The following is a 69,301-nucleotide window of genomic DNA, read 5'->3' as shown; positions in this document are numbered from 1 at the left end:
CCAGCGGAATACAGAAACCTCAAGAAATTTCCCAGCATTGAGCCTCCGATTAAAACACGAAGCATTTGCTCTCTTTCCCCTCTGCTCTCGCAGGGCCGAAAACAGAACATCCGTCCTATCTCCATGACAAACCAGTCCGGTGGGCCGTGTCTGCGGGCATCAGGAATGCCGTCCTGTCCGCTAGGCTCTCTGAGCTCGCCCGACCCAAGGTCCGCAAACAGATCTATGAGGGCTACAACCCGTACCGGATCTCCAGTGCTGCCCTGCACGCAGAGGCGAGTCCCCGTCTGCAGGAACTTAGTATCCCTCAAAGAGTAAGAAAAAAGAGGTAGTAAGTTCTTGGGCTCTCCGGCACCGGCTTTGACTGCCTTGGCTTGCACATTAAACGTTGTGCAGCACAGCTCGGCGTGGTGCCCCGTGTGTTCAGGATCCATCGCGGTAGGTAGCTGGAGGCTGGAAGTCGCTGCATGTGCTGACTGTGACAGCAGTCGCTCGCATGCTGGGGAAGGGAATTGTTGGGTGGAAGTCCCCCACTGTCCGCCCCACACACAAGCACAGACACTCTGAGAATGCCAACTTAGCTATTGGCTTTGCAGTCATTAAATACAAGGTGAAAACTGGCAGGGCTATCACTGGGGTGGCAGGAGAAGTATCGTGTCTCGCGGCACCCACCTCCTTGGTACAACTGGGTGAATACTGCAGAGGAGTATTAATTGCAATACAACTTGTGAATCTGCTCACGTGGTACCTACACCCCCTTCTATTCAAATATTTGTGCCAGCAAAATTTAGTTTGCAAGAATATTCCTGGAAAGGGAAAATGTCAAAAGGTGAATGTCTATTTGCACGGGTATTTCCCCCCCTCCCCTTGGTGTGCTTGCACAGACAGCTTGCTTGCACTTTGCTGGTTTAGGGGGGAATCAGTCAAGGAGTGGAAGCAACGCTGTGTGACACAGATGACCGAGTCCACCGCGCAGATTCCAACTAGCGAGTTCTCAAAGCAATAGCATGGCAAATAGTGTGTGAATGGCCTGCAGCCTGAAATGTGTCCCCATGAACCATTCATCAGATCGCTTTGAATGACAAACAAAATTGATAAGTCCATTCCTGGGTAAATCACAAAGAGGAAAAAGGTGCTAAATTCAGGGAATGGAATAGGTCCCCCAGCTGTAGTCCGGCTCCAAAATCCAGACTCTTCTGCTTTCGCAGTGAAAATCCCATAGACACAATGTGGTCAGGAGTGAGAGAAAGCAGCCATTCTTTTAGAAATGGGTTTGGAAGCAAGACGGGGTTGGGTGCATTTTCGGTTGAATAAACCGTGCGTGTCATTTGGTGGAGGCCTTCAAATAGACCTAGACCAATCTGCCCTGCCATGGGATAAAGATCTGCTGAAGTGCTCTAGTTCTTGGCTCAAGGACCACCACCCTCACTTCAGAAGCACTTGAAAAAGCTTTGCTTCCCGAGCTCAAACGCACGAGTGAAAATGAACAAGGAGCAGATGGCTGGGACGCCTGGTATGAAGTCCTTCTGTAATAACTAAATGCTAATAAAGCTTCCGTAAGTACATCTTGGGAGCTGAACCTTTATTGTGTGTGGCAACGCTGGACTAGCCTGAACAAAACCGTTTTACTAGCCTTCAGAAAACGGCAAGATTGGTGATGAATGCAGAGTGATGTCTCGTCTACTACTCCCCAGCAGAACTGGTTCCTTATTAATACACCCCTTGCGAGGAGACCTCTAGCTGCAATTGTAGTCACAGAGGATGTGACCAAGTGGGGCTTTTCCATTGTTATGTTGTATGTGAGTCTTACTGTTTTGCATGAATGCTGTGTGTGCCTCAGTTTCCCTGTGTATTGCACCAATGTCTAGGTGATGGGAATAAGGGTGAGTGACTTTGGCAGGGGCTTCTCCCTGCATGTATGCTATGGCCACCCCTTCATAACCTGAGACCCAGGAGGGGCATGCGACCAGGTGACTCTTGGTCCGGGAAGCGAGACAAAGGCCGGAGGAGGAGCAACAGGCAGGGCAGGGGACAGGCAGCTGGAAGCAAGTCCGTCTCGGCTGGCTTGGGGCACAGAGGCAGGGCCAGAACCCTGGCTCTGGGCTCCCCTCCCCGCAAGATGGATTTGGCTGAAAGTAACTGATTTCTGTGCTAACAAGTTCTGTCCTACGCTGTTTTCCTGTCGACTAATAAACCTTCCGTTTTACGTTGGCTGAGAGTCACATCTGACTGCGGAGTTGGGGTGCAGGGCCCTTTGGCTTCTCCAAGAGCCCTGCCCGGGTGGACTCACTGCGGGAAGCACATGGTGTGGAAGGGGATGCTGAATGTACCGAGGTCAGACCCAGGAAGGTTGAAGCTATGTAAGCTTCTTGCCCTGGAGACAGTATGGAGTAGTTCCAGAGCATCGCCCCGGTGACTCCGTGACAGAGGGATTCAGGGGACCCTTTGCAGGGCCCGTTGGCTATGGAAAGCCTTGGAGATGCATGGCATTAAACAGGTACTGACTGCATTGGATGGTTTTGCCATGGAAGTCTGTAGGTCATGACCATATTAAAAAGAATTTAAAGGATCTATGTAACAGCTGGCAGCTGACTCCTAGCACGGCCACCGCAAGAAACCATTGAATAGCATGTCACCTTAAGATAGGAATATCCTTCAGATATGCACCCCAACTAACCTATCTCTTCTGTGCTCAACTTCTAGTTCAATTAACCCTTATCCTTGTCCCCAATACTTTAAAGTAGACTATATTTAGAATAAAATATATTCTGTGTATAAAAATGTACAGAATGTGTATATATAAATTGTACATACTGTGCTAATATCCCTCTCCCACCTGTTAGGCATTAGGCAATGCGGCCTAATGGCTGGTGTGGAGACTAGGGCTCTGCCACTGGTCTAATGGAATACCCTGGGCAAGTCACTTCACCACCCCGGGCCTCAGTTTCCCCCTCTGTAGAATGGGGATAATGATACTTCCATGATACTCCTTTGAGATCGAAGAGCCAGGGATAGTTGTTATTATTCTCCTCAAGCCTTGGGTAATATTTTCAGAACTGCTTAAGTGATTTAGGAGCCTGTCACATTAACTTTCAATGAAACTTAGGCACCTATGTCCCTCAGGTGCTTTAGAAAATGTTAGCACTTGTCTAAACAAAGACACACTGAGTTTCAGAGTGTGTTGCAACGATTTAGCTTAAACTGGTAAGTAGATTGGGTACATGGCATCTGGAAGAAGAGTGTTCAAGCAAGGTAGTTAAACCGATTTAACTAAACTTGTTTAAAACTGATTAAGGCTACATCTACACTACAGGGGGGGGTTCGATTTAAGATACGCAAATTCAGCTACGCGAATAGCGTAGCTGAATTCGACGTATCGCAGCCGACTTACCCCGCTGTAGGGACGGCGGCAAAATCGACCTCTGCGGCTTCCCGTCGACGGCGCTTACTCCCACCTCCGTTGGTGGAGTAAGAGCGTCGATTCGGGGATCGTTTGTTGCGTCCCAATGGGACGCGATAAATCGATCCCCGAGAGGTCGATTTCTACCCGCCGATTCAGGCGGGTAGTGTAGACCCAGCCTAAGTTAAACAGGAACAATTTTCTCATGTACAGAAGGCCTTAGATTGTAAGGTCAGAGAACTGACAGGGGTTTGATTCTCCACTGCCTAGCACCTTCTGCTGCCCTTTACATCAGTGAAAAGTGGGTATACAATGCTAGCAAATCAGAAATCTGCACTCACCATGGTGCTGATAGACTTTTACACTCACAAGTGTACACAAAACGCAAGATTATGAACAGTTGGTCCTTGTGTCTCCCTGTGTCTGTGGACAATGCCTACCTACATTGTGTTCCCAGAAAACAACATATAAAAATATTTCCCACACCCATCAGCTAATACCTCTGAAGCCCTCTAAAGTTCATACTGGCCTTTTGAAATGGACTCATTAATTTCAAAGTTTGAATCAAAATGGTAGCCCAAAGGTCACTCAGATTCATGGGCCAAAATCAGTGGAGCTGCACCAGCGATGAATATGGTCCCATAACAGAAAATGAGAGTGTTCGTATCCAGCCCCCAGCAACACCACAATCCAGCTTGGATCTCTAATCAGGGTCTCCCACTGTCCTCTAGCTGGTGGCTCTAGGAAGAGCAATTCCACAAGACTGAAAGCACCAGATTTCTCTCTCAACTTGAATTGTTCCAAATGTAAAGCCCACTCTGGTTCAAAGAAGGTGGCATTTGCCGCTGCAAAATAAACTCCACTCAGCCCAGTGGCCTGTGTTTGGGCACTTCACTGAATAGAACGACATCTTACATGTGGGAAAGGTGCTGAGAATGCCCAATTTTCATTGCAGTCATTGGAAGCGGAAGATGAGGGGATTTTCCAGGATTAGGCCCTAACTTCAGAAGATAATTTTTTCTGACCTTTCCAGACAACTTATTTTCACAGGCTGTTTCTGTTTAAATCTCAGTGCTGCTAGGGTAAGATAGGGGATGGACATGATCTAAAAATCTGCTCCTACCTCTAATTGTTTTGATAAAATACCCCTGTTTTATCCTCTCCCTAATGAGGTAAACTGCTCCATGGTCCTGTCAACTATCTACAGAACCCTTGTCAAGACTGCAAACAACCCCCAAGTCTTCAGCCGTTGAAAACTGCCCCTTCAAAGTTCAGTTATGCACCCAGCCCTCCAGATCCACCTCAGTCTCTTTGGCTTGTTATTAATCATAGAGTCTAAGTCACAGAAGGGACCGTTAGATCATCTAGTCTGACTCCTTGGATAACACAAGCCATTACATTTCATCCAGGTACTTCTGTATTGAGGCCAAAAACTTGTGCTAGGCTAAAGTATAACCTCCAGAAAGGCCTCCAGTCTTTATCTGAACACACTTCCTGGCCTGCCAACTGCCACTTTATTATCACTAGTGCGAGTTTGTGTCCCGTTAGCTTCCAAGCCGTGCCCTGAACCTCTCTCTCTCCTCCCCGTTTCCCTCATTGCCCCAGTCCCTCTATTCCTGAGACACTCGGCCTCTTTTTTCAGATCATCATAACCCCTTCCATCCCCAAGCCTGCATCTCTAACCGAATTCATTCTAGCCTCCCCGTCACTTCCTCCTACAACCCGTTAGCCAACCTCCATCTCCAACCCACCAACTTCAGATTCCCTCCTTGAACCCCATCCAATCTCCCCGTCCCTGTCCCCTCAACTCCCCACCTCAGCCTTCCCCTCCCTGCCCCCAACCCTTGTCCCAGCCTACTCCCTGCAACCCCCCAACCCAGATTCCCCCTCCAACCTTCTCATTCCTAACCCCCCCCACACTTTGTCCCAGCCACCTTCCTTTAACTCCATCCCCTCACAGCACCTATTCCTTCCCTTGACGCCCCTGCCTCATTTATCCCCTCCCTCCCGCTACCCCCACCACATCACTTCACCCCTTGCCGCTCTCTCTATCCTCCTCTAACCCCCACCCCTCCAACCCTCCACTCCAGCCTCCCCCCCACCAGCCTTCCCCTCCCTGACCCTTCCAACCCCCCACTCCAGCCTCCCTCCCCCTAACTCCTCCAACCCCCCACTCCACCCCTCCCTGACCCCTCCCCATCACTTCATCCCTTGCCGCTCTCTCTATCCTCCTCTAACCCCCACCCCTCCAACCCCCCACTCCAGCCTCCCCCCCCCACCAGCCTTCCCCTCCCTGACCCTTCCAACCCCCCACTCCAGCCTCCCTCCCCCTAACTCCTCCAACCCCCCACTCCACCCCTCCCTGACCCCTCCCCATCACTTCATCCCTTGCCGCTCTCTCTATCCTCCTCTAACCCCCACCCCTCCAACCCCCCACTCCAGCCTCCCCCCACTCCAGCCTTCCCCTCCCTGACCCTTCCAATCCCCCACCCCAGCCTCCCTCCCCCTAACTCCTCCAACCCCCCACTCCAGCCTTCCCCTCCCTGACCCCTCCCCATCACTTCATCCCTTGCTGCTCTCTCCATCCATCCTCTAACCCCCCATCCCAGCCTCCCCCTCCTGACCCCCCAAACCCCCACCCCAGCCTCCCTCCCCCTAACTCCTCCAACCCCCCACTCCACCCCTCCCTGACCCCTCCCCATCACTTCATCCCTTGCCGCTCTCTCCATCCATCCTCTAACCCCCCATCCCAGCCTCCCCCTCCTGACCCCCCAACCCCCACTCCAGCCTCCCCCCACTCCAGCCTCCCTCCCCCTAACTCCTCCAACCCCCCACTCCACCCCTCCCTGACCCCTCCCCATCACTTCATCCCTTGCCGCTCTCTCTATCCTCCTCTACCCCCACCCCTCCAACCCCCCACTCCAGCCTCCCCCCCACCAGCCTTCCCCTCCCTGACCCTTCCAACCCCCCACTCCAGCCTCCCTCCCCCTAACTCCTCCAACCCCCCACTCCACCCCTCCCTGACCCCTCCCCATCACTTCATCCCTTGCCGCTCTCTCCATCCATCCTCTAACCCCCACCCCAGCCTCCCCCTCCTGACCCCCGAACCCCCACTCCAGCCTCCCCCCACTCCAGCCTTCCCCTTCCTGACCCCCCAACCCCCCACCCCAGCCTCCCTCCCCCTAACTCCTCCAACCCCCCACTCCACCCCTCCCTGACCCCTCCCCATCACTTCATCCCTTGCCGCTCTCTCCATCCATCCTCTAACCCCCACCCCAGCCTCCCCCTCCTGACCCCCGAACCCCCACTCCAGCCTCCCCCCACTCCAGCCTTCCCCTTCCTGACCCCCCAACCCCCCACCCCAGCCTCCCTCCCCCTAACTCCTCCAACCCCCCACTCCACCCCTCCCTGACCCCTCCCCATCACTTCATCCCTTGCCGCTCTCTCCATCCATCCTCTAACCCCCCATCCCAGCCTCCCCCTCCTGACCCCCCAAACCCCCACCCCAGCCTCCCTCCCCCTAACTCCTCCAACCCCCCACTCCACCCCTCCCTGACCCCTCCCCATCACTTCATCCCTTGCCGCTCTCTCCATCCATCCTCTAACCCCCACCCCAGCCTCCCCCTCCTGACCCCCGAACCCCCACTCCAGCCTCCCCCCACTCCAGCCTTCCCCTTCCTGACCCCCCAACCCCCCACCCCAGCCTCCCTCCCCCTAACTCCTCCAACCCCCCACTCCACCCCTCCCTGACCCCTCCCCATCACTTCATCCCTTGCCGCTCTCTCCATCCATCCTCTAACCCCCCATCCCAGCCTCCCCCTCCTGACCCCCCAAACCCCCACCCCAGCCTCCCTCCCCCTAACTCCTCCAACCCCCCACTCCACCCCTCCCTGACTCCTCCCCATCACTTCATCCCTTGCCGCTCTCTCTATCCTCCTCTAACCCCCACCCCTCCAACCCCCCACTCCAGCCTCCCCCCACTCCAGCCTTCCCCTCCCTGACCCTTCCAACCCCCCACTCCAGCCTCCCTCCCCCTAACTCCTCCAACCCCCCACTCCAGCCTTCCCCTCCCTGACCCCTCCCCATCACTTCATCCCTTGCTGCTCTCTCCATCCATCCTCTAACCCCCCATCCCAGCCTCCCCCTCCTGACCCCCCAAACCCCCACCCCAGCCTCCCTCCCCCTAACTCCTCCAACCCCCCACTCCACCCCTCCCTGACCTCTCCCCATCACTTCATCCCTTGCCGCTCTCTCCATCCATCCTCTAACCCCCCATCCCAGCCTCCCCCTCCTGACCCCCCAACCCCCACTCCAGCCTCCCCCCACTCCAGCCTCCCTCCCCTAACTCCTCCAACCCCACACTCCACCCCTCCCTGACCCCTCCCCATCACTTCATCCCTTGCCTCTCTCTCTATCCTCCTCTAACCCCCACCCCTCCAACCCCCCACTCCAGCCTCCCCCCCCCACCAGCCTTCCCCTCCCTGACCCTTCCAACCCCCCACTCCAGCCTCCCTCCCCCTAACTCCTCCAACCCCCCACTCCACCCCTCCCTGACCCCTCCCCATCACTTCATCCCTTGCCTCTCTCTCTATCCTCCTCTAACCCCCACCCCTCCAACCCCCCACTCCAGCCTCCCCCCCACCAGCCTTCCCCTCCCTGACCCTTCCAACCCCCCACTCCAGCCTCCCTCCCCCTAACTCCTCCAACCCCCCACTCCAGCCTTCCCCTCCCTGACCCCTCCCCATCACTTCATCCCTTGCCGCTCTCTCCATCCATCCTCTAACCCCCCATCCCAGCCTCCCCCTCCTGACCCCCCAAACCCCCACCCCAGCCTCCCTCCCCCTAACTCCTCCAACCCCCCACTCCACCCCTCCCCATCACTTCATCCCTTGCTGCTCTCTCCATCCATCCTCTAACCCCCCATCCCAGCCTCCCCCTCCTGACCCCCCAAACCCCCACCCCAGCCTCCCTCCCCCTAACTCCTCCAACCCCCCACTCCACCCCTCCCCATCACTTCATCCCTTGCCGCTCTCTCCATCCATCCTCTAACCCCCCATCCCAGCCTCCCCCTCCTGACCCCCCAACCCCCACTCCAGCCTCCCCCCACTCCAGCCTTCCCCTTCCTGACCCCCCAACCCCCCACCCCAGCCTCCCTCCCCCTAACTCCTCCAACCCCTCACTCCACCCCTCCCTGACCCCTCCCCATCACTTCATCCCTTGCCGCTCTCTCCATCCATCCTCTAACCCCCACCCCTCTAACCCCCCACTCCAGCCTCCCCCCCCCCACCAGCCTTCCCCTCCCTGACCCTTCCAACCCCCCACTCCAGCCTCCCTCCCCCTAACTCCTCCAACCCCCCACTCCAGCCTTCCCCTCCCTGACCCCTCCCCATCACTTCATCCCTTGCTGCTCTCTCCATCCATCCTCTAACCCCCCATCCCAGCCTCCCCCTCCTGACCCCCCAAACCCCCACCCCAGCCTCCCTCCCCCTAACTCCTCCAACCCCCCACTCCACCCCTCCCTGACCTCTCCCCATCACTTCATCCCTTGCCGCTCTCTCCATCCATCCTCTAACCCCCCATCCCAGCCTCCCCCTCCTGACCCCCCAACCCCCACTCCAGCCTCCCCCCACTCCAGCCTCCCTCCCCTAACTCCTCCAACCCCCCACTCCACCCCTCCCTGACCCCTCCCCATCACTTCATCCCTTGCCGCTCTCTCCATCCATCCTCTAACCCCCCATCCCAGCCTCCCCCTCCTGACCCCCCAACCCCCACTCCAGCCTCCCCCCACTCCAGCCTTCCCCTTCCTGACCCCCCAACCCCCCACCCCAGCCTCCCTCCCCCTAACTCCTCCAACCCCTCACTCCACCCCTCCCTGACCCCTCCCCATCACTTCATCCCTTGCCGCTCTCTCCATCCATCCTCTAACCCCCACCCCTCTAACCCCCCACTCCAGCCTCCCCCCCCCCACCAGCCTTCCCCTCCCTGACCCTTCCAACCCCCCACTCCAGCCTCCCTCCCCCTAACTCCTCCAACCCCCCACTCCAGCCTTCCCCTCCCTGACCCCTCCCCATCACTTCATCCCTTGCTGCTCTCTCCATCCATCCTCTAACCCCCCATCCCAGCCTCCCCCTCCTGTCCCCCCAACCCAGCCTCCCTCCCCCTAACTCCTCCAACCCCCCACCCCAGCCTCCCCCCACTCCGTTACTTCACCCCCTCGCCCCAAGCCCCCCGCCCCTTACCCTACCCCCTGCTCTAACCCCTCCCCGCACAGGACCCCCCCCCCTCCCCTTGACTCCCCCGCCCCACGTGCCCCCTCCCCATCACTTCACCCCCCCCCGCCCCCTCTCATCTACACCCCCCCGCGCCGCTTCCCCCTCCCTCCCGGGCGCCGCAGCCAATGAGCGGGCGGCCCCGCATCCGGGGCTCCCCCGCCCGTCCCCGCCCGTCCCCGCTCCACACACGGCCATGGCGGAGGTGAGTGCGCCGGGGGGAGGGGGGAACGGGGGGGGGGGCAGAGCTGGGGCCAAACCTCCCCCCATCACCCCGCCGGGCCCCCCTGCCGGGGGGCGGGGCCCCGGCGGGGGAGGGGCGGTCGCCACTCGGGACCCCCCCACATACCCGGGGGGGGGCTCATAGGGACCCCCCCCAGCCCCGGGCCCGAAGGCTGCTCCGTGGCCTAGGCCCCAGGCCGGACAGGCGGGCCTGGGGGGGGGGGGGAGCTGGGGCATCAAGGGCTGGGGGCCAGTAGGGGGCAGCAGGGTCTGGGGGGGGGCAGGGATGGGTGGGGGGGGTAGCTGGGCTGGGACTGGGGGGCATCTGGGGCAGGGAGAGCTGGGGCATCTGGGGGGTGGGGGGTAGCTGGGCTGGGGCTGGGCGGCATCTGAGACTGGGGGAAGTAGGAGCTGCAGGGTAGCTGGGGCAGCAGGGACTTGGGGGGTGGCTGGGGCATATGGGGCTAGGGATGGAGGGTAGCCAGGGCATCTTGGGCTGGGTACCAGTAGGGGCTGGAGGGGGTAGCTGGGGCTGTGGGGCATGGGAGGTCTAGGAGGAAGCTAGATCATCAGGGACTGGAGAGGCACAGCAAAAGCTGTGGGCATGGGGAGCAGCGGAGGTTGGAGGGAGGCAGAAAGAGCTGTGGGCAGGGGTGGGAGGCGGCAGCTGGGGGTAAGGGGCATTGGGGCAAAAGGGGATGGAGTAAGAACGTGGGGGCAATGGGTAGGAAGGGCAGCATGGGTGGATGGAGGTGTAGGGGAGAATTGTCACGTGCATCAGATGGTTCAATGGGAGGGACTTGGCACTCGTGCAGTGTGTCATTGTGTCGTGCAGAGATGTTACCACGCTTACGCTGGGGCATCGTACAGTGATGTCATCCCCCGTTCTGTCTTGATGTCACTTTGAAACATTATCCCCGTTGCGTCACACCGGTTGCATGGGGCATCGGGATGTCACACTGCAAGATCCTTATTGTGATGCTGACTTGGGAGAGTGGCATTGAGAAGCCATCAAGAGGCCCACCTGTTGCATTGCGAGCTTTTCTTGAGCACCGCTCATGGAGGCATCCTCTCCATCACAACAGGAGGTCAATCATGTCACACGACAACAGTTGCACCAACATGTCACGTCAAGGAGTTGTTACTATTGGTGGGAGACTGTCCCCACTACATCCTGTCAATCACAATGGCCCTTGGATGCAGCATCCCTGTTGCATTACCATGTTTGTTCTGAAACATCATTTTGAGACTTCACCACGGCATCAAGCAGTTCACCCCAGCACGTGGCATGGAGATGACATCCCGGAGCACTGTGACAATGTCCCTATGATGAGATGTGCATCCCAAGGGTAATTTGGGGCCAGTTAACATCCCACAAACTAGATTTGCTATATGTGGGATCACCGCAATGAAATTGTGACCGATGCCAGCAATGGTTACCTGGGCGGAAGATGGGCCGGATTGCCTAATATGTCTTTTCCAGAGTTAATTGTATGGACTTGCAGAGAAAAACTCACTGTGTGGAGGTTACAAAATGAGTGAGATTCCGACATTCACCTTTGCTCAATGGGAAATAGCCAGCAGCACTCTTTCCCCAAAACATCAAAGAATGTGCACAAGACAGGAGCAACAAGGAGCAGTTCTGTAATGTGCCGGCACTAATAGATACACTCCACCTGGCCATGGAATGGCCTAAACTGGCATGGAAAATCATCACTGTTATTAAAGCAATGAAATCTGAAGGGAAACCCTCCTCTTCCTCTTTGTCTCGCTTTCTTGTGAGAATAGTTCTTGCCTTAGGTGTTTTCTGTGCTAGTGCTCTGGACATACACACAATTACCGTTGCACTTGAACATCTTTGACAGGGCATGAAATCCACTACTGCATGGAAAAATCCCTGCATTTCTGAAAAATCATGGTTGCTGTATCTTTAATGGAGTTCCTGGAATCTTGACTCTGGAATCAGGGAAGGGATGCTAGAGTCTTTTAAGACTGATTAGCCAGCAGCTGTGTTCATAAATGCTGTGCGAGGAGGGTCAGTTTCAGGCAAAAGAAGCAGCAATTTGTGTAGCGAGAAGTTGCCAATCCAGGTAGCCCTCCAGTTTTGCAGGGAGCAGAGCCAATTTCAGCATCATCTCGGGCGCTATGGGAATAATCTGAGATGACCACCATGAATTTTGGAAGGTGATCAGAACTATCAGCATCACAAATGACAGAAACATCTACATCATTGTGTCTAAGTACCATTCTTGACTGAGATGTAGCCATTCATACCTTGGGGCCATCTACGTCAGTTTTTCTGACCCATGTAATGCTGTTGGGTTTTCTACTTCCTATCTGACAGGATTTTAAGCATCAGATGCAGCTCTCTCTAACTTTAGAGAGATAATTTTACATCGCATGCCATTAACAGTCAGTTCAACCAAGAACATTTCCCTCCGCGCGGTCACTATCTACACATTTGAGTCTGATCTTGCTTCTTCCCCCATTGCTTGGCTCTGCCTGGACTTCCGTTACGTAGTCTTTCAGATCCAAAAATAATTATGGTATCGGCCATCTGTATGCTCCAGCTTCATCCATGTCTATGTTAGGATGTAAGAATTGGCCATCGGCTCTGCCTGCCATCTCTTTGGTCCCTTCTCAATGCACATACACCATTGTGATTTGATTTACTTTCATTATTACCATTGTCTTCATGGTGATTTTCAGCACAGGCAGTTTCCAAGTCCAGTAATGTCCTGTTACTACTTCAGCTCTGAGTCTTTCTTCATCCTCATTAACCTGAAGATATTAATAAGTATTAGTTTGTATCTTATTTACTATTACTAATGTTACTCCTCATTTCGCCTAATGGTCTTCGATATAATGTATCCTCATTTATCCAGTGTTCTGACTGACATCTTTTCCAACCACCATTTGTTAACTGAACAATATTACTTAGTAGAAACTTTCATCTTTGAAACATTTTGAGGTAGTACAGTCAGTAAGTAGATTGTCTCAGGAAATAGGAGACTACATTGAGTTATGTGCCCAAACCTACAGAGTGAATGATTGTAGATCACACCTTGATCATCTTCATACAACCAAGGTTATTTATGGGAAGGATATCTATTAAAATAGTCTTGTTCTTCATCATGCCCCATCAATCCCCCTTTTCTGAGATATGGAGCCATCTTCCCAAGTGCAGAAAACACAGAAATGTCCAATCTCAGAACAGAGGCGGTCCTAAATCTTTTCATCCCTTTCTCCTTTATTATCTCAAAAACTCCTCCTTTCTCTTAGCACACACAGGTACTGGACTATTTCTGCAAGAAGCCAAGCTAGTCTCAAGAGGATTTCGTTGCTCTATAATCAGACACTAGGGGATGGTGAATTGCAATACACATTGCATGTTTCACTTGAGGCTAAAGGCATTCTCTTTGCATTGTGCCTAGACAAAGGAGCAGTAGTTCCAAGGTTGCTTCAGCTCTTGGATCTCTCATGACAATACCCCGCTACTTCCTAGGTCATCAGTCGTAAAAAACCATCACCATCATTATTTCTACAAAATAACCGGCACTACTACCAGATTTACACCTGTTTAAGACTTGGAGGCATTAGTTCTAAGCCAGCAACCTGATATCTGGCTGGATAGCCTTGTGTGTGTGAGTGAGAATATGGACTTTGTCCCATTTAGAGTGGGGGAGGGAGGGTCTCCCATTTTGATTTCAACTGATGCTTTGCTTTCTTAACAAAATAAGCTACTGAAGTCCAGTCCTGCAAAGTGCTGAATGCCCACAACTCTCATTGACTGAATGGATGTTGAGAATGCTAAGCACTTCCCAGGATCAGGGCCATGATATGTATTAATTAAAATGTAGTAATGCCAGTTTGGGGACTGACACCACAGTTCTGTTCCACAGCTATGATGCTCTCTTAGCAACATGATTGAGTCAGTTGATTACTCATTTGCTCCCTTCCTAGACCTAACAAATATACAGCAATCCAGAAATAACAGGCGTTCTGGATTGTTACCTGGACTTCAACCCACATCACTGCTTGAACTTCTGACTGAACACTGACTGCCGGAAAGCAGATGCCTTCACTCACATCCACCTGTCCTATCCATTATCTATCTTACCCTTGCTGCTTGCAACCACTGGATTTCCTCCCAGCCTGCTCAGCTGTTAATGCCATTCATGACCATTCTGAGTCTTTTAAGTGCTTTGGAATGGGGGAAGACAAGAAGCATGCGGTCAAATGTCCTTCTTGGTGGTCAGATAATTTCTAATTCTACCTCTGATGGATTGCTCAGAGTTTAAGGAAGTGCCACATTCAAACAAAAGGGCCATTTGCTTTTAGAATAAAGTTTGTAGCAGGCTACAATCTCCTCTCATGGCAATATAAGTCCTAAGGACTTTGGTTCTCAAATAAACTGGTGAGAGAATAGATATCAGTGATGGGATGACGAAGAGGCACCCATGCACGCACTTAGGGATTCTGAAGGGAATGTGAAAAATACAGGGCAGGGGAGGCTTGGGGGTGTGGTTCCTTGAGTACACCTGATCAGAATCTCTTTTTACTTGGTTTTTAAACTAAGTGAATTGCATTTGTGGGCTGGAGATGTGTCACATTATTAGGAAGATGTTTCTCCTCCATAAAAACAACAAGGAGTCCGGTGGCACCTTAAACACTAAGGTGCTACCGGACTCCTTGTTGTTTTTGTGGGTACAGACTAACACGGCTACCCCCTGATACTTTTTCTCATCCATGTTTGTTTCTTTTTGAAGGCCTCGGTCAGCAGGCAGAGTCCGAGGGTGGTTCCGTACCCAGCCCACAACCTATGTCCTGGAGAGCCTGGTCTTCAGACTGCAGCAGGTACCAACAGCTTGAGTGTGCTTATGTTTGTTTTTTCCCCACACCACTCTCATTTCTCCTCCATCGAGTCTCTTCCCCCTGACATCTTCTGGGCATGCACATGAACTTAAGCACACACGTGTGCGTGTGCCCACACACACACACACACACACACACACACTGGAGGGCAAGTCTATATTACAGCGCTACATGTGGTGAAGACACGCTTTGCCGACAGGAGGCAGCTCTCCCGTCGGCATAATTACTGGTGGAAGCTATGTTGGCAGAAGAGCATCTCCCACTGACATAGCGCTGGTGTGGACAGCGCTTAGGTCAATGTAACTTACGTCACTTGGGAGTGTCTTTTTCACACCCCTGAGTGATGTAAGTTACATCAACTTAAGTAGGATAGACCAGCCCGGAGTCTCTCCAAATATTGTTGCTGTGATCTGGGGTCAAGCGTGGCTAATGGCCAACTTTCTAATCCCTGCAGTTGTATCAATGGGCTCATCTGACCACCGATTCACCCTAGCTGAGATCCTATCACAGAACTATGGTGTACGAGAAGAGAAGGAGGAGGAAGATGATACGCAAGAGAAAGAAAAGTCTTTAGAAGAGCTGGAAAAGAGTTTCAGTGCATCTCAGGTAAAGGCAGCAAGGGAGGGGAAGGGGAATTATCTGTTGGATTTCTTGACAGAGAATTGAGATGAAATGTCTCCACTGGGCCAGCACTCAGGGAGATTGCCTGACTGTGCATTATATTTAAGTCTCCTAAGCATAAGGCCTTACTTTGACATTTGGATGTGAGGGATCAGCTTGCCCAAGGGACCAGTCATGAGTCCCAGAGCCCTCCACACTCTGGATTGCCAGTTCAAATCCAGCCTGCATCCCTGGTGACGAAAAGCTGTTGGCTGTCTGGGCCATGTGAAATGAGTCGTTGCTGTGCCGTCCACTTCATGCTAGACAGGTGTCAGTTTCTCAGAAAACACTGGTGTATCTATTGGCTCCCTTGTGGGCAGTCAAGAGGCCAAGAATTCAGTAGGGTGTGGAGTGTGAGTATCCTTCTCTGACAGAGACTGTCCCTTCAGGTCAGTGTCAGTATTACATATGAGACCTTTGTGCTGCCCTGTTCTCTGGGTAAATACAGTGAACTAGTCTCCAGGGCTGTTAACTGGAACCTCTTCACCAGCATGAAAACCCAGTGTAAAAAAGCCACCCTTGAATCTGTTGCTTTGGGATAATTTCCCAGGTTTGTCCACAGCTTGGGGAAGTACAGATTGTCATAGCCCCGTTAGTCAATACCTTTTGGTTTCCTGGATCATAGAGCAGCGCCAAAGACAGATCAGAGCCAGCCCCCAGGGGAGCAGAGCTGCCCTGACTGCCTCTGCATATCTCTGTTTACTGCAGCTGGTGTTGTACTCGGTGGTTGTTCCATTCCTGATGAAGCTTTGTCCTCCTCTCGCTCAGAGCAGTGAAATGCCATTCGAGGAGCTGCTTGCACTTTACGGCTATGAGGCATCTGATCCGATCTCGGAGCAGGACAGCGAGAGCAATGACATCCCTCGCAACCTGCCGGACATGACCCTGGATAAGGTAAGGGCAACTTTGTTGTCACGTGCTAGCTACTAGCAAGGGGATCAAGTAGTGCACCCCAGGTTGGTGTAGGGTCTAGAATAGGAAGCATCTACTGGGTCCCTCATTCAGGGGTCTAGTATATTGAAGACTTTTGAATTCCAGCAGGTGGGAATTGGCTAACCCACCGATCCCAAAGGGCAACAGGGAATGTCAGCTGCAGAGGTGCGAACACAAACAGGAAATTCAGAGGAGACTAAAGAAAGAGTAATTGTTACAAAGAGCAACAAACTACAAGCCCTGTTTGGAATGTAGATCCCTCCTCTTCTGTGTGTGGTGTGAATCGATCACCCTCTATTCCCAGGGAAACCAGGAGTCCTGCCACTCTGCATAAGAGCCACTGAAAGTTTATTCCCTGCCAGCCCCTCTGAAAGTCACCCCCTCTGGATGGGCTCTGCAGAAAGTGCTCCTTACCCTTTCTCCCTGTAGCATCTGCAGGAAGCCACTCTCCTCTTGACTCTCCCAGCGGGCCTGTAAGGAAACAGTCTTTTGGGGGTGTGGTTAAGGAAGGTCTAAGGGAAGTGCCTGTGGGGTGGAGGAGATGCACGGAGGAAGGGATCTTGGCCAGGGATGGTTTACTCTAGGCCTCCCCTCCCTTTTTTTTTTTAATTTAAAAACATTTTTCACTTTCTTGTTGTTGTTAAAAGGAACAAATAGCGAAGGATTTGCTTTCAGGGGAAGAAGAGGAGGAGACGCAGTCTTCAGCCGACGACCTGACTCCGTCCGTCACGTCCCACGATGCGTCGGACCTTTTCCCAAACCAGCCTAGCTGTATGTGTCCCTGATTTCTAACGGACCTTTTGTACTTGGAGGTGGCTCAGGAGGAAAGGCCAATTTTTAAAATAATTTTTAAATTTTTGGTTACTGAAATTCCTGAAGTAGCAACTTTTGAGGTTGGTCCTGGGACCTGGAGATAAACTCAGCCCTCCTGATGTTACTGCAAGGCACAGATAGAATTAGGCTGTAGTGATAAGGGGAGTTGAATTTTATGGTTCAGGGTGTGAACTGATCAGCTGTAGGGTCAGGAAGCAATTCTCTCCAGCTGTAGCTCATAGCCTCAGGGCACTGAGAATTTCTGTTACACGCCCAGCGTGGACTTTTGGGGCAACTACACAACTGGTGAAGTGCATGGGATGTTGAGGTTTTTTGCCTTCCTGAGAAATATCGCTGCCAGATGCTCCCTCCGCAGCATCCGCTCTCAGAGTAGCGAGACCATTGGTCTCATCGGGTATGACAGCAGGCAGAATTCCTGAGCAGAAGGACCAGTGGTCTGATCTTGAAGGGGATGTTGCAGATTAGTAGAACAATGGTCCAGCCTAGTATGGCAACTCCTATGTTCCTCGGACTTTAATAATGGGGGTTTGTAGGGAGCCAAAGCAAGGGAGAACTCAGTGTGGAATGATTGATTGGGATTCTACCCCTAATCCTGCAAAATTTGGGAGCCTTGGCTCTGCTGAATGATCACTGCTCATGTGGCAAGAAGAGAATCTGGGTAAGTTGTTCTGAATAAATGGAGCAGGCTCAAAACAACTCCAGGATGGGAAATGAGGGAAGGAGAGAGAATCTAGAGGTATTGAGGCTGGGTGTTAGCCATCTTGTAACTGAACAAGTGACTTCTCTTTCTTCAAAGCAAACTTCCTGGCTGATGAAGACAAAGAGCCCTGCTCTTCTCCATGTGCTTCCTCCTCGGCAGAGGATTCCGAAGAGGACTCCATCCCATCCAACGAGTGCAAGAAGGTAAGTGATCTGAGCCAACCGCACTTCCCTGGGGGGCTAATGCTCAGCATTCAAGTGTGAGAAAGCTGAGCAGCTCAAGGACACCACGAGACCCAACCCCGGGGTGCCTCTTGGGGAACTCAATGTCAGGCATCTGTACTCTGGGTCTTACATTCTGTGCAAGGCCATGGCAGACGTATCTTAAAACATGCCCTGTGCAGCCTGTATCTGAGATTATGCTCACAGCGAGGGGGATGCTGTACCTCAAAATTCAGAACTGCAACTCGTAGCGTAGGAGAGGTGAGGTCTAGTGTTGCATGCCCAGGATGGGTCTTTGGAGAACGATCTTGTGGAAGAGGAGAGTAGACTCCTCTTTGGACACGCAGCAAGCTGAAGAAGCCCTGTTGCATCTTCTTCTCTGCAGCCTTAGATGATGTAGGGTCTTGGTATAAATATTCAGCATTGAGACCAGGCTTAAAAGCACAGGGTCAGCAAACTGTAATTTGTTTGAAAACCCCTTCATAATTGTTCTAACGAATAGGAGGGATCCCCCTAGAGCGGACATGGACAATGTGGTCCGCCAGTGTGTTTAGTGAGGCAGGTTAAGTTCCGTTCATCACCAGGTCCCTGAGTTGATTCCAGTACAAACACATAATCTTGTAATAATTCTCTTCTCTGATGGTTTTCAGGAGATCATGGTTGGACCTCAGTACCAGGCTGCTGTTCCTATCCTCCACTTCAACAGGCACAGTGAAAAAGGTGAGAGCCCTTCCTTGCTCTGATTGTAACATTTGTGCTGCATCTTTTCTGGATATGGGGTCCACTGATCTGAGCCGCTGACAGAGTGTTGGCTCTGTCGCTGAGGTTTGTATCTCTAGATATGATGTCTAACAATACTCATTCCTCCAAACAGAAGTGGGGCTTTTAGGAAAAGGGTGGTGGATTAGTTGTCGCCAATGTGCGACAGTTCACAGTGTGATCCAGTATTTTACACAGGACTGCGCTTGGCCCTAAAAGAGCCAACAGTCTTAGCTGTTTGCAATGCAAACCCAGGTGCAGTTTGCTTTACATGATCTGGCAGTTTGTAATCACTGCAAGGTTACAATTAAGGTAGCGTACGAAGGCATCTTTAATTTTTGGAGTCTCTGATAATATAGTTTAATTGACTTCAAGGGACCATTGTGGTGATCTAGTCGGATCTTTTGCACAACACAGGCCATAGAACTTCCCTGAATTTATTTCTGCTTCAAGTCCAGTAGCTGGGGTGGAACTAGGAATGGATGTGTTAGAAAAACATCCAGTTTTGATTTAAAAATTGCCAGTGATGGAGACTCAGCCACAGTGGTTAATGACCCTCACTGCTAAAAATTTGCTCCTGACTTCTACTCTGAATTTGTCTATCTTCAACGTCCATATGTTCTTATAGACACCTGTGTTCTTGGAGGGTCACATTGTCTCTATGTTTCAGGCATTTCTCAGGGCAGTGAAGTGCAGCAGAATTAAGATTTTTCAGATTATTTTATTTTCCATAATTTTCGGTGTTTGGGTTTTTGTTAAAACCTTGACTTTGCAGGCTTTCTAATTGAGGTAGGTTTTGTTTTTAGAAAACTACAGTGTTCTCTTGATTTTGTTCCTGAACAACTGTGTTAGATTGTTTTCATGCTTAATTCCAAGTGAACAAAGTTTTTAGACTGAGAATTTACTTGCTCTCCCCCCCCCCGACCCCCGAACGTCTCACAAATAATCATCAACAGGAACTTATTGTGGGTTCAGAAGTTGGATCAGAGATGGATTCTGCTTCTCCCCTTCCATTGGTCTTATATTTGAATCTCTGTGTCTGCCAAACTCTTTGTCTTTTTTGCCTCCAAACTTTCTTGAAAAATCCTGATATCAAGCATGTGAAATTTCTGATGGATTGGTCTGCGTTTGGCAAAGTTGGGGATGTGAGTCTCAGACATGGCCAAAGAAAAGTTAATGCCTTGCCGTGATATTTTATTTGTATTTCACAAACTGGCAAGAGATACCATTTATCTCTACATTTTCATACAGAATCCCCAGTGCTGATCACAACTTCCAGTGAGATCGGATCTCTCAGAAGCAGAGAAATGTTTTGGTTTTCCAGATTGTGTCCAATCATTTATTAACTCAAGACTCTGCACCCATTAGTTGGAACTGAGATGCAGTCTGCTAGCCGGGCGTCTGCTCTCTAGAAATGACTCACTTCCTCCCTCAATTTTTATGCCAGGCTGACTCTGGGCAAGTTAGTTAAAAGGGTTCACTTCCTACTAGTTTTAAGCTCAAATTTAGGACTCTATCCTACAAGACGCTGCGTGCCCTTAGCTCCTACTGAAGTTTATGGGAGCTGAGAGTGCTCAGCCCATAGATCTTGGGTCACGTTCTCCATTGTCCTGCGCCATATGCTTCATGTGAACACCAGTGCAAAATGGATGTAAAATGCAACCAGATCAGAAGGGGATGGCATTCCACCCCTTCTCTGCACTCACTTTGCCCTGGTGTAAATGAATGTGCCAGGTGAAGGGCCAAGGAGAATCAAGCCCTTTGTCTTGAAAAACAAATAAATAAACAAAAAGTATATTAAGTGCCAGTGGTTACCAAGCCTTATATCTGAATAGAAATGTTGTTTTAGTTCATTGCAAGTTTCTGTTTGCTTTGTTTTCATTTAAACAATTGCCCGCATTGCTGTGAACGTATAACTGGTTAAAAGATAGGAAACAAAGGATAGGAATAAATGGTCAGTTTTCAGAAATGAGAGAGGTAAATAGTGCTGTCCCTTAGGGATCTGTACTGGGCCCAGTCCTATTCAGTATATTCGTAAGTGATCTGGAAAAAGGGGTAAACAGTGAGGTGGCAACATTTGCAGATGATACAAAATTGCTCAAGATAGTTAAGTCCCAGGCAGACTGCAAAGAGCTACAAAAGGATCTCTTAAAACTGGGTGACTGGGCAACAGAATGCCAGATGAAATTCAATGTGGATAAATGCAAAGTAATGCACATTGGAAAAATGTAATCCCAAGTATACATATAAAATGATGGGGTCTAAATTGGTTGTTACCACTCAGGAAAGAGATCTTGGAGTCATTGTGAATAGTTCTCTGAAAACATCCACTCAATGTGCAGCGGCAGTCAAAAAAACAAACAGAATGTTGGGACTCATTGAGAAAGGGATAGATAATAAGACAGAAAATATCATCTTGCCTCTGTATAAATCCATGATACGCCCACATCTTGAATACTGCGTGCAGATGTGGTCGCCCCATCTCAAAAAAGGTATATTGGAATTGGAAAAGGTTCAGAAAAGGGCAACAAAAATGATTAAGGGTATGGAACGGCTGCTATATGAGGAGAGATTAATAAGACTGGGACTTTTCAGCTTGTAAAAAGAAATGACTAATGGGGGATATGATGGAGGTCTATAAAATCATGACTGGTGTGGAGAAAGTAAACAAGGAAGTGTTATTTACACCTTTGCATAATACAAGAACTAGGGATCATCAAATGAAATTAATAGGCAGCAGGTTTAAAACAAACAAAAGGAAGTATTTCTTCACCCAACTCACAGTCAACCTGTGGAACTCCTTGCCAGAGGATGTTGTGAAAACCAAGACTATAACAGGGTTCAAAAAAGAACTAGATAAGTGCATGGAGGATAGGTCCATCAATGGCTATTAGCCAGGGTGGACAGGGATGGTGTCCCTAGCCTCTGTTTGCCAGAAGCTGGGAATGGGTGACAGGGGATGGATCACTTGAAGATTACCTGTTCTGTTCATTCCCTCTGGGGCACCTGGCATTGGCCACTGTCGGAAGACAGGATACTGGGCTAGATAGACCTTTGGTCTGACCCAGTATGGCCGCTCTTATGTTCTTAAAGCACAATACACAGCCGTGTGCTAAAGTGTGAGAGTGGGAGCAGCTAGGGGGATGCCTGGGCCAGAATTTGACAGAAACAGTGGTTGCTTAAAGCCACCTTTGCCCTCCCATTCCTATGCCCAGTGCAGGAAGGGGCACTGCAGAATCTGGCTTTATAAAACCACATGCATCAATTGGCATGTCCTCTAATAAGCCTAGAGAAGTCTTGAGCCTCAAAAAGTCTCCCCAGCTGCCCCTTCAGGAAAGGCCTGAGCAAACAGAGTCCTTCCCTGTGCTCTGACAGCCAGCAGTCTTGGGCTAATCAGACTAAAGGGGGAATCTGGGCTCAGCAGCCCTACACTCTCCAGATTCAGGAGAGAAAACACCCTGGCTCCAGATCTAAGGACTCGCAACTTGAGCTTCCCATCTGACCATAACTGCCAGGCTGGAGCCAGAGACTTCCTCTCTGATCCACCCACAGCCCACCTCTTGAAAGCGAGGGTGCTCTCTGATTGACCAGCTCATTTCAGACATGCCCTGATGTTCCCAATAGCCTACGAGAATGAAGATCAGCTGCTGTGGGACCCAAACATCCTCCCCGAGAGGGAGGTGGAAGAGTTCTTGTACCGAGCAGTTAAGCGGAGGTGGGACGAGGTCTCCAGTGCCAATCTGCCAGAAGGAGAGATGGTGAAGGACAATGAGCAGGTGAGCCTGGGAGCCAGGGCTTTGTGCAGTCACCAAATTCTCTGTGGTCTCAGTGTTGTGGACAGAAGTCAAGTAGCCCTGGCCAAGGGGGCAGGAAGTGTCAGCAGGGAGTTTCAGAATTGCTTGCTTGTTTGTTTCAGAGGGGAGGGAGCGGCTCTCACAAAGACCCGGGGTGAATGAGACCTTCTTTCTAGCTGATACATCTCCCTCTGGGGCCCATCACTGCTGCTCCAAGAATCAGACAGAGGGAACCTTTCTGGCCGAGCCTGCTGCTTTCTACTGCATCCTGCTGGGTTGAGGAGCAAAAGGAGCGCTTGGGACTTGACTCAAATACTCCATGTGGGTTGTGTTGCCACCATTTGCTGAGCCGGCCCGTTCAGACTAGTATTTTAATGACAGCTGTTTCAGGACACATGCACACCTACTGTCTCTAGGCTCCTCCCAGGACAGCCCCGTGCTTTATCATTTAGAGCCTCGAACTGTGGAGCAATCCTTCCTGATGGTCGAAGTGGGGCGGTGTAGATAGGTGGCTCCAGAAGAGAACATGCTGTCTGGGCAGATGCAGTGATCTACAGCTGAGTTGGTTAGTGATATACGCGTCCAGCGCATGTAATCAGCAGTTCTTTATTACATTGCATAGGCTCTGTATGAACTGGTTAAATGTAACTTCAATGCAGAAGAGGCACTGCGGAGATTACGATTCAACGTGAAGGTCATCAGAGGTGAGAGACCCAAGTGTTTAGATTCTCTTGCATGCTGTATCCCAAATGTCCAGATTCCTTCTGCAACTCCAGCAGTCTCTGAATGTGTCTGTCTGTCTGTCTCTCAGTAACCCGGGGGTTCTGTGGAACTCCTAACATCCTGTTTCCTTGTGCTGCAGATGAGCTGTGTGCCTGGAGCGAGGAAGAATGCAGAAACTTTGAACATGGGTTTAGAGTCCACGGAAAAAACTTCCATCTTATACAAGCTAACAAGGTAAAGAGGCATGTTCTTGGGTCACAGACAGAGGAGCTGCAGGAGTGCATGTTAGTGCTGGGAAAATATACTAAACCTTACTTAATCTGGGGAAATTGATTTGCTGCGTGGCCGTTGTCGAGTGCATGGGTCCAGTGCATGTAATCAGCACTGTTCACTGCTTGATTTCTCCCGTCTGCACTACAGGAAAAACAATACTGATTTCCATCAGAGATTGCAAGGCTTAATTTATTAATAATTAGCACTGGCTAGCTGAGGATCTCAAAGTGCTTTGCAAACGCTCTTCACCCTTGCGATGTTTCTGGGAGTCAGTGATTGCAGGGTGTGGGTCGTTTGTAGAGTTCAGTGGGATCCTTCGGGATGAAGGTGGAGCCATGTAGCCCAATGAATAGGGCACAAGACTGAGAGTCAGGAGATTCCAGTCCCTGCCACTGACTCACCGTGCGACTCGGGTCAAGTCACTTGAATGAACTTCATTTTCCCCATCTACAAAGTGGGGTGATGGTACTGACTCTTCGTAAAGCCCTCGGGGCTCTATGGAGGGACTCTGACTAATCGTTCCCTGTAGGTCCGCACCCGGTCGGTGGGAGAGTGCGTGGAGTACTATTACATGTGGAAGAAGTCGGAGCGCTATGACTACTTCACCCAGCAGACTCGCTTCGGAAGGAAGAAGTATGTCCTCCACCCTGGAGCCACGTGCGTGGAATATTCTCAGACTAAGATTAGTAAACGTTACTTCCCAGCGAGGCTCCCTGTCTCGCCCCACTCCCTGCTTCAGGGACCTTGATCTTAAAATAGCGCTCCCGGCCATAAACCTCATGAGATGGAAGGTCTTCTAGTCAGGAGGGTCCTGGGGGGTGGCAGGCCAATAGACGCACATACAGAGGGTAGCCCACTGTCCCTCCACAAAGGAAAGCAGCCATTTGCCAGTAGCGCTGGGTGGGCATTTTTTCCAGGAAATGTTTTTTGTTGGAAAACAACTAATCACAACTGAAACTTAGTGGGAAATGGTAGGATTGGGCCAGTGTCTCCGTTCGAAAAATTGGAGGGGAGGGGGGAGGGGGTGTTTCAAAATTGTTGAAACGTCCTGTTTTGGCATTTATTTATTTTTTAACCGAAAAATTCTGGTTTTGTTTGAAATGATTTTTTTTGGCTAGAACTATAAGCTCATTATAATAAAAAACATTTTTTGGAATTAAAAAAGGTCGAAATTGAAACAAAATGTCAAAACAAAACTCTGGACCCAACCCCAAACGTTTCCCGGCTTGTTGGTTAGCAAATGTTTTTGAGATGTTGACCTTTTGTCCCACTTTGGGATAAGAAAAAATTTCAAAATCTTGACAATTTTCCAGGGACCGGAAAGCCATTTCCCACCCAGCTCTGTCTGCCAGCACGCTGACGCCGCACAGGCTGTGACAGCAGTTCTGGGCAGTGGCCGGCTCCCTGGGGAGAGTGTTTGCCCATTGAGTTCACTGTGGGAGGCAGAGAAGTGTAGTTCTTTGGGATTGCAGAGTTCAGCAAGTGTTGGAACCTGAGAGGGCCCAATTCTGATTTCACATGCACTGGTTTAGCTCCACTGGTTTCAGGAGGGGTTGTGCCCATGCAGGAACAGAAGGAGCCCCATAGACCTTGAGGGGAAGGATGTTTTCCGCACAGCAAGCCTGTTGCCGATTGTGCCCTGTGCGGGGTGCTGAGAACATCCACGTTACCTCCTGCGTTGTCCCATGGCAGTGTGTTAGGGAGGGTTGTTGATTTCCCCCACCTGCTTAACCCCACGGAGTGGATGGTCACAGCATCGTCTCTCCCCCTGCAGGGATTACGTGGATAACGACTTGGACGGGGCCGAGGCGGAAAATGCCACCCGCTCTCGGAACTCCCCACCGATTTCCTCTGCCACCAGCTGCCTGGACTCTCACTTCAATCAAGATCACCTGGCAATTGAGAGTGCAGGTAACTCCTTTGCCTTCCTTTAGGCCTCTCCTTCCCACTGCTCTGGGGTACGGAGCTTCCGTTTGTCCTCTCTCATGACTCCCTATGGCATATTTGCAGATTTGCACCTGTTATCGCAGCTCCTTAAATTCCCCTGGTTGGAACCAGGTCCTGGGGGAACCATTGAGCAGACACCAGCACAGCAGGAAAGGGCTCAGGGCTAAGGGAGGGGCCTTGTCTTTCGCTAAATCAGCCCATCCCACTGTCAGAGCATGAGGCTGAGAAACCACTTTTGGGAATTTAGCGCTAAGGGGGAGCTTTGGGGAGAATGTAAAGGAGTGGGGAATAATCTGCCTCTCTTACCATCTCCTAACAAACCTGGGGCTTTGCGTATCCACATCTAGGGGCAAACACCCTGGTGTGTGTTTGGGGGTGGGGGTTCCCAGCATCAGGCGCATCTTGGAGAGTCACATCGCAGGATATCTGAATTTCCATAGAAGCACTGATGTTGGTTCCCCCCCCTCCACCCCAAAATGAACTTTCTTCCCCGCCTCCCCACATGCATCCCACACATGGGAACCACATAAGAGCGGCCATACTGGGTCATACCAATGGTCCATCCAGCCCAGTATCCTGTCTGCTGCCAGTGGCCAATGCCAGGTGCTTCAGAGGGAATGAACAGAGCAGGTAATCATCAAGTGATCCATCCCCTGTTGCCCATTCCCTGCTTCTGGCAAACAGTAGCAATAACAGTGATAAACTGTGATGGATCTCGGCCGATACCATGAAGGAGCGAGTGATCATGGCCACGTACAGTCTAACGAGATGGTTCTGGTCCGCGGATGTGAATAAGACCCTGTACAGTGTTATCTGCATGTGTGTACAATGGACTCACTCTAGCTTTCTCTCACCTGCTCTCCTCACCCTGTCTCTCTGTTCCTCCTCCGCCCCTTGTGCCGTGCAGAGCCTCTGAGCGTGGAGAGCGCAGCATGCAGTTTGGGCAGCATGAGCGAATCAGGCCAGGGTTACGAGTGCAGCACTCCCTCAGAGACAAACTGTTCCTTTGACCCTGCAGAGGACACGTCCTCGGGCGGCATCTCAGCCACTTGCACGCGGCATCCAGTGAACCCCTCGGAAATGGGGCTTTACCAGCTGCCACCGGCAGGACCGGGCCTGGCAGACAAGCAGGAGACATTGCAGAGCTCCGGTGAGACGATAACTATGGACTTCACTCTCCCCGGAGACATTAACGAGGGGTTGCCTTTAATTTCCGGCCGTGTGGATTTGGACAGGGACCCAGAGGCACTGGTGTCCCCTGCTCAAGTGTCCTTATCGGTCACAGATTTTGGCATCATCGGCATTGGAGATGTAAATAGTTTCCTGGCTGCTCACCAGGCCTGCCCGGGGCCGGTGGCTCGGTCAGAGCCTTTGTCACAGTGAGAATTTCCAGTCTTGACCTTGTCACAGACCGAGCTACGACTTTGACCCGACTGAGTGAATTCCCTGGGCTTCCGTGTTCCACGGGGCCAGTTTGGAGCTGTTGGTCGGAATCTGTCTTTCCATCCTCCTTGATGTTTTGGCGTCTGTCCTTCCAAGGCTACAGTGAAACCAAACACCTTTCTGCTTTAGTGCTGTCTGACACACCTGCGCAAAGCTGATGGGAGGTTTTAGTCGGGGGATGAGTCCGTGAGCCCAGCCCCCCCAGTGTCGCCACAGGCAGCACCATGCAGTTCAGACAGCCTCTGGCCTGAGGACAGTGGAAGTGTCCAGTGACACCAACAGAGAGCGCTTTCTCTAGGGCAAGCTGGTTGCACAGTGGGATTTTATTGAGGATGAGGATGTGTCGTGGGCACTTTGGGGGCTGGGACGGAGGTACATGTGCTTAGTTAAAGTGACATGAAGCACAGGCAGTCCAGGCTGGAGGGGCTGTCTGGATGCAGAGATGGGCGTGCTTGTGCCGAAGGAGGGGGTGGACAGGTGTGGCCATTCCCCCTCGCATTTTGTGTTGCAATAGAAGTAATTCTCTCACCTTTTCTTTTCTAACAGCTGTAGCGTGCCTGTTGATTTGTTAATCTGGGGGCAGGCATGTGTGTTGAGACTGTATTCAGACCTAGAGCGCCATCAGCGTCCGTCTGTCTTCTCCACTGCCAGGTCCAGATGAGAAACAGCCTGTCCCATCCCCTCCCAGACCTCTGGCTACAGCCTCAGCTCTTGGAAAGTAACATTTAGGGAGGGCAGCCTGTCTGCACATTGCCCCGCTCTCCTTCCCTTCCCAACACTTAACCGTTGGTTGTGCTGCTCCGTGGAGAACCTGAATCCAGGGATGAGGCTGCCCTGGGAGCAGAGGGAGTTTCTAGTCAGGCTGGCAGCGGGCGACGTGATCTGTAAGATCCTTGCTTGCATTGCAAAAGGGTTAAATCCGAATGAGCTGCCTGACTGGTTCCAAACTCATCGATCAGCTGGGGGAAAAGGGTAGGTAGTGATCAGTGAGTTGGATCTTGGGACTTGCATTAGAATTCTACAGAAATTGAAACAGAAGCTAGTGGGCTGCCTCTGAGCACATGGTGTATGTACCCAGGAGGTCGGCGCACCAGCCCACCTATCCTGTGCTAAGCACATGGCCCTCACCGGTGCATCAAACCTGGGCACATCCCTTGTATCCTGTGCAAGCACAAGGCGCGTAGCTGTGTGCCTGAAAGGAGAGCTTTCAGCCCTACGAGCCCATCCGAGCATCTGACACTCACCCCTGGCAGGACAGCTTGTCTACCCTGAGCATCTCCTTTGCCAGCCTGGGTGAGCACGAGGCACACAGCCCTGGCAAGCTCATGCATCAGCCCTCTGGGGCATCAACCCTGGTATTCAAAAATGTAATGTAAAGAAACTCTCTATTTTGTAAGAGACAGGAATGTGTTTACCCTTGCGAGGGACATGCCTGAGGTGACCGAGATGGTGTCCGAGGGCAGCAGGGACGTTAGCCGCTGTGGAGAGTGCCAAACGAGACAGGGCCGTCTGTGGATTGCAGGAGCCCGATACCTCTCAGCTGCTCTGGCGCTATCCGGATTCGGGGGTTGCTGCTGGCTGAATTTCCCCCGCTCCTCCAGGAGCGCACGCACACCCGTGGTGCGTGTACACTTACGGCAGTGTGTAGAGTACACACACTGCACGCCCAGCGAGCGCTGCTACACATGGCAGTGTAGGCAGCGAGGCACCGCTGAGGGAAGTGGTGCAGCGTGCCAGACACGCCTCAGCCCCCATAGTATATTCCCAACGCAGCTGTCTGCCCACCCAGACAGCGCCTCCCCTGTCTACGCCGCTACTCTTACCAGCGTAGCGTCCAGCTGCCAGAGCCTTTCCCCACCGCGGGGAAGGGCTCTGGCAGCTCCCACGTACTGGAGCCTTTCACTGCGGCATGTGGCTCCATGTGCAGTGCCTGTACTCTGTGCTGTGGACATGGTCACAGGCACACATTTCCCTGCCGTTCGGGGACTCCAGTGACAAACACCCTTCATCCAATTGCTTTCCTTTTTTCTTCTTAAATAGCTGCCTTCAGACCACCACCCTGAAGCTAGTTCTGCTGCCGATTTGAAATGACATGATCAGCCATTGTGGGCTGGGTCCTCCCCTGAACAAACAGTGTTCACCTGTGCCCTGTGAGCGTGAAGAGGGTGGAAAGTGCAACTGTCATAATGTATTTTACACCCACTTAGCACTGGGATGGTGGGGGGAGTGGCGATGTAGAAGCAGGCCCTGTCTCACATTGCCCAAACCCCGGATTTGTTTCACCCGCTCTGTCAGGGACCCGGCCCCTGGCCGGCTCAACTGAGGTGGTAAACTCCAAAGTACAGCCGCCTTGATCACACAGTTTGTGAGACAGAGGCGCTAACTCGGGGGAGTTTCCCCACCCACTGCTCCCGCCTGCTGGAGACGGGACACAAATGTGAGCTGTCTGCGCCTGGCCCGAGCCTCTCAGGCTGTGATTCCCTTTTTGGGGGCCTTTCCTTTCTGAAAGGGAAGGAGTGATGGGGGGGAGGGGGGAGCTCCCAGCACCCCTCCCAACAGCCAGGTACATTGGAGGAAAGTGATAAACGTTTTTTCTTTCATTTTGTTTCATTTTTGAGTCCTAATGAGTGGTAGGGGGGGAAATGTCTCTTATTTATATTCTTTAATGTTGTTTACAGATTTGAGCGGGGGCTTAAAGCGAACGTGGCACGTTTTCCTCACGCCCTGGCCGGGGAGGGATGGAAAGGGCCGGGGACAGGGAGTCCGTCTTTTGGTTTAGTTTTTCTCACAAAGCACATTTACTTTGAGCCACCCCCAATGCCGGACTCTTCCCCTCCCCCCCCGGAGGCCCCGCACTGTGAAGTGATACTGCCTTGAAAACCCCTCGCCGTTATTTATTTAATTAAAAAATCGGATTTGAAAACCAACAGGGAGCTCGTCTTGTTTTCTGAGGCGTTGGGCTGTCCCGGCCCTTTGGGCACCGGTAGCAAAAAGGGGGACGAGCTGTCAGCAAGAGGGGCTGTTGGCTTTTATTCGCTGCTCTGCACTAGTGAGAGTTGCAAAGCATCTCCCCAGGCCAGCGCTCGTGTTACCAGGAGATGAGCCCCGTGCGTGCGGCTGCTGGAGAGAGCGCTCCCCGGAAATATTAGGCAGAGGAGTGGCTTTGTTTGCTAGGGGGATTTAATGCTTTTCAGGGCACATTGACGGTTAATCTTAACAGGCTGCAGCTGTGGGTGGGTGCTCTGTTCCCGGGTTGCCACATTGGATTGCAAATTCACTTGTGCTGTATCTGGGAAGTTACTGCAGGGATTAATTCGATGGCCCAGAGACTACCATGACTGGGGCCATCAAAGTAATAATAATAATAATCCCTAGATCTCAAAGCACTTTAGAAAGGAGGGTAGTATCATTATTCCCATTGCACATATGGGGAAACTGAGGCACAGAGCAGGACTGTGAGGTCACCCAGGAGCAGAGGCAGGGATGGAACCCACATCTCCTGAATCCCAGTCCCGTGCTCTGTCTCCGAGGCAATGCTGCCTCCTGTGCGGTGGGCTATTACGATAAGACAGCAAGGTGGCCAGATAAGGTCCTGGAACAGTGAGCCCACCTCCTGCCTCAAAAATGGATGCCTGCCAGCTCTTAACCCTTTCTCTGCCACTCCGTCCCTCAAGAGAAGGTGTCCCCACTTCTGGATTTACAGCTAGGCCCTCCCTCTGCCTGGTTCCTCCTCAGCGTACTGGCTGGCGTGGAGGCCTCCCGGCGAATAAAGAGGAAGCTGAGACGTCTGTCTCCAATCTTCCTGCGCCGTCCCTTGCAGGCTGTAAGGGGCGGTTGAATATCCATGGGAGAGGGGAGTCTGAGAACAATTGTAGCCTGGGGCAGAATTAAACAGTGGCTGAAGCGCTCCAGCTCTCCCAGTCAGCAGTGGGTGTGGCTGCCCAGAAGCCCAACCCCACGCTTGTAAGCAACGTGTATCGCAACCCACTTGAGGTAGCAATGCGGTCAGTGGGGTGCGTCCCCAAAGCAGGAGAGCTTATTGCACAGTCTAGAGGGCCGAGCTCGCAGTTCCTGTCTTGGTCCAAAATCCAGCTTCAGGGACTTGGGGCCAGTTTTTAGGCGCCTAATGATGGCATTAGGCATCTTTAAAACCCCCATTAGGTGCCTAAGTGGCTATCTGCATCTTTAGGTGCCTAAACACCTTTACAAATCTGGCCCTTCAGCCCTAGATAGTGATGTGTGCATTAAAAATAGATCTAACCAGAGAACCTATCGCCTTCTCTCCATCCGGACCAGCCTTGCAAACGTCCACATGTCCAGGACAAGTCACTTTCCCTGGGGGTGTGGGTGAAAATATCATTTGTTCTTTTATTGGTGTCCTGGTAAACAGTGGCCCAGTCTGGTAAATGTTCGTGGCAGTTTTTTGCAAGATTAAGTCTGATCCTCTGTTAGGAGGCTCCTGCACCTCTGCCCCGTTCCTGGTGTCTCTGAGAACAGTCCCTGAGCTTGACCTCTCTCAGGGTGGAATCCCACAATACTTTCACGCTTAGGCCACGTCCGACCTCCTTACTGGGAGAGGTTGTTGGTAAAAGACGTGGTGCACCCTGGATAGAGATCCCAGGGTTCCATGTGCCATTATCCAGCACGCTGCCGTGTGGGAAATTTTTCCAGTGCGTTGTGTGATATTAGCACTGCACTCAGGGAATTACGGGAGCTCCCGGTCAAGTTCCCACAGTCCCCTTTCTTCCACAACAATGTCTCTTCCAGCTCATCATTTTCATGCTGTGTTTGAAATTCCCACTGTTCCTTGCACCGCTTTTCAATCTTTTTGCTATCTCACCATCAGAAACATGGGTCCCGCACCGGGCAGCAGAGACTGGCCGCATGATTCTTCTGTATTTGCAGGGCATGGTGGCACTACCCCATGTGTGCCAATCCCTAATCTCCTTGCAGGACCAGCTGGGTTTCCAGCACTTGTGATTCCTCCCTTCGGGAGCCTGCAACCAACAGTCTCCTTCAAACAGTGTAGCAGTTGGAACAAAGCATTAGCGCCAAAGGGATTTTAAACCAACAGCCTGCATATGCCGAGTCTCTTCTAACCTTATGCCTCACTACGAACTAGGCAGACTGGCGTGCCTCTTACATTACGGGAAGAACAAACTTTCATTTTCCCAGGCAGCTCCGGACCTCTCGCGGCTTGGGTGTTTGCTGAAAGTTATAGCAATGTAGCTCCACCAATCAGAGGTGTGCAAGACCCCCACCCCCCAACCAAATCGCAAGGCCAGCAAAAAAACCTGTGTCGACACAGCTGTGTTGATGGAAGATTGCTTATGTCATTTGGGCTGGTGGTGTTCCTTCTCTCGGTGTAGGTTCCTCCCCTTCTGTCGGTGTAGGTTGCATCTACACTAGCTATAACAGTACAGTCTCTGTAGCATAGACATACCCTGTGAGTTCGAGGGTCTTTCAAATAGCCTCTTCTGTCCATCTGACCCACCCGGTTCCAAGTGGTCTCAGCTGGAGCCATTGAGAAGGCTCCATTCTCTGACAGTGTCTCATAAAGCCCCATTCAGTTTCAGTGGCTTGTAATCGCTCCTCTCAGGACTATGGTTTTGTCTTCACTGCCCAAAAAGGGGTGTTTTTACTGTCTAGTGTGTGTTAGCTCCTCGGCTGCGAAACCCTAGTGTAGTCAAGGCCCTGGGCAGGGAGGCCCCTCGTGGCAAAAACCACAGGTGCCTTGTCTCCACTAGGGTTTTACAGCTAGAGCGCGAATGCACATGAGTTATACAGTGTAACCCCTCCCCGCATCCACCTCTTATGCAGTGAAGTCCTTGCCCAGCTCTACCTGTGGGATTGGGTGTCACAACTGTCTGCTCCCCTCTGCTAGTCCAACACGCCGTCTTAGAAGTCAAATCCATTAATCACATGTTGGGGTACAGACAGGGGAGGCTCTAGCTTTTATGCCGCCCCAAGCGCGGCAGGCAGGCTGCCTTCGGCGGCATGCCTGCGGGAGGTCCCCAGTCCCGAGGCTTCGGCGGCACGCCTGCGGGAGGTCCCCAGTCCCGGGGATTCGGCAGCATGCCTGCAGGAGGTCCCCAGTCCCGTGGATTCGGTGGCATGCCTGCAGGAGGTCCCCGGTCCCGCAGATTCGGCAGCATGCCTGCAGGAGGTCCCCAGTCCACCGGCTTCAGCGTACCCGCCGCCAAACTGCCACTGAATCCGCGGGACCGGCAGACCTCCTGCAGGCATGTCGCCGAAGGCAGCCTCCCTGCTGCCCTCGCAGGGACTGGCAGGCCGCCCCCCGCAGCTTGCCGCCCCAGACACGCGCTTGGAGCGCTGGTACCTGGAGCCGCTGCTGGGTACAGATCAATAATCCTCATCAAGCAAGCCCACAGTTGTCCCACCCTCGCTATAGAAACAGCCGTGTCCCCTGTGAAAATATCCAAGATCTTGTCTACACACACAAATTGCTCCACTTTAGTAGAGTTAAAGCACATCTCCCCTAAGTGTGGGCAGAGTCACAATGGTATAAAAGTGCTTTGAAGCCATCCAGGAAGAGGAATTGGCTATAGTGCAATACCAGTTCACTACATCCACGCTAGGGGTTGTGTTGGTATAAAGTAACTCAGTAGAAACTGGCACTACTAGCGGAACTAGTTGGACTGGTGTTAAATCTGTGTGTAGACCAGGCCCAACTCAGTTACTCCCCCATCTTCCCTGCCACAGACTATGGGAAGCAGCAAGGTGGTTTAAAGCCACTCGCATCCAGCTCCCGCCATGCCCAGGAACAGGGGTGTTGAGAATCAGGCCCCAAGTATCACAAATTACACTGCCTAGATCTACCTGGACCTGAGTGAAATCTCTCCCCAGATCTATCATAATTAGGATAAAAGGTTCAGAAGGGATATTAAACCTCAGGCTTCAGGGCTTAGGCCAGTCTCTAACTCTGGGGCGGCCAACCTGTGGCTCCGGAGCCGCATACGGCTCTTCAGAAGTTAATATGCGGCTCCTTGTACAGGCACCGACTCCAGGGCTGGAGCTACAGGTGCCAACTTTCCAATGTACCAGGGGGTGCTCACTGCTCAGCCCCTGGCTCTGCCACAGGCCCTGCCCCCACTCCACCGCTTCCTGCCCCCTCCCCTGAGCCTGCCGTGCCCTCGCTCCTCCCCCTCCAGGCCTCCTGCACGCCACAAAACAGCTGATCGGGAGGGAGGGGGAGGCACGGATCGGTGGGGCTGCGGGTGCGTGGGAGGTGCTGGGAGTGGGGGTGGTTGGGGGCTGCTGACCTATTACCGTGGCTCTTCGGCAATGTACATTGGGTAAATTCTGGCTCCTTCTCGGGCTCAGGTTGGCCCCCCTGCTGCAACTATTAGGGGACAGGATGAGATCCAATGAGGGGGGCAGATTATCCCAGCTCTGCTACTGTGGGGTTCTTCCACATTCCTCTACAGCAGCGGCTCGCAATCTTTCCAGACGGCTGTGCCCCCTTCAGGAGTCGGATTTGTCTTGCGTACCCCAAGTTTCACCTCACTTCAAAACGACTTGCTGGCCAAATCAGACATCAAAGTACCAAAGTGTCACAGCGCCCCAGTTCTGAAAACTTGCTGACTTTCTCATTTTGACCATATAATTATACAATAAGTCAATTGGAATATAAATACTGTACTTATATTTCCGCGTCTAGTGTGCAGAGCTGTATAAACAAGTGATTGTCTGAAAGTTTAGTTTGTACTGACTTGGCTGGTGCTTTTTATGTAGCCTGCTGTAAAACTAGGCAAATCTCTAGAGTTGCTGTACCCCTGGAAGACCTCTGCATCTCGCCTGGGGAATGTGTACTCCTGTTGAGAACCATTACTCTAGCATCTGGGGCTGGCCACTGTCAGAGACGCGATACGGAACCAGATGGACCTTGGGTCTGATCCAGCCTGGAAATGCCTGTGTGCACACTCCCTCCCTCTGTCTGTCTCTCTGTCCCCTTTGGATCTCCAGGATTTGGTCTGCTGGGAATTCCTCAGCCAGTAAACCCATGCCGAGCTTAGCGATTATTTCCAGAGATAATTCACACCTGATCATTTTCATGCACTGGCTGGCGCCGTTTTTCTCAGCCTCCCATATTTTATGCAGCCAGCCCCCTGACTAATTAGGCTTTAGCTGTGAAGTACGACTCTCAGCTCCCCTTGTTACCTAGCAGTTCAGTGGCACCAGCTGTTTTATAGGGATGTTCAAAGTCTACTCTGCATCCCATGCAGCCCTCCTACTGATGTTTGGCTGGCCAAGGTCACTAACCATGGGTGGTTGGAAATGAGCAGAGCGTCCACTTCCGGGCATGGCACTTTGGGTGGCTGCCTCTGTCCCATGCCAGCCTTTCTTCTGATGTCAGTTCTAGGTAAAACCGGGCAGCAATACACAACAGTTTCCCAAAGCTCGCACTGGGAGAGCAGCTGTCTGGACAGAACCACGGGCCACTGTTAAGACTCAGGAAACTTGCAGGACTTGACCAAAGTCAAGTCTAGCTGAGCCGTTCCCTTCTGTGGCCCGAGTGCCTACAAAATGTTGGGATCTGTCCATAGATTCTACGTCAGGTGGGAAATGCTTAAGAATCTCTTCTTACTTGTCTGTTTTCTCCGCTCTGCCTTTACAGCCCATACAGATCTGGTCCCACCCCTCTCGGGATCCAGTCAGAAGAGGTAGATGTGGGACGGGGATTGTTTCTGCAGTGGGTATCTTCATCCCTGCGGAATACAGTGGAGTCCGAGGGAATTAGCTGTTGTTGAGTTGCCGGTGTGATGGAAGGAGGGGACACTGGATCGTGGAGGACAGACCCTAACCCGAGAGGAATTGCCCTACAGGTGGGCTGGAGGCCAAGTCTGGCTGGGACTTAGGGAGAGCCTGAGTTGTTAGCACCAGGCAGTACAACCCAGGAGCCAGGGAGCGATCCGGGGTCAGTCTGTGTCCAGCAGCCGCTATAAAGAATCCTCTGTCACAGGGCTGGTCCTTTAAGAGGAGATGGGGCTCAACCCCACCTGTGACACTCTACATCTGCCTCTCTGGGTCATGTGACTCAATCAGCCCTCTGGGATAGACAAGGGAGTGGAATAGAGACTTTAGCAGAGAGCAGGCAGGCTCCTGCTGCAAGAGACCCTTTGGGTAAGTTTACAACTGCAGTAAATCTGGATCTGTGGGAGCTGGGTTCGTAGAGCTGGTATTTCCAAGCCTGTGCCTGAGCATTCACACTGCATTGTAAACCTGGGCTTACCGCTGCTGGACCCGTCTCTCGCAGCCGCGCTAAGGCATCATCCACTCTGCACTGCGTGGCCCGTCTGACTCAGGTCTGTGGCTTGAGCTGCGTCCACACTGCAAAATGACAGGGCTTGAAGTTGAATCGCAGCGAGACCCGGGCTCTGACCCATGCCCCCAAGCAGGGTCCTGGGACCCAGGTCCTGAGTGCTGGCTGACCCAAGTCAGACTGATGTGTGTATGGATGGAAGAGGGGGGCTTGGGCTCAAATCTGAGTCGAGCCCGGGCTTAGTGTGCCGTGTAGACACACCTTTTGGCAGCAGGGGAGAAAAGGCTCCAGCCAGGCAGACGGGACTCGCTGAATAGCAGGGAAGGACGAATGGCTGAATGCTGAGGGCTTTGTTTTGACGGGCCTGTGATAACCCCAGAGCTTTATTGGCCAAGCGGGTGGCATTTATGGAGGCGCTCTGAGGAGAGGGAACTGCAGGTGGGGCGCCAGCCGGGCTGCCCCATGCCAGGAGGGAGGTGCTCTGGAAGTGGCTTGGTTACCCCCGTATAATCACTACAGCTGAGACCCAGTCACCAGGCGCACTCCGTGGACAGAAGGGGCAAAGGCTGTGAGGGTGGAACCAGCTTTGCACACGGCACTGGGACCATTTCCCCCACCTGGGAGGTGGGGGAGCAGCTGTTTAATGCCCTGAACTGAACCCTAGGGGTCGACCGGTCATCCCCCAAACTCAGGTCCAAATCCAACCTTTGCAGCTGAGCCCTCGTCGTCCTGGAACGGGCTGCCCCAAAGCCTGGGACAAAGACAGCGCTGATCTGCACACGGGTGTGGACGTGGAGCCCAATGCCGTGTTCGTCCCGAATGGCTTAAGCCAGGAAGGGAAGGAAACGGGCTCAGGAGAGGCCGGGGGAACCGAGGCAGTTGGGCATCTGGCCAGGATGCAGCCCTGGCTCCCTGGGGAAGGAGTGGAGGGGTGGGATCAGGGCCTGTAAGAGGGAGCGAACTACCTGCCCTTCTGTGGTGTCCGCAGGACAGATGAGAGGAAAAACCACCTGGCTCTCCCCACACCTGTGCTGTGCCCGGGTAGCGCAAACCCAGGCAGCCTCTGGAAACTGCTCGGCAAAAGAAATTGCACAGCCCTGGTAGTCTCCTCCTCTTGACATTGATTGGTCAGGGCCGAGATTTCCCCCCACCCTCACACCCAGCCCTGCTGCTTTAAACCTATAGGCTGAGAAGCCCCCTCCTCACTGTGCCCTGTGGGCTGCATGCGGGGGTATTTATAGAGGCAGCCTGGCAGCCCCAGCTCAGGGGTTGCAATCTCCTCTATGGAGGGGGGACACCGGCAACTCTTCCCCGGAGAGCAGTAAAGGTAAGTGCTGCCTTTCAACAGTCACTGTCCAGAGAAGAAAGTATTGGCAGATCCGGGGTGTGAGGGATGCAGAGATCAGAGCTCGGAGCTCTGGACTGCACCTGCCAGGAGAGTGAGCAATGTCTGCTAAAAAACTGAATGAATGTAGCAAAGTGTGTGCATGGGTGAGGAGGAGAAGCCAGGGAGAGAGAGTGTGTGTGTCTGTCTGTCTGTCTGTCTTAGAGGAGGGTGAGTGTGTATGTGTGTTAGGCACAGACGTCCATTTCTCCTATTAGAAGTGAGGGTCACACTTTAGGTTAAGGCTCCATTCTTAAAATGGTTGTTAAGTGATTCATCGCTCTTATACATGTGTAGCAGACACAAGTCGCGTGTGTTCTAGCTGCTCATTCCCATGTCAATAGAAAGTGTTACAGACGGTTATAAGCCGCGGTTATAAACAGCCGGCTGGACTCCAGAGCAGTTGAATATCCATTTATTAACCCTTCGTGAACTATTTGTAAATGGTACGTCAATATCAGGTGTGACTGGGGGGGAGGGGTGTATTTTGGGTGTTGTACCTGTGTATTAGGTGGAGTGTGTCTCTCTAGTAGGAAAGGTAGGGGGGTTGGGGGAGTGTTAGAAGAGCAGGAAAGGATCTGAAACTTAGTGGTTTGAAGTTAGAAAGAAAGAAAGAAAGAAACCCACCCTTGAATCTGGCCACCTCCCTGCCCCTCCCAAGTGCCCATGGCCCTTCAATCTCTGACATTTGCTAAAATGTGACTTTTGCTGGTTTGTTTCTCTGATTTCCCTCTGGCTGCGATCAGGGCTGCAGGGAGGTTTTCCTAGCACCACATCCCATCCAGGCAAAGAGCATCAGAATCTCCCGAGGAATCTGTGCCCATCAGCCCCCCTCTCCTCCCCAAAGAGCTCCGCCTCGCTTAGAGACGCATCCGAATCAACCCCCTCTGAATCTGCCCAATTCACCCGCCCCTGTACACGCCCCACTCCAAGCTAGGTCTTCCCTGGATTGCCATGCCCCCAGGACCCCCATCCTCTGGAGCCTCAAAGCTCATGGCCAGGGTCATTCTGCCATTAAGAATGACATTGGGTGCCGTTTATTGAGTATGCACAGTAAGTCCCACTCTCTGGGGTAGTTATCTGACCCCCACTGCCATAGTACCTGAGCATCTCATAATATTTATCCTCCCAATGTCCCTGTGAGGTAGGGCAGTGATCTCCCCATCATGGGACAGGTGGGGAAACCGGGGCACGGAACGGCTAAGTGACTCGCCCAAGGTCACACGGGGGAGTCTGTGCTGTTGAAGGACAGGGTTGTGGATGGCTGCTGCCCATTGATGGCTAGGTTGGGTCTAGCGCAGATTTCTCAGTGGCTGATGGTTGCTGTGAAGCGCATGATGGTGTATAAGGTTGCACCCCAAGGTTGAACTGCAACTCCTCCCACCACAATGGGGTTACCCAGGTATAACTGCGGACAGAATTTGGCCCTGGCAACTCATCGATCTTGGGGTCTTACTCTGGTGCCCATCACCGTGGTATCTGAGCGCCTTTCATGTAAAATCAATAGGGGGGGTCGGCCTAGTGCAGCAGTTCCCTGCCACCTCTGAATCCCGGGGGGGTGCCTGAAGCGTCTGTTCATCTCAATGGGAATCCCAGGGGCTCAGCTCCTGTACGGATCAGTCCTCGGCTGACACCAACTTCCACACGAGGAATAGCATTAGGACGGAAACATCTCTCCATCCTCCTGCATAATCTCCCTGTAATGTGCCTTCCTGGGCTCTGTAACCCCAGTCCCCGCCACCAGCGCGCCACATCTGCTCCCAACCCACAGAAGTTTTAAACAAGGAGCATCATTGCCCGCCACAATTATCCGTTTGTCACAAAGCTTCCAATCCCAGCAGAGTAACCGAGCCGCCTCGTGCCTCTCCTCGAGCGGCTATCTTTGTAGCTTTATGGCTTCCGCCGCCGACTTAATCTTTGATTGGGGACTGGGTAATATCCCAGTTTAAAATTCGTTCCTAGCGCCGCCTCGTTTTAATTGACGGGGCTTTGTTGTTGCCTGTCGTTCTAATTGTGAGTGATTTGTCTCCCCCCTCCCGCGGGACAGAAATATCAGGGTAGTTATCGTTTCCTGGGGTTTGTATTGTTCTTTGTTGTTGGATTTTCTTTCCCCCTCAAGAGGGAGGTTTGCTTATAAAAATGTAAGAAGCAAAATAAAGGGCAGAAAGTGGAACTGCGTCCATTGGAAGCTGCGTCACTGGGCCACATTCAGAGGGGATGTGAAGTAGCTCTTGCTGTGCTAAAAGGCTGGTCCTATGGTTCAGTTCCAAGCTGTGCTACCGACTATGTGCCAGACCTTGGCCAAGTCATTTGATCTCCTCTTATCTGCAAAATGGGGACACCGTAGGGTGACCAGACAGCAAGTGTGAAAAATTGGGACAGGGAGTGGGGGGTAATAGGAGCCAATATAAGAAAAAGACCCAAAAATCAGGACTGTCCCTATAAAATCAGGACATCTGGTCACCCTAGGACACCGAACTGTACCTTCTGTTTTGATCATAAACTCTTCGGGGCAGGGGCTACGTGTCTATACGGGTGTCTAGCGCAATGGGGTTCGGCACTTGGCCTGGAACCTTGGGACGCTAGTATAATTCAAATAATGATCCGCTATGAGTTATCCTTTGCCCTAGGACTAGCTGGGCCATATTGACACCTGTCTGCGCATCCCCTTTGAATTCGTCCCTTTGTGACTCCAATAACACCCGCTTCCATCCAGCGTCAGGCTCGTCTGTGCAGCACCTTTCTTTCCGAAGGATCCCAAAGCACTTTACCGAGCTGGTTCTGAGCAGCCTTTGATTGAGGTCTGGTCTGTTTGCACAGGGGCAAGGGCACACCCCGAGCTGGTAACGTCTGGCGGGTGAGGCCACTCATTTGACATTTAACTTGTCTATGTCTGACTCTGGGGCCCGGCCAAGATGTTATGTGCGTGGATTAGCCAGTTCTCTTGTTACATGGCGTGTGCATCTCATTTCTTTTAATTTCCAGCAGCAAACCAGAGGGGGAAAGTACATTTGGTACCTGATGCTGTAGGATAATGATGGGAAAGCACCGGCTTTAGGAAGAACCTCTCCTCTCACTGATCCCGACGGTTCCTAGCAGGTAACCCCATTGGAATGGGCTGTGGGAGAGATCGCACTCTCAAACATCAACCTTCCCCCAGCGGGAGGTGGTGCAGGGAAAGGTGCAAGAGCATTGGCTGGGTGGAGGGCGGGAGGCAGATATTCTGGTGCCATAAGGAGGGGGCAGTAAGGAATGGCCTGGGAGTGCTAGCTATGGGTGAGCAACCAGCTGCTCCCACCCCAGCATTTCCCACCAGGTGGTGGTGTAGGAGGTGGGGCAGGATGCTGGCTGTGGGAGTGGTTAGAGCTTTTCCAGTCCCAATCCTAGCGAGACTCGCTGGCAGGGAGGGAGCAGGAGCAGCGCTCTGGGGGGGAGGTAACAGCGCTGGCTGCATCAGAAGATGGGAGAGCACAGGGCTGTGCCTGTCCCACCAGCGGTGGAGGAAAAGAAAGATCAGCTGCATCGCTGCTCCTCTCGGGAGCGGTGAGTGAGCCTGTGGCGGAGCTGAGCTGCTGATGCAGAGGGGACGACAGAGAAAGGGCCTGGTGACCTGCAGCCATCTGGACAAACAGAATGAACCCAGGGCTTTCCCCTCCCTGGGGCTTTGAGCTGGTGGTTGCTCACTTGGGGCCTGATTCAAAACCCACTGAAGCCAGCTGGGGTCTCTCCTGCACTGGAATTTTCCTCATTGAGCCCCAGACAATGGCAGAAACGGTCCGATTTGGGTCCCCCAAGGAAAGCGCCTCGCTCTGCGTTTAAGTCGTCTCCGTTTCCCCTGGGTTCCTAAATCGCATTTAGGAGCCTGACGTGAGGCCGACAAGTCTGAAAAGGCTGGCTAATGTTCTTAAGCATCCTGGAAGGGACACAAGGGGGTCGGGGACTCTGGAGCAGCTGGGCTGGGCTCCAGGGGCTCTGGGGTTTTATTCCCAGCTCTGCCACTGACTCAACAAGCATCCTTGGGCAAGTCACTTCCCCTGCTCTGGGCCTCCGCTTCCTTGTCTAAGAATGGAGTAATAATAGTCCCCTAGTTCACAGGGTGTGTGGGGGTGGGCAGTGAGTCTGTAATTAGCGTCTGAAGTGCTCTCCTTGGCAGAAAGGAGCCGTGCGAGTGCAAACTATTGTCATGACTAAAGCTCCAATAGACATCTGGGCTTGGTTGCTCATAAAACTCTCCTCTGTAACCATTATTAAAATCATTAAAGAGCCAGTAACTCGCTTTGCTAACTGGGCGTTTGCCATTCAGTCAAATCTCCCGTCTTGACAGAGCTGCTTTCTAATTAGAATTTAATTCCCGCAAGGAGCAGGAGAGCTCTTGTTTTTCGACTTGGATTTTAATTGTCTTTTTTCCCCCCAAAAAAAGCTTTAACACCCAAGGGCCTGTGCATTTCCTCTGCCTCCTGCTGGAGGCTGAAACTGATTTTTATTAGCGGCAGAGGGAAAAGAATAGACACCAAATACATCTCTGGGAAGAGACACTTGAGACCAGAAGCCCAACACCAAGGCTTTCGTCCCGAGTGTAGATCTGTTTTGCTGATGTCCCAGCTCTTGGTGGGATCTAGTCTCAGTGCAAGCTGCTGGAAGACCTAAGGAACCGCCCAGGGGCTTGCTAAGCTAAGGATGGCTTCAGTCCAGCCTTTGGTCTGTCAGTGCCAGAAGGAGAGAAGAAACAGCAGCATTTCCTCTCTTGGTGCAGTGCTTGGAAGAGGCTAATGTGGTTTCCAGCACTCCAGCCACGTTCGGCAGCTGGCTGGTGTTCAGTGAAGGGAGGTTTAAACCCATTGCTGCCTGAGCTGGGGATGTTAGTGACTCATTTAATTACAACAGGGATGCTGAAGGCATGCACATCTCCCAGGGCAGTGCGCAGGGTGTCAGGAGACCGGCCCGGGCTTTGTTAGCCTGAGGGGAGCCATTCTAGCACCATGGAAATGCCTCCTTGGCTGGCATCCAAAACGGGCCCCCAATTCCACGTGGCTGGTGGATCCAGGCAGATGTGAAATCACTGTCCCTGCTTCCCCAACCCCCAAGCCCACCCTGCGAGACAGTGAGCAAGGAGCATCGCATGGGGCTGTGCTCCCCACTGCTGAGGAGTTCTGTATACTCTGTATGTAGCACCCGGAGGCCCTAGTCCAGATCAGGGCCCCTTTGTACGAACACACAGCGAGAGACAGTCCCTGCCCCTAAGCACTTACAATCGAAAGAGCCCAGAGAGACACAGGGTGTGAGAGAGGGAGGATTAGCCCCATTTTCAGGGGAAGAACTGAGGCACACAGAAAGTGGCTCTTGGATTTATTTAGGCTCTGATACCAGGCCCATCACCATGGTATCTGGGCGCTCCCTACAGGTTCGTGGCATTAAAGCTGCTTCTGTGTGTAACTTTCTAGCCCAGTTTATCCAGAGCTGGGAGGAATTGGGAGGCAATTCTTGTTGAAACCGGTTGTCTTGCTGATGCACCTGCAGCTTTCTGAGGGCCAAGGTCTCCTCTTACGCTGGTGTGAAAGGGGGATAAGTTAACTGGCTTCAGTGGGGTTACTTCTGATTTACACTGGGGTAAGGGAGAGCAGGATCAGACCCCCCCAGGTCTCCTTTATCCTCTTTCTCTCCCCTACCCCCATTTATTTTTGTAAAGGTTTTCCACCAAAGCTGTAATTCACGAGAATGTGGCTGAATCTGATGTTGTCCTGGATCTTCTCAGTTGGCATCTCCAGGTCAGGTAAGAAAGAGAGAAGGGAGGAGGCAATAGTGTGTGTTGGGGGGGGGGGGGGGACATGGGAAGTAGAGTGTAAATTAAAGCAGCCCAGAGGTTGCTCTAACTCACACCGGCGGCCAAACAACAAGCCCAAGGATACAGTAAGTGCAAAGGTGGCTTAAGGCAGTGGTTCTTGTACCCAGGAGCGGCGCCAGGGTTTTTGCCGCCCTAGGCGGCAGCGCTCCTCCTCTGAGCATTCAGGAGGCTTGGGGTCTTCGGCAGCGGGGGTCCTTCTGCTCCGTGTCTTTGGGGCACTTCGGCGGTGGGTCCCGGAGAGAGTGAAGGACCCGCCGCCGAATTTCCACCGAAGATCTGGAGCGGAAGAACTCCCCGCCGCCGAATTTCCGCTGAGGGAGGCAAAATGCCGCCCCCCAAATCCTGCTGCCCTAGATTTGCCTAGTTTTACAACAGCCTATATAAAAAGCACTAGTGAAGTCAGCACAAACTAAAATTTCATACAGACAATGACTTGTTTATACAGCTCTTAGGTGCTATACACTGAAATGTAAGTACCATATTTATATTCCAGCTGATTTATTTTACAATTCTATGGTAAAAATGAGAAAGGCAGCAATCTTTCAATAACCGCGTCCTAGAACACTTTTGTATTTCTGTGTCTGATTTTTGTAAGCACGTAGCTTTTAAGTGAGGTGAAACTTGGGGTACACCAGACAAATCAGACTCCTGAAAGGGGGACAGTCGTCTGGAAAAGTTGAGAGCCACTGGCTTAAGGCCGCCTTATCTTCTGCACCCCCATCCCTTTCCCACGCGCAGGAGTGGAGTCACTGAGACTTGCACCCAAAGCATGGCTCCGGGAGACTGAGAAATACTCCGAGGAGCACAAATGATCTTGAACAAGAGAGGAGGCTGAACCGGATGGACCAGGTCACCTCTGGCCCCAACACCTACTGACAGCCCCGCGCAGCTTGTTTATCCCAGCTCAAGATACTTTAGTAATGTGCTGGCTATTCTCCCACGAAGCCCTGCTATTTCCAGGCCCTCCCTTTGCTGCCGATGTGTTGTTCCTCTTGGGCAATTCTGCTGTTTTGTTACATATTTGAAGTCCCCCCTGGTCTTTCTGAACCAGAAAGTACATTGTGTACGTTACTGGCCCAGGGCCAGCCCCGCTCTGCGGCTCTGCAGGGATTTGCGTTTGATTAGCGTTGAAAGGTTTCTTCTTTTGTGGAAAAAAATAGCATGCGGACCGGCGGTGGCATCCTAAGTGCACCAGATTGGCCCTGACGGTGGGCAAATAAAGTCCGTCTCCCCACAGAACTCAGTTCTTCCCCATTAGGCCATTTTGGTCTGTTTCCCGGGGGAAGGAATACCATTCCCACCTACCCAGCAATGCGTGGGATTTATTTAAGCAATGACAATATTTCAGGAGATTTAAAGACATGGTTCTGTGCTCCATTAGGAGGAGGGGGGCAAATCTCAGAGGCTGGAAATTGGTCGAGTTTGAATGTACCCAGGCTGAGAATCCATGGGTCACTTGCAGAAGGTGGCCTACACCCTGTGCAGATGGCCATCACCAAGCTTCTACCCCTCGTAAGTCCCACAGGAGGGGTGTAGGTGATGCATGGAGCTTATGCCAGCCCTCTGCATGGGATGAATATCGCCCCATAGTGCTATACCTCTTCCAAGGCCAAGCTCACAATGCCCTTGTGAGTTAGACAAGTGGCCCTTGTCCTTACTTGTATAAAGAAAAATGTGCCTCATTCCAAATCCCAGGAGTGCTGAAGTGTCTGATGCTATCCGTTTTATGTCTTCTTCATAATGTTAGGGCAGGGGATGCTGTTACAGAGTCTTCCGAGTTCTTAGTGTGCGAGCAAGGTTTTAGTCTTGGAAGAAATGTTTGTGCTGTTTGCCAGCAGATCGAGGGACGTGATCATTCCCCTCTATTCGACATTGGTGAGGCCTCATCTGGAGTACTGTGTCCAGTTTTGGGCCCCACAATACAAGAAGGATGTGGAAAAATTGGGAAGAGTCCAGCGGAGGGCAACAAAAATGATTGGGGGCTGGAGCACATGACTTATGAGGAGAGGCTGAGGGAACTGGGATTGTTTAATCTGCAGAAGAGAAGAATGAGGGGGGATTTGATAGCTGCTTTCAACTACCTGAAAGGGGGTTCCAAAGAGGATGGATCTAGACTGTTCTCAGTGGTACCAGATGACAGAACAAGGAGTAATGGTCTCAAGTTGCAGTGGGGGAGGTTTAGGTTGGATATTAGGAAAAACTTTTTCACTAGGAGGGTGGTGAAGCACTGGAATGGGTTATCAAGGGAGGTGGTGGAATCTCCTTCCTTAGAGGTTTTTAAGGTCAGGCTTGACAAAGCCCTGGCTGGGATGATTTAATTGGGGATTGGTCCTGCTTTGAGCAGGGGGTGGGACTAGATGACCTCCTGAGGTCCCTTCCATCCCTGATATTCTATGATTCTATTATTACGCACAGTCCTGAGTGGAAGGAGCTGTGCGGGAGTTTGCTTTCAGCCTTGGTCTCTGGTTAACAGTCAATCCTTGAGGCAGAGGTACTCCTCGGGAACCTGGCCCTCCGGTTGGGCTGAGATGCCTGGAAGAATCTAAGCAGGGCTGGAGATCTCCACGGAAAACATAGGTGGTGCTCTTCTTTGGAGTTGGTCCTGAATCCTGGGAGGATGCCATAGGAGGCGCTGTGCAGCTGGAGAGCTCTCTCAGGTGAGAGGTAAAAATAAGGCCTGGACCACTTGTGCTCATTACAGATCCTGTAGGTCTTTTTGCAGCAAAGGGAGAATCTTCCCTTGTCTTGTATCTTGTCCCTGCAGCCTCTTCATGTCAAAGGCAAAGCGCATGTCAGAGCCTCCTCCTTCCTTGTTCCCGCTCAGTGCTTGGGAAGTTCCCACCTGCACTAGAAGTCACTGGCTTCCTCCACCTCTGCAAGAGGCTGTGGGGTGTCCCTGATCCCGCTCTGGAGTCGTGTGGCACTGTGGGGAATGGGCTCCTGCCCCCATCGCTACCCATCCCTGGCAGCAGGTTGTCTCCAATCTGCTGCCGTTACCCCTGCTCATTGCTGATGGCTGTTTCCCGTTCCAGTCCTGCCCCTGTAGAGCTCACAGGGGACATCCTGCACAGCTGTGAAATTCTCTCATCCAGGTGAGACGATGAGCCTCAAATCCAGCTGGCTGTCTGCTCCCAGGGATGTGCGCGATAGGACCTGGCATCCTCTCTCCATGCTGAGATCAGCCCCCCTCCCATATGGCCGGCTAATCCTTTCTCCTAGCCACTTGAGAGGCCGGGCAGTCGCTGGGAGCCCCGGGCAGCTACAGCGAAGATGGCCGGCAGCCTGGCTGTCACGGACACGGATGCCTGCTCTTGTTGGAGACAGGGTAGGGGAGCTGGCTATCTCTGCCCCTTTGTGCCAGCAGGTGCAGAGCAGTCCCTTTGCTTTCTCTCCGCCTGACGGCGTCGGAGCGGCTACTTTTCTCGATTCCCTAATGAAGGCTGGAGCGGACAGTGCGGAGAGAGGAAAGAACGCCATTGCTGTATCAGGGCCAGGGAACGCATCCAAACCACTCGGACACTGGGGATGTGTCTGGCTGAGTGTTACATTGTTCTGGCAGGCTGGAGTAATAGTTTATTCATAGGCCCTGAAGGCCAGAAGGGACCATTATGACCATCTAATCGGAGCTCCTCTTCGAGCTAGATTCTTACACCGTCCCCATCACTGCAGTATCTGAGCGCCTTCCAGTCGTGTATTAAGCGATGTCTATAATGGGGCTTGTTGTCTCTCTCATCCGCTCCCCAGGGGTGAATTGTGTGTGTGGGGTAGGGAAGATGTTACACACGATCGATCTCCCTTTGTATTATGACACACTCAAAAACTACAGTCAAGGAGCATTATGAAGGTTGCAAAGCCAAGAACTCGGAAATTCGGAAACTCCAGAATGCAGGCCACCTTAATCCAGCCCCCCTGTGCGTGTGCTTCATTGGCCACACTTGGAAGGCCCGGCCCCGCAACTGGATGACGTTGCTCTGTCGGTTTGGACGTGACCCAATCGCTTTTCCACGACGCATCTGATCAATTCCAAAGCTTCAGAGAATGGGCAGGATTCTGTTTATTTGGGGGGAAATGAGGAAAAACCAAGAGCGGGAAGCGGGGGACACTCGGAGCCACGGCGTCAAACACCTCTGTAATTCTCTGTAGGCCAAAGCACGGGGTGGTGGCGGAAATGAACGCATTCCAGAATAACAATAGCTCCGAGCAGGCCACAGCTGAGCCGTTCTCTGGCCTCTCCCTCACTGCTGCCCACCTTCCAACTTCCTCAACAAATCGGGCGGGCTCCTACAGACAACCGCCTCTTTCACTGCACAGCCCTTAGGCCTGCCTAGAGCAGGTCCAACTGCATGAGGCAGGGAGCTTGGGGGGAGGGAAATATGATTGTTTAATTAAAGACAGTTTCATATTACACGCCAAGTACGGTTGCGTAGGGTTAATGCTCTATTCTTGTATGACATGCATGGGATCTTTAATAAGGGCACGTGGTCACCCCCTTGGTTCTCCATCTCATCCAAACACTGTTTGCCTGTGAAATAGAGGACGGTGCAAAACAGCTGGGTGCCTATCGGCTGGGGTGAACAGACTAGCTCCATGGACTTCAATGGAGCTGTGCCATTTACAGCAGCTAGGGATCTGGCCCCGCTGACTTGAGCGGAGCCAGCCTATTGACAACCAGTTTGCCCCCGGAAACTTTTTTCACGTGGTACGCACGTGTACCACATGAGTCGGGGAGATCCCGGGCTTCGCCGCCAACCCCTGTGATCCCATCCCAGCACCTCGCCCTCCACATCCGCACCTCACTCAGCACTGGCTGGGTTGGAAAATGAGCCCACCCCACATTCATCATGCTGTGGCACCTCCTGTCCTGCGGGGCTGAGCCTGGCTTCCCGCTCTGGGCACTGCGACTTGGTGACCTGGGTCACAGAGCCGCTCAGGTTCGGCTCCTCTGCTCCTCTGGATGGGCCAAAGCTGAGTGGCGCTGCGACCCCCATGCGCCAGCTCGCAATGCCACTCGCTTTGGGGGCCCTCTCAAATGGGAAAAAACTGCCCCTCCCTTGCCCCAGGCAGCCCAGCTGCCCAAACTACACAGTGCGTGTATTATACATATGGCTGCAAGTGCCACTGCCTAGGGATCTGGCCCCCAATCTTGTTTCGTTTTCCTCAATTCAGTTCACCCCCCTCCTGCCTGTCCCTCTCCCCTGACAGCCTGTGGAACAATCCAGTGTCTTGGCTGGAAAGATGGCACGCGTTAGCGGTTTGGTATTGGACTTTGCTGAGCACCCTTTTGTGACATGGCAGCGCTGTTATTAAAGGTTTGACCATGTGTCCTCGGTCCAGCCTTCTGCTCTCTGCCTTCCCCAGGCCAGGCACATGCAAAGTGGGATGCAAATTTGCCTGACTCTTTGCTGTTGCAAATGGGTGGCTGATGCTTTGTGCAGGGGGACTGGAACAATGTGTGTAGCGGGGGTGCTGGGAGCCATTGAACCAAACTGTTAAGGTGACCAGATGTCCCGATTTTATAGGGACAATCCCGATTTTTGGGTCTTTTTCTTATATAGGCTCCTATAATCCCCCACCCCCTGTCCCGATTTTTCACATTTCTGTCTGGTCACCCTACAAACTGTAAACCCTGCATATGATGGAAACCGCTTCAAGATGGGGGGTGGGGCTGCAGCACCCCTAGTTCCAGCACCTATGGAATGATCAAAGCAAAACAAGATGTAGCATTTTTGAGCAAGGGTGTGGACATGATTTCACCAGCTTTTAGGTCAGTGGTTCTCAAGCAGGGGTCCGGGGCCCGCTGGGGGGTCGCGAGCAGGTTTCAGGGGGGCTGCCAAACAGGACCAGCGTTAGACTGTCTCGGGCCCAGGGCAGAAAGTCAAAGCCCCACAGCATAGGGCTGAAGCCCGGAGCCCTGCCACGTGGGGCTGAAGCAGAAGCCTGAGAAACGTAGCTTCTCGGTGCCCGCTGTGGTTTGGGGCCCTGGGCAATTACCCTGCTTGCTACCCCCTTAACACCGGGTCTGGCTTTTATATGCAGAAAACAAGCTGTTGTGGCACAGGTGGGCCGTGGAGTTTTATAGCGTGTCGGGAGGGCCTCAGAAAGAGAGAGGTTGAGAACCCCTGTTACAGACCATAAGCTGCCTCCACCTGGACAAATGCCATCTTGAAAGTGGTGGGTTCTCAAAGCAGGTCCTTGTACTTTGGTTGGAGTAAGCAGCTGCTCGGATTTAACGAGAGCCGTAATGAAGCACATTCACCAAAACAGCTCATTGAGGGCCTCTCTGGATTCTTTCCCCCGACTCTACCTAGTGCCCACAAGCGGGTACTGCATCTCCTAACTTCTCTGTCCCCACTGTTTAATAAAAACTTTTCAGGGAAGCGGTTTTCACTCGGAAATGCCATTTTATCGAAATGTTTTGCAAAAATGGGATTTCAAGGAAGCTTTCCAAGAGCAAGGTGAAAAAAACCACAGATTGGAAACAAGCTTTTGACACTTGCAGACCGTCCGCTTCTGAGTGGTGAACAGACGGTTTCAGATCAGCGGGGAGGAGGGTTTCCGTGGGCATACCTAGAGATGAGTGTTTTATAATGTGGACTTTACAGAGGGGGAAAACTGTGGCACAGACCGTTCCCCTATCCTGGAAACCTGTTGCAGGGAGCAGAATATACCCCGTCAGTTTCACCTCCTGTCCCAGTACAGTTGTGGTCCTAGCTTAAATCAACAATGGTAATCGGGAAACCTACCGGCTTATCTGGTTCTAGGTTTAATAAGGGCTGGTGAGTGCATTGGTCAGGGCAAGCAGTGAGCGTATCCTCACTGATTTGGGGCTCCAGGCAGCCTGTCACTGCAAGTTCAGCATCCTAGAAACAGGGATGGAAGCTAAACTTAGCCAAGAACAAAGCCCAAGATGGGCACATTCTGGCTCCTCGGGGTCAGAGGACCCACAGACAAAGTGCGTCTGCTTGAGAGAGACCCCAGCTCCCCCGTTTTGAGCTGTCCTGCATCTCTCCCCAGGAGCGAACAGCCCGAGGCCTGGTCCTGGCAGCAGAGTCCCTACTCCGCAGCCCAGCTGTGGCATGCTTAGTCTGCACCCCACAGTAGCCTGTCTCGGCACCCCATTGACGGCCTCCTGCACCCTCGACCCCGGCTGCCTGCAGATCGGCCATGCCCGCCCGGGCGATATTGTCTGGAGATTGAACGGAGAGACTAGGCAGCTGCCACTGAACCAGAGCATTGCGGGAAACGGCACAGTCACCGTGGTCACCGTTCTCCGGGCAGAGCGGCCCCGTGGGGAGCTGAGCTGTTACCTGCCTCACCGGAGCAGTCTGCACCTGCTGGGTCTGGCCGAGTACCAGGCTGGAGGTGGGTGCAGTTCCCTTAGCTCCCTGGCTAGGGGAGGAGGTGCTCTAGGCTTGACCTTCACGAGGGCTGGATAAGGGCCCATCCTGGAAAGCCCGGAGGGTGCTTGGCTCCCATTGGGGGCAGTTGGGGGGGGAGGGCCCTGAGCCCCTGCCAAGCCCATTGGCTTGTGCTGCAGTCATGGGCGGGGCTGGTTGGAATTTTTCCAGCCAAACGGTTTTTTCCGCCGGAAAACGATGAGTCATCAAAAGCGAAACGTTCTGGGGAAACGTCGATTTCGATGGAATTTCGGGGCGGGGGAGATCAGTGCTCTGTTCCGGTGCCTTTTCGGGATGCGACGTTTCAATTTGCCATGTCCAAACCATGCTGAGTTTCAAGTTTTCAGTGTCATGTTTGTTGTTCTAACACGCGCAAGTTGAGATCAGAGTGAAATGTTTTGATGGACCCCAAACTCGCGTTTTCTGGGATTTCATTAGAGGTGTCAGGTTTCCCTTTGTTTTCGTTCCATTTTGGAATGGGGGAGGGGGGGGGGGATGGAAGCCATGGAGCTTCCCATGAAACGGAAAATCCAGTTCGCGCCCAGCTCTGAGGGTGCTCTGGGATCAGCCCCCTGCAGTCAGCGCCGTCCCCTCCAGCACCGGACCCTGGATCTGCTCTTTCTCGTCTCGTTCTGAAGTCCCGCCAGGAGATCTGCAGGTGGAACATTGCGTCAGCTTCTGGGGGGGGAACATCACCTGCTACTGGGACCCTGGGCCGGAGACCTACCTTCCAACCACATACACCCTCCACATCACTGAGTGAGTTCTCCACCTGGCCGTAAGTGTGAGGGGGCAGGGGAGGGAGTGGGGGAGGACTGACATCCCAACACCTCACGATTAAAAGGGACTGTCCCTGTAAACCAGGGGTTCTCAAACTGGGGGTCGGGACCCCTCCGGGGGTCGCGAGGTTATTACATGGGGGGTCACGAGCTGTCAGCCTCCACCCCAAACCCCGCTTTGCCTCCAGCATTTATAAAGGTGTTAAATATATTAAAACGTGTTTTTAATTTATAAGGGGGGGGGTCACACTCAGAGGCTTGCTATGTGAAAGGGGTCCGCAATGCAAAAGTTTGAGAACCCCTGCTGTAAACTGTAGATATAGTTATTGATTTTCTCCCTCCTCCCCCTGACCTCCATTTTTAGAGCTGTCCGATGCTAGCAGGGGCAAGGGTGGGGTTTGGGCTCCCGCCACCCGTGTTCCTGGACCCGGCAGCTGCTAACCTGGGCTCTCTCCCTCTCAGAGAAGCAGGGCGCTGCCTCTGGAAGTTCAGAGATGCCGGGACGTGCGTCTCCAGCCGAGAGAGCCCTTCCTGCACCATCCCTGTGGAGAACCTCTTTGCCTCTTTCCAAGTGAGGCTAACGGCCGTGAATCTGCTGGGCCGGGCCAGCGCCGCAGACAAGTGCATGCACGGAATGAGCATTGGTAAGACCCGCTTGCGGGGGAGAAGAACAGTGGCACTGACACAAACCGAGCCAGGGCAGGTGTGTCTGCTGGACTAGAATCACAGGTGGGGGGTTTCAATTTGGTTCCGAACTTGTTGGGCCAGCCAAACGGAGCGAGCAAAGCTTAGCACAGGTGTATTTCTGGGCAGAGCTGGAGGTGTCGTGAGACTGACCTTTCCTGTGACGTGGCCGGGTGGATGGCACTGGGCTCTTCTTCAGAAGATCCGGGAGCTGGTCCCGGCTCTGCCACTGATTCTCCATGTGCCCTTGGGCCTGTTGCCTCCCCCTCTGTGCTTCTGAGAGGGGGCTGAGTGTGGCTGCTTGTCTCTGGGCGTTGGGGGAGGGGCGTGCAGAAATGCTGCCCACGCTTGTGGCTTTCTTTTCCCAGTGAAGCTGAGCCCGCCCGAGGTCAGCGCCACGGCGGACAGGAGCGACTGCTTCCACCTGGCGTGGCGGCAGCCCAACGAGGAGCTGCTGCGTGTGACGGACGCGCGGTATGAGATCCGGTACCGCGACGTGGACGGGGCATCCTGGACGCAGGTGGGTGGCTGTTGGTGGGAGGAGTTAGTAACAGGACTGACACCTGTTTCATAGATGTATCCCCCCTTCTGGGGACGGGGGCGGTGTTAGGGATGCTGGTTGGCTTCGCCATCTCTCTCTCCCTCCTAACCATGCAGTTACCTAGCTATGTGTTCGTCCATCTAATCCATGCCCCTGGCCCAGAGCTCTTGGGCACGCGTGTGACACTTCCTGAGAACAAATCCATACGCTTGAAACAGTTGGCCCAACGGCCAAAATGCGACATCTTTAGTTTCACCCCCTACCCCAAATGAAGGCTTCCCACCCCCCGCACCTTCTGCTCAGCTCTCCCCACCCAGAAGAAACCCGGCACGTCCTCAGCTCTCAATCAGCAGCTCCACCGCTCTCGGCAGAGCGAGGCTAACGTACACCAGCTAAGGGGCTGGCCCAGAAGTCTCATAGGCTCAGTATGTCTGGGCTCGGCGAGATCGAGAGAGGGGAGGCGAGTTCCAAAGGCAAGGAGACCCTCGCTGAAATACCCCTGCATTTACCCACCTCCTGTTTAAACTGGGGGGTGCTTGTGTAACTCACTGGTGCTTGTTTCACAAATCCACCCCCCAGTGGCTGACCCACAGAGGAATGAGCCTGTTACAGGCCTGCTTAGGGAGGTTTAACTCTTTCGCTCAAGCTGTAGCAGCTCCTCCATTTCGCTCTGGAGGCCCCTGGTTCAGTCCCCGGTGTGTCAGACAAGATGGCGGCCGTCACATTGGCTCAAGTCCCTCTGCTTCTCTCAAGTGTCCTGTGAGGACAGAGCTGGTTTCTGCTGAACCCGGTTCCTGTGTCACAGGGAAGCTGGTCCCCCGTCATGCCCCTGGGCTGGCTGGGGTTATTGGGGAGGAGAGAGCCCAGCATGAAGAGACACTAGCTGGTTTGATCTGAGGTGGAGAGCCCCTCCGCTGCCCGCTCTGCACAGCAGATCGGTGCTTTAGGGCACAATCGGGGCGAGCTGCAAAGAGAAGTGCTAAAAGGGACCCTGTCCCACCCCCCGTGAAGGTGGATGTCACAGCCGCAGAGAACGCGCCCGCATCGAAGGACGTCTGTGGCGTCTCGCCGTTCACCAGCTACTCTATCCAGGTGCGAGCGCTGTACCGGAGCGACACCTTCCCCTGGAGCGACGGGGGCCCCTCCTGGAGCGCCTGGAGCCACGAGCAATTTGTGAGGACTCTGCCCGCGGGTAGGGAGACATGCTCACCTCTCCACCTCTCTCCTGCCTTCACCCCAAGGCTGCTGCCCATCCTGCCATGGCAGGTCCTGTCCTCCTCCTCCCTCCTGTCTCCAGTAGACAGGCCATGAGCTGGGACAGCATGGACAGGGAGGGGGATAGAAAAGGCTGGCCGGACCATCCACCCCCACCCACCTCAGACCCAAATTTCAGGAGCACCAGCCCCCCTCTGCCCTGAGGCCTCTCCCATGGGTCTCCTCCTCGTGCCCTATGGGTAACCCTGATTGTGCCAGCACTTGGCTAGCATGCCCAAGCCACCTGCCTGCTATCACCCCGATCTCTCTCGGCTTGTATGTTGCACCCCTTCCCGCCACCGTGTGGGTGCCATCTTCGACCATCCACTCCTCAAGGCAGGGAGTGTGTCTCTGTGGGGCTGTGCAGATCCTAGCTGAGTGCTCCTATAATACAAATTATATTCACCACGAAGGGTTAAACAAACTCCCCTGTCACTGATGGTTACGAGGGTGGGGGGGTGGGTCTGGTACGGTCTCCCCCAGGTAGCAGCACAGAGCAATCTATACCCTCTGCTCTCAGCTCCCTCCCTGCAGAACCCTCTCTCAATGATTTCATTTCTCTCCTTTGCATCTCCCGCATTGCCCTCGCCTGCCCACGGCCACCGCTTAGCCCCGTCCAGAGGGCCGGCTCTTTGGAGGAAAATAGCCACGCCCGACTCTGACGGGAGGAGTGAGATCATTCTGATGTGGAAGGTAGGGGGCCAAGCAAGGATCCAGGCCAGACGCACCACCTGGGAAGGGGCTGGGATAAAGAATTGGGTTAGTCCTGCATTGCACGTGTCATGGGTGACTCCAGGCCTGACTCCATGTGCTTGCCTCTGCAGCACTTAGGGATCAAAGAAAAGAACATGAAGTACAATTATAAAACAGGAACCATCTGCCCCAGGGCCCCTGACTGAGAATCCCCAGCTGTTAGGGCTGGGTCTAAGGTGTCATTCTGCTGGCAAAGCCATACTGACATCAATGGGCCTGACTTCTCCTCTCGCTCGTTTCACTCTGATTTGAAGCAGAGCTGCTCCTGATTCATGCCGGCATGAGCGGAGAACTATTCCCAAAGGGAGATCCCTTCCCAGACACGAGTAGCCATCAGAACCAGGAACAAGCCCCAAGGGATAGAACTCGGAGACCAAGCTCTGCAAATGCAACCAGGCCAGCCCCAAGAGAGAGAGGACCATCCAGGTCACATTTAGCCTTTACATTCCCGAACCGTTCCTTGTTTGCCCCGGGGAAGGGTTGGGAAAGGATTTAGGAGCTGGGCTGTATGTGGGCTGGTGTCCCAGCTAGGGCTGGGTGGAAAACAAGAATTCCGGGTTTTGTTTAAAAAAATAAAAATAAAAAATGAGGTTTTGAAATTTTGATTTCATTCCACATCAGAACTAAGCCACGACCTTTTGAAACTTTTCATGAGAGACCCCCACCCACGATAGCCCCTGCTCTGCCTGAGTTGGGTCACATCTCCCAGGTGAGGGCCCTAACCAATTAGCTATTCTGGAGTGGGCACCTAACAACCCCATAGGTGAGGGGGACCAGGCACTTGTTACTTAGAGATGACTCGTAGGGCAACTCTCCTGGCCCTAATCATAGAATATTGGGGTTGGAAGGGACCTCAGGAGGTCATCTAGTCCAACCCTCTGCTCAAAGCAGGACCAATCCCAGACATATTTTTGCCCCGAATCCCTAAATGGCCCCCTCAAGGATTGAGCTCATAACCCTGGGTTTAGCAGACCAATGCTCAAACCACTGAGCTATCCCTCCCCCTGAAGAAGGCAGCCAGTCCATTGGCTAGTCACTCGCATTCTCTCTCTTTCTCTGGTTTTGACTGAAGGGTTCGTTGAACCTTCCTACTGAAAAGTTTCGGTTTCAACAAATTGACATTTTCCGACCGGAGGAAAAACGTTCAGCCGATATTTCTCCACCAGCAGCAGTCCCAGCCTGGACCTGTGGCTATCTCCTGTCCCTTCAAGCATTATGCAAACAGGCGCATTGGTGACACAGTACTGACGCAGCATGGTGTGGCTACACTGCAGACTAAGCCTGTGTCTCTGTGTCACCCAAGCTTGTGGACGTCAGCGTCCGCGCTGCGTTGTAAACCTGGCTTTACGGTTGCTGGACCCAGGTCTCACAGCCGTGCTTAACCTGTCCACGCTCCACTATGCAGCCCTTCTGACTCAGGTCTGTGGGTTGAGCTGTGTCCACACTGCAAAATGACAGGGCTTGAACCTGAGTCACAGCAGGACTTGTGCTCTCACCCAACCTGTCCCCAGCAGGGTTCTAGGACCCAGATCCTGAGTTGCTTGCGGACTCGAGTCAGACTGATTTTGTGTGTGGACAAAAGAGGAGCTTGGGCTCAAACCTGAGTCAGACTCTGGGCTTCGTGTGCAGTGTAGACGTACTGTGAGGGGCCATTGCCCTGATGCAGACTGTTCCATAGGATGCAGACTGTTCCATCAGCATAGCTGATTCTCTCTCTGAGTCCCTCGGACTTTCCATCTCCTCCTCAATCACACTTTCTATTGGTCTGTCTTGGTCCCTTGTTCTCTCCTGAACTTGCTCACGTTCTCTCACTCACACTCTCTGGTTCTCTCTAACACTCACCTGTTCTTTCTCTCCTATGTTTTCTGTGTATTCGATTCTTAGATTCCAAGGCCAGCAGGGACTGTTGTGATCATCTAGTCTGACCTCTTTCATGGCCCAGGCCAGAGAAATGAAATTAATAGACCGCAGGTTTAAAACAAACAAAAGGAAGTATTTTTTTCACACAATGCACAGTCGACCTGTGGAACTCCTTGCCAGAGGATGTTGTGAAGGCCAAGACTATAACAGGGTTCAAAAAAGTATTAGATAAATTCTTGGAGTATAGGTCCATTAATGGCTATTAGCCAGGACGGGCAGGGATGGTGTCCCTAGCCTCTGTTTGCCAGAAGCTGGGAATGGACAACAGGGGATGGATCACTTGATGAGTACCTATTCTGTTCATTCCCTCTGGGGCATTGGCCACTGTCGGAAGACAGGACACTGGGCTAGATGGACCTTTGGTCTGACCCAGTATGGCCGCTCTTATGTTCTTATGAGAACTGCCCCAAAATAATTCCTGTTTGAACTAGACCCCATCTTAAAAAAAAAATCTTCCCTTGATTTAAAAATTGTCACTGATGGAGAATGCCCCATGACCCTTGGTAATTGTTCCAGTGGTTAATTAACCTCACCGTTAAACATTTACACCTTATGTTCAGTCTGAATCTGTCTAGCTTCAACTTGGAGCCATCGAATCTGATTATACTTGTGTCTGCTAGGTTGATAATGGGCTCGTCAAATATCTGTTCCCTGTGTAGCTATTTATAGCCTGTGATCAAGTCAGCCCTTCTTTGTTAAGCTAACTAGATAGACTCAAGGAGCTCAGTTGCTATCAGGCAGGTTTTCTTATCCTTTAATCATTCTTGTGGTTCTTCGCTGAACCCGCTCGGATTTATCCTTCTTCAATTGTGGAATCCAGAATTGGCCACACTGTTCCCGCAGCGGTCGCACCAGTGCCAATACAGAGGTAAAACCGCCTCTCTGCTCCTATTCGAGATTCCCCTGTTTATGCATCCAAGGGTCTCATTAGCTCAGTTCAGCCAGTTATTGTCCATGACCTCAGTCTCTTTCAGAGTCCCTGCTCCCCAGGAGAGAGCCCCCGTGTGGTAAATAGGGCCAACATCCTTTGTTCCTAGGTGTCCACGTTTACGTGCAGCCGTATTAAAACATATATTGTTTGCTTGCGCCCTGCTTACCGACCGATCTAGATTGTTCAGTGTCAGTGATCTGCCCTCTTCATTACTGAATACGCCCCCAGTCCTAGAGTCAGCTGCAAACTTCATCAGTGATGATTTTATGTTCTCGGCCAGGTCATCGACAAACATGTTTAAATAGCGTCGGGCCAAGGACTGATCCCTGCAGGACCCCACTAGAAACGCACCCGCTTGATGATTCCCTGTTTGCAATGATGTTGGAGCTGCTGGGCAATGAAATATCAGACTGTTTTGTTTGGGATTGGTTGGTTTGTTGTTCCCAGAAAAAAGGGTTTTCCTTGATTAAAATGGGCATTTTTGCAAAATTTTTCCATTTTTGTCCAAAAAAACCTACTACTGCTCCTAGCTTGCAGCTTTTCATCGAGAATCTGAGAATCAAGAGGGTTATTTAATGAAAACATGTTTCATGGTGGGGGAAAGTCAATTCTCAGTCAGTTCTACTGTGTCCTTCTTTCAGTCCAGTCCTAGCAGGAGAGCTCAGCCATCCCCGTCTCCCCCTGTCTAAGTCCTGCACTGCCGTGAGGCTCGGCATGACGTTGCTTTCTCCCTCACAGCCCCTGCAGCCAAAGGAAGCCAACGGCAGGATCCTGACCTACAGTCTCCGCTGGCAGCGAAGGGGGCAGCCGGCTGTCCTGCTGGCATGCCTCACCCGCTCCCTGCAGTGCGCTCTGGAGCTGCCGGCCTCCGAGGAGCACACCTTCTTCCTCACCGCCAGCAATTCCGTGGGCGAGTCCCCCGCTAGCAAGCTGTTGATCCCGGCGGTGCAGGCCCAAGCAGGTTAGGCCCAGCCTGATCTCTGCGCCCCAAGCACGGGTCTCACTCCCAAGGCAGAGCTCAGCAGGGTGGAGTGGTGGCCTGGCTGGCCCTTGGTTCTGCAGGGGGACGTGGGAGGAGTTCTGTGCCAGGCGGGGTGAGGGGGATCGGGCACTTATCACTATGTGAGGGCGGCTCCCAACCAGACGGGAGCACTGCGGCATTGGGTTCCCACAGGGGGGCGAAGCCCATAATGGGATCCCGGCTGGGGAAGTCTGAGCTGCACCCCCGGCAATGGGGTGATACAATGGGGAGCCCCACTAGTGCACTGCCCTCTTGGAGCATGTGTGCACAGCACGGCCCCACAGCACAACGAATGCTTGGGAGCCCCCAGGGACCCTGTTGGCTCCATCTCTCCCCGCCCAGGCAGAGGGACCACAAGGGAGGCATTGCACCACCTGACCTGAGTTCCCCTTCAGCACAGGGTCTGGGGGGAGAGAGGCAAACTGTCCTTCCCCCACGGCAACGTGGGTACCCAAAGCCCAGCCCTGGGCGTGCCTCCCTCTCCACTATCCCTGGGCTCCTTTCAGTGCCGCCGTTGCTGCCACTCCTGGTCTCTCCGGCGAGCGACCGCAGCCTCCTCCTGCAGTGGGATCCCCCTGGCTTCGCCGCAGCAGCCTATGTCTTCGAGTGGGGCCGGGCGTCTGAGAACCGGGGGCAGAACAGCAGCTGGCGCTACGAGCTGGGGAACATCAGCAGGGCGGTCCTGGCAGGTGAGTGATTACAGAAGCGACAGAGCGGGGGGAGGGGAGGGGGGAAACTGAAGCAGGACCCCCTCCACGTTCCTAGTTAGGACTTCACATCAGACCTAGTGTTGTGAACAAGCCCCTGCAGGGCGCTCTCAGTGCACACGGCACTGAGCCAACGAGAGGTGGGTCTTTGTCCTCCTCTAGTAACTGAGGAGGATAAGAACCTACTACTGCTCCTAGCTTGCAGAGTTACTCCTCTAGCTCCGGGGTTATGGGCTCAGGCTTTTAGTACTGCAGGTCCCACGTTCAAACCCTGTCATCAGCCCACATCCCCCAGGCTGGGTGTGAGGTTGGATAGCCAGGCAAGGTGGGAGTATAGGAATTACCAGCAGGGAACAGGCAAGTCCAATGATAGGTGATGCTGAGGGCTTCATAGGCATGGAGCGGGGGGTTGATTCCTTCCTGATCCTGTATGGTGATCAGTGGATACCCTGAAGCATGTGGGTTGAGTCGTCTTGTCAGATGTGCTCCCGCTTAGAGAAATGTCCGTTTGTTTGTTTGGACCCACCTTGCCCCAACGCTCTCCTGCAGCCTCCCACCCCAAAGGGGACTGCAGCGGGAAGCAGGGAGGGTATGCTTTCGGGTGCACGTCCCCTGGGGCTGTGATGCGGAAGAGACGGGAGGTTGCACCATCGCTTGTCCCTGTCATGTCCCCGCAGAGGCAATTGAGCCGGGATATCTCTACAGCCTGACGCTCTTTGCCCTGAGCGACGGAGCCGTCCGGGCTGCAGGCTCTACAAGTGCTTACTCCAAGCAGATCGGTAAGTGCCGAGTGTTTGGGGCAGACGCAGCCAGATCCCTTCCACCCCTAGGAGAAACCTGGCAGCGCTCCAGCCCGCGATGTGGGAAAGGGGCCACTGAAGAGTGCCAGTGGCTTTGCTGGGGAAGCATTAGTCTGGTAGGAAGATTAGCAGAGACCGTTGTGTCTCCTGGCGAGCTCATATCTTCCCCTCTCTCCCTGAAACCAGAGGGTGGTTCGGGGAGCTCCTAGGAGACTTGGAGTTGAGGACTTCTGGTTTCTGTTGGTGCGGAAGCCTTCATTCCTGAAAGGAGGAGGGAGTGGGGCCTAGTGGTTAGGGCAGGACTCCTGGGTTCTATTCCCAGCTCTGCTACTGACCTGCTGCATGGCCTTGGACAGGTCACATTGCTGCTCTAGGCCTCCATTTCCCCACCTGTAAAATGGGCATTAATGGAGTTGTGGGGTGGGATGGAAAGGGTTAATATTTGTGGCAGGCTTTGAAATCCTTCTGATGAACAGCCTAAAATACACAGCTGTGAATGAAGGGAGAGGGGACCTCCGCTTTGGGTGCCTGGGATGGGGCTGGTTAACCCTTTCCTCGCCACCCCCTCTGTGGTTGCAGCTCCATTCCGTGCCCCAACTCTGCATCCCACCCGTGTCTGGCCATCCCAGGTGGAGGTGCAGTGGGAGGAGGTCCCATTGGAGGAGCAAGGCGGCTTCATCCGGAACTACACCATCTCCTACGAGGAGCAGGGAAAAGACCCCCAGGGTAAGGCACCAACTGGCTTTGTGCTCCATGCTGGCCGGGCCTGGGCTCACCCGCTGGGTCTGAACAGCGGCATCTCCTGTCTTACAGCCGTGGTGGTGAACGGCTCCGTCCGTCGCTATCTCATCGCGGGCCTGGCTCCTGACTCCGTGGTGAGGGTGGGCATCTCCATCAGCAACGACGGGGGAAGCACGCAGGGCTCTGTCCTCTCCATCAGAACCAGAAGCCTTGGTGAGGAAAGTAGAGAACTGGGCGCTATGCCCTGGCCTGGGGGTGCTGGGGGTTCAGCGGGCACTGAAATGAGATGGCAGAGACCCGCTTGGGCACATCTAGCCTGTCCCTTGGCCAGAGTAGGATGGATTCCTACCAACACCTGCTCCAACCAAGCTACTGGTCCTCTCCCCCTTGGGGTGAGCATCTCCCCATAAGCCAGAGTTTCCAGGCTTCCTAAGGCTTGAGATCGGTCTCTCTGTTTTGCGTCAGATACATTCACAAGGCCTGTGTCTCCGCTGCCTTGCATGGCCCTATACGCCAGGGCCAAGGGCTCCCCGGCCAGAATGGTCCCATCTTACACCCGCCTTGCACGGGCGCAAAGGATCATGCGGGGCAGCGGCGAATGGGAGACAGTCCCTGTGGGCTGCTGTAGGTCTTGGGCTGTCCCTGGGCAAACCCCTAGTGCCAGCTGGGGGGCTGCAGCCTAGGCTCCCAAGGGCTCTTGCTCGTGGGTCCCCAGTGGCTTTGCACCTAAAGCCTTTCCCTGCTTTCTTTCCAGACGATGGGAAGGTCGAACTGTTGCTGTCCTCCCTGTGCGTGGGGCTAGTCGTCCTGCTCATCACGGCCGCTCTGGCCTGCGTCCTCAAGCACCCCCTGTACGTATGTTTGTGATCCCATCCCGGCCACTCTTCTGAGTGTCAGTGGGTGAGGGTGATGTGTCGTGTCCCCCCCACCCCCCGTTGGATCCTGTAAGCTAAGGAGGGTCAGGTCTGGTTAGTACTTGTATGGAGGACCACCAAGGAACACCTAAGTTCTATACTGCAAGGAAGTGGCGTTTGAGAAGAGAGCGCCCCCTACCACATTGCTGAGTCAGCCTGGGGCTGGGGAGGGTGATGGGTAACTCAGCGAAGGATGCGCGTCATGCTGAGACAGCCCTAAGCCCTGTCCCCCAGCATGGCGGTAGGGAGTGCAACGCAGGATCTGTCCTGTTGATGAGAATTTACACTCAACCCCTGGAGGGCTTTCCGCCGCGAATGGCACTTCCTGCCAAGGAGATTTTAGCCCTGGTGTCCTACGTCCCCTTCCGCCTCCCGATTGTTCCTGCAGCTCTAGCTGGACACAACATTCCTCTCCGCTCCTTGTCCCGAGCGGCAGGATAGGGGCGCCAGGTGCCGTTAAAAACCCGCCTCGTTCCCCTAGAGGGGACTGGCAGCATCCTAGACGTCAGAGCTGGAAGAGACTGACGAGGTCCCACCCTGCCCATCTCCCAGCCAGGGCGGGATTCGTCCCCTCGCGGCAGGTTGCCACGCCCAGAGATCTGCATCTGAGTGGTAGGGGCAGGAATTTCTGGGCAGAGTTTGCCGAGCCCTCTGGGATGGGAAGTGCTCCGGTAGAAATGTGGACTCCCAGTTCTTTTCCTACCTACGAAAGGGCCTTCATCTTTCCCTTTAAAACACGTAGCGTCCCTGGGAGCTTAGCATTCCCTTCAGGACTCCTGCGAGAGCTTTGGGGCAACCAAAGCGAGTCCATTCCCAGAATCCTTCACCCTGAGCCCGGTGCATCCTGGGACAGGACTTGGGGAGGTTAGTCAATGCCGTAGGCATCCCTAGGCCATGCAGACATGATCGGCAAAGCTCAGACTGTTGATTTCAATGAGCGCTGGACCAGCCCCCTAGTCTGGTACCGCCGGATCCAGTGTCAGGGCCTTAGTTAAGGAGCCCCCAGTCCCTGGGGAGACCATGCTAGTCGCAAGAACGTAGAGAGAGGCGTTTCCCTCCTCGACGTGGTCATCTCAGTACCAATGCTGGGTCTCGTCCTCTACAGAATACAGGGCTGCCTGTGGCCGCAAGTCCCCGACCCTGCTAAAAGCCACCTGGCCAGCTGGCTGCCACAGAAAATGTGGCTGGTGAGTACACGTTTTTCTGCACAGAGATATGGTGGGTGCTGTGTGTTAGCTGCCCCTCTGCTCCCGGCAGGAAGTTGCTGATTAACCGAAAGTTGCCAATAAGACAGAGGAAGGTCCCTGGCGTGGGGCAGTGCTGGGGAAGTCCACAAGGAGCTGGGTGCTGGGGGCCTGCAGGGCTGCACGCTAACAAAAAATAGTGTTAGTAAGTGGCCAGGCAGGTGCTACTATCCAGATCCCTTGAACGTGAAAGCCGGGGGGTCAGGCTCTGTCCCCAGCCAAATGTTGCTAATAACTGAAAATTGCCAATATGAGGATTGCTAATAGCTGGCTACACCTGTCCGCTACCCCCCTCCCTGCCCAAGGGTTTCCTGCTCCTTATGCTGGGAATTGGTCGCTGTCTCCGGCAATTATACTGGGAGCAGACTGTAAGCTTCTCCCTCCACCCGCCCCACCCAGTGCCGTAAGAGCTGGAGGTCATGTCTCCAAGGAGCACAGAGAGAAGGCGGGAGTGGAATGGAGAGAGACAACCCAGGCTGAGAGATCTCCGGGCCTCTGCCAGGTCCCCAGTCACACCGAGCCACTCTCCCAACCCTTTCCACGGGACAAGAAAACACCCTTTTCCAGTGACTTGACATCTCAGAGTGCTGCGCATCCAGGAACGATGCCCATCGTCTAACTGCCCCACCGCTACTCTCTCACTGCGCTAAGCCTCTTAAACTTAGCAATGTGTCTCCTGCCCCCCAAGGTCTGAAAGGTGCCTGGGTTTTCTCTGCAGGGATGCACCAAATTCAGCTGTGCTCCCAGTCTGCTTGCCAGCCACCCATTCCCTGGGCCCTTCCTTTGTATGCCATTGGCTGGCACCATCATGTTACTGGGGGGTGGAAGGGGCACATGTAATTTACCCGCTGGCTGCCACAGTCATAGGGCACCAGCTGCTGTGCGCATTACTAGCGCTGGGGGGCATGTTTATGGCAGATAGTAAATTCACGGAAAAAATGTATTTGGGAGACAGCGAAATGACGTGTGAATTTTGGTTGAATTCAGCAGATAGTTTCGGCTGGAAAAACAAAATGAAGGGGGAGGAATTAAACCAGTTTGGCCATTTTGCTTTTTGTTTCCAAACGGCATTTTTCTTTTGAAATTTCGCTAACTTTTTTTTTTAAAAGGCGGGTGAAAAATACCCCAAAATGACCTGCCCCAAAAAACTGGGGGGGGACGAAATTGTTCAGAGTCAAACAGAACATTTTAGTTCGACCCAAAATGAATTTATTTGTTTCAGTGAGAAAAACCCCAAATAATTCAGTTTCGAATCAGACCAAACCATTTCCTTTCTGTGAAGGGGGGGCATCTGCCCCAAACCAAAAAAATGAATGATTCATTCAGCTCTCCATGTAACCTCCTCTCCCTTGCAGGACTTGGGGAACTTCCCAGTGGAGCAGAGCAAGGAGCAGAGAGTGGGGTATCCTGACTTCCCGTTCCGGGGGGTCTCGGGAATCATCTGTGGCCAGCAGGAGGAGATGATGATGTGCAAGTCCTTCCTGGAAAGCACCTGGACACCAGAGGCCTCTAGCGCTGGAGATAAATACAGGCAGCCTCTCCAGACCATCTTCCTCCAGGGAGACGTGACCACCCCAGACCATTCCCAGGCAAGACGCCAAAGCAAGGTGGAATATTCCACAGTGATCGTCTGGGCATATCCCGGTGATGCACCACCAAGCTCTACTGCTCCCTGGCCCCAACCTACCCCTCAGAGCCCAGAGAGCTCTGGTCCCAGCCGGGAGCCTGGCTGGAGGATCTGCTTCCAAAGCCCATCCTGTGAGCCCCTGGATGGGTCATGCTGGCGATGCAGCCAACAGCTGGATGGAGGGCCCGCTTCCATGGGGGCATTTCCGCTCCTGAGGACCCTGGTTGTGGAGGGATCTGGAGACCTCCAGCCTAACGGAGATCACCCTGCAGGCGCGCTCAGCTCAGTGACGCCCTAACGGCCTCTGGAGAGAGACCTCCTCTCCCGGGGCATGCGTCCCAATGAGGGAGGGCAATAAGGAGTCTCACCCCACCAGGCAGAGGGGTGGGACGTCAAGCAGAGCCCAGTTCCCCTGGGGGTGGGAGTGAGAGCCCTGCTGGTAAAAACACAGCTTTATTGATACCGGGGAAGGAGCCATGTTGGCCTGGATCTCCAGGCAATAGTCACGGGCGCAGGGAGGCGTTCTTCTTCCCCTGCCTCTGCCGGCATTTCCCCGTGCTTAGCCAGCCCGGGCCAATCCTTTCCCGCTAGTGCAGCCTGCTGATCCGTGTGTGTCGTGTCGCTCTCTGTGCCTGAGCCTCGGCCGAGCTGAGCGTCTCCCAGGCCCTGGCTACGGAGCCTGGGTCCTGCTCTGGAGAGTCACGCTCAGTGACGTCAAGCGAGACAGCGACCGTCCAGCTAGAAAGTCCTGCCAGTGTGTTTAGAGGCCTCCCATCCCTCTTGCTACATGCTACAAGCTCTACAAGTTCGGCAACACAGAACACGGTGAGCGCCCCTGGAGGGCCTACAAACTATTTAAAGGGATACGCCTCTATTTCTATACATTCTGTGTCTTCAATAACCCGCAATCAATTGAACTGCCAGCGCTTTGCTTGGAAGCCCAGCCAACCTCACTGGCGGGGAGCATTTGCTGACCGGCGCACGATTCAACTGGACTCCTTTATGGAGCTTTTGCGCCGAATTTCTCGTGAGCTTTGCTATTTGTGGGTGCTTACGACTTACTGACTCCCCCCAGCCCCAGGGGTGCAGTCTGCATTTAAAACCGAGTGCGCATCGTGCAGATACGTGCTATGGAACAATTAAGCCGTGCATGTTTGCTGCTCTGTGTTATGTCTGGTTTGGATGGGGATTGGATTGTGTTTTATTGTAACTGTTTGCTCAGCACCAAAATCTTTGGCGGGGGGGGCACGTGTACTAATTTTACCCCCAGTTATTAAACCGCTAGAGGAAGCCGATCTCTTGCATTTTCCCCCCCTCCTGTTTTCTGGGAGTCCATGGGTTTCAAATCCCACTTTAGACCTCCCCTCAGCCAGGCCGGTACTCCTACTTATCCCACTATCCTCTCAGTGCGACCTTGTGCTGTTTATAGACACCTGTTGTGTCTCATCCTCTCCTGCCCTTGTGAGCGCTGCAGGGCAGGGAGCATGTGTTGGTTATGTAAGTACAGCGCCTAGCGCAAAGGGGCTGGGGCCTCTTGGTCTATGCCAATACAAGGAATTACAGTGGGCGGCTGGTCCCAGGTGCGGAGACATCCTCTCCGATTAAGCCTCTCTCTGCGGCATCCTTTGAAACCCAGTGGAGCCTGGAGTTACCCCCTTCCCTTGCAGCTTGTGTCACCACTCACACCCGTGCAAAGATGCTGTAAATTGTGAGTGTGGGTGGAGAACGCTGAGCGTGGGGTGTTCTGCACCCGCCTTGCCCGGGTGGTCGTGACAATACGAGCTGCAGGGGACCGGGAGGTTTGGACTAGTTTGTTCTCACATGGTGGGTCGGGAAGCTGCCCCAGGGGAGATGAGCTGTCAGCTTCGACCCTCTGAAGACTGAATTCATTCAGTTCTGCTTAAGTGACTTGCTCCAGGTCACACAGCAAATCGGCTACGTCTACACTGCAAAGAACACCCCCTGCCCCCGCTCCAGGTCAACTGACTCTGGCTTAGGCTACAAAGAGAGGGGTAGACATTCCCGCTTGGGCTGGAGCCTGGGCTCTGAAACCTCAGGAGTCAGGGCGGAGTTTAAGCACCCAGGCCGCGGCCCGAGCGGGAACGTCTACACTACTTCTAGCCCCACTGCACGAGTCAATCAAGCTGGGCTCTGAGCCTTGGTGCCGGGGGGGGGGGAGGGGTTCTTTGCAGTGTAACCGTCCCCCAGCTGGGACTAAAATTGGAGCATCCCGTCTCCCAGGCCTGCGCGTCAGTGAGGAAGCAGAACTGCCCCGACTGAGAAGAATGAAAATGTGCGTCAGTCCTTGTAAAGGGGAGGTGGGGCTAAGCCAAGCTTATCCCAGGACGATCCTGCCTTTGGGGAATTGGGCAATGCCCTTATACAGAGCCGAGGCGGCTGCGGTTAAAGGGGAACCCCAGGAAACGGCAGGTAGGTCTGCAGCTACTGCAGGGAGCAAGAAGGGTCCTGCGGGGGCATGTGAGGCACTAGGTCTCCAGGCAGGGGGGCCTGGCAGAGACCCTGCCCAAGCAGGGAAGAAACGGTAAAGGCCAGATGGGCCGAGGACTGACTTTCTGGGTTGATCAAGTGAAACACTGGACTGCGTGGGGGCTAGAGCGCCCGTGTGGCTCACTGGCCTCAATGAGGGGAACCCTTGTGGCAGAGGTGAAAGTAAGCCGGTATGGTCCAGTACATGCCGGCAAGAGCCGGTACGGCGTGCCGGACCGGACCAGCTTCCCCAGGGGTGATTTAAAGGGCCAAGGGCTCCAGCCGCTGCAGGGAGCTCCGGGCCCTTTAAATCCGCGCCGGAGCCCTGCGGCCTGGGGGTAGCGGCGGCAGGGCTCCCGCAGTCATTTAAAGGGTCCGGAGCTCCGCGGCAGCCGGAGCCCTGGGCCCTATAATTCTCCCCTGAGCCCCAGGGCTCCCAGCCGTCTCTGCAGCTGGTCACTCCAGGGTGATTTAAAGGCCCTGGGGCTCCAGCTGTGGAGGGGAGCCCCAGGGCCTTTAAATCTTGAAAGGCCCCGCCTCTTCTGATTTAGGCCACGCCTCTTCTGGTTGCGGCCACGCCCCCGCTCAGGACTCCGGCACCCCTGCCTTGTGGGGAATGTTTGAACCACCCCGGTGCTGTGGATTCTTAAAGGGCCCCAAAGAGGAGGGGAAACAGGAGCAGGGTGCCATAGAGCGACCCCCGCCCGCAAGGGGGTACGTGGGAGGCAGCTGCCCCTGTTACAGTCCCGCCAGTAGCGGAGCAGGGCCTTCTTTAGAGGGAAGGGCTGGTCTTGGGATTACGGTAACGGCTCGGACTGCAGGAGCTCTGGCTTCAGTCCCTGGCTCTGATGCTGACTCTGTGACCTTGGGCAAGTCACTTCAACAGGAGTGAATGAATTCAGTAGCCAGAGGGTCGGACGTGCTGGTCCCTTTAGCCATTAAACATGAGTCAGAAGCAGTCTAAACATACTTAATCCTGCCTCAGGCTGGGAGGATGGACTGCCTGAGCTCCCTTTCAGCCCTACTCTGTTTGTGTGATTCTGTGTGCCAACACACTAGGCCAACGCTCTCTGCCTCAGTTTCCCCATCTGTAAAACGGGGCCAACAAGGCTTCCTTTCCCTTTGTCGGTCTTGTCTATTTTGATTGTCGGCTCTTTGGGGCAGGGACTGTCTCTCGCTCTGTGGCTGTGCAGCCCCGATCTCGGATGGGGCCTCGTAACGCTGCCGTAACACAACTCACGAACCGCAAAGAATTCCATTAGCTAAACAGAGGAAGGTCAGAGCGTAGTTGATACCAAACAAGAGTCACTTGTTTAAACACAAATCCCCCCCCCCATGCAAATGAATTATTTAGAAAAGACCTAACTATAAACCCCAAAGAAAAGAAAGTCGGGGGGGAAGATGCAACCAAAGGAGTGACTCACTTCCTCCAGGGCCGGGCGTGAGACACTTCCAAGCGCGGGTCGTGCTGCCGTGGAGGGAAAAGGACAGACGGTTGCCTCCAGTTACAACAATCCTTGTGGCTCTGCATTGTGTGACAGCAAAGAATCCAGGCTTTCGAGCCAGGAACCTCAGCTGTGAAGGCCTTTGGCAGGGACAAGGCCGAGCAAACAGGGAAACAATTAAACAGGGGAACAAAACAGCTCTGAAGAGGAGAGCGAAAATTAATTAAAAGGCAGTGTGGGGGGAGAGAGAGCATATAGACTGACGGTTCGATTCAATGGGCTTTATAAGAAGGGTGAAAATCGGTCCCCAACAGCTGTGCTGCAGAAACTCTACGGGACCCAGCGGCCGTGGCTCGGGCACCCTTCCCCTGAGGAGCACTAGCATGTAGGAGTTGTTATAGTAGCACTGAAGGGCTCAGGGCCCAGCTGTGCTAGGTGCGGTACGTCTGTATTAAGGGTCTGTCTACGCTTGGAGTGGAGCATGTGACTCCCGG

The 69,301-nt window shown here is 53.3% G+C and overlaps 3 protein-coding genes across 6 annotated transcripts in view; all 3 read left to right on the top strand.

Moving 5' to 3' along the window:
* The window catches only part of THEG (theg spermatid protein), an 8,167-nt gene extending 7,835 nt beyond the window's left edge, over nucleotides 1-332 (top strand). The window contains exon 6 of the mRNA XM_054013933.1: nucleotides 94-332. Coding sequence (XP_053869908.1) covers nucleotides 94-332 — 239 coding nt within the window. The remainder of the gene's footprint in view (nucleotides 1-93) is intronic.
* A 9,505-nt stretch (nucleotides 333-9,837) lies between these two features.
* MIER2 (MIER family member 2) lies at nucleotides 9,838-29,980 on the top strand. Of its 4 annotated transcripts, none has more exons than XM_054013915.1 (13): nucleotides 9,838-9,874; nucleotides 14,661-14,748; nucleotides 15,221-15,372; nucleotides 16,195-16,320; nucleotides 17,007-17,130; nucleotides 17,990-18,096; nucleotides 18,765-18,834; nucleotides 22,498-22,649; nucleotides 23,290-23,371; nucleotides 23,530-23,624; nucleotides 24,193-24,320; nucleotides 25,438-25,574; nucleotides 26,518-29,980. In XM_054013915.1, exons 1-13 carry the CDS (start codon nucleotides 9,866-9,868, stop codon nucleotides 26,991-26,993), a joined length of 1,746 nt encoding a protein of 581 aa, XP_053869890.1. In that variant the 5' UTR covers nucleotides 9,838-9,865; the 3' UTR covers nucleotides 26,994-29,980. The 4 variants fall into 4 exon arrangements, with proteins under 4 accessions (XP_053869890.1, XP_053869889.1, XP_053869888.1 ...); XM_054013914.1 differs by having other exon boundaries at nucleotides 16,135-16,320; nucleotides 24,193-24,296; XM_054013913.1 differs by having other exon boundaries at nucleotides 16,135-16,320.
* A 7,606-nt stretch (nucleotides 29,981-37,586) lies between these two features.
* Nucleotides 37,587-66,170, top strand: LOC128828808 (granulocyte colony-stimulating factor receptor-like). The gene is made up of 17 exons (XM_054013763.1): nucleotides 37,587-37,663; nucleotides 40,706-40,819; nucleotides 43,407-43,490; nucleotides 50,577-50,924; nucleotides 51,598-51,718; nucleotides 52,201-52,382; nucleotides 52,791-52,942; nucleotides 53,975-54,155; nucleotides 54,828-54,910; nucleotides 58,560-58,782; nucleotides 59,238-59,531; nucleotides 60,227-60,328; nucleotides 60,929-61,075; nucleotides 61,163-61,303; nucleotides 61,845-61,941; nucleotides 63,110-63,191; nucleotides 64,604-66,170. Exons 3-17 carry the CDS (start codon nucleotides 43,436-43,438, stop codon nucleotides 65,171-65,173), a joined length of 2,778 nt encoding a protein of 925 aa, XP_053869738.1. The 5' UTR covers nucleotides 37,587-37,663; nucleotides 40,706-40,819; nucleotides 43,407-43,435; the 3' UTR covers nucleotides 65,174-66,170.
* Nucleotides 66,171-69,301: the final 3,131 nt, after the last annotated feature.

Source organism: Malaclemys terrapin, chromosome 24 (assembly GCF_027887155.1).
Source record: "Malaclemys terrapin pileata isolate rMalTer1 chromosome 24, rMalTer1.hap1, whole genome shotgun sequence".
Lineage (NCBI taxonomy): Eukaryota > Metazoa > Chordata > Testudines > Emydidae > Malaclemys > Malaclemys terrapin.
The sequence above is the reverse complement of the archived record's forward strand: the minus strand, read 5'-3'. Positions and strand labels throughout refer to the sequence as shown.

Coding starts and splice junctions, on each gene's coding strand:
- LOC128828808 (XM_054013763.1), top strand. CDS start 43,436: ATGTGGCTGAATCTGATGTTGTCCTGGATCTTCTCAGTTGGCATCTCC. Junction 54,911..58,559: donor AGATCATTCTGATGTGGAAG/GTAGGGGGCCAA, acceptor TCTCCCTCACAG/CCCCTGCAGCCAAAGGAAGC. Junction 61,942..63,109: donor TGCGTCCTCAAGCACCCCCT/GTACGTATGTTT, acceptor CGTCCTCTACAG/AATACAGGGCTGCCTGTGGC.
- MIER2 (XM_054013913.1), top strand. Junction 16,321..17,006: donor CGGACATGACCCTGGATAAG/GTAAGGGCAACT, acceptor TGTTGTTAAAAG/GAACAAATAGCGAAGGATTT. Junction 25,575..26,517: donor CCTGGCAATTGAGAGTGCAG/GTAACTCCTTTG, acceptor TGTGCCGTGCAG/AGCCTCTGAGCGTGGAGAGC.